Source organism: Salmo salar, chromosome ssa07 (genome assembly GCF_905237065.1).
Source record: "Salmo salar chromosome ssa07, Ssal_v3.1, whole genome shotgun sequence".
NCBI lineage: Eukaryota > Metazoa > Chordata > Actinopteri > Salmoniformes > Salmonidae > Salmo > Salmo salar.
In genome coordinates this window covers 31077175-31149263 of record NC_059448.1, presented here as the reverse complement: position 1 = coordinate 31149263, position 72089 = coordinate 31077175, and the positions used below count along the sequence as shown (strand labels likewise).

The window sequence follows — 72089 nt, the reverse complement described above, 5'->3', positions numbered from 1 at the left end:
GCTGCAGAATGCTGTGGTAGACATGCAGTTTAAGTGTGCCTTGAATTCTAAATAAATCACTGACAGTGTCACTTGCAAAGCACCATCACACCACCTCCTCCATGCTTCATGATGGGAACCACAAATAGCAGATCATCCATTCACCTACTCTGCGTCTCACAAAGACACGGCAGTTGGAACCAAAATCTCAAATTTGGACTCATCAGACCAAAGGACAGATTTCCACTGGTCTAATATCCATTGCTCGTGTTTCTTGGGCCAAGCCTCATCTTTTTATTGGTGTCCTTTTAGTTGTGGTTTCTTTGCAGTAATTCGACCATGAAGGCCTGATTCACACTGTCTCCTCTGAACATCAACTCTGAAGCATTTATTTGGGCTGCAATCTGAGATGTAGTTAACTCTGGGTCTTCTTTTCCTATGGCAGTCCTCATGAGAGCTAATTTCATCATAGCGCTTGATTTTTGCTGCTGCACTTGAAGAAACTTTCAAAGTTCTTCAAATGTTCCGTATTGACTGACCTTCATGCCTTAAAGTAATGATGGACGTTAATTTCTCTTAGATTTTTTTTAGCTGTTCTTGCCATAATATGGACTTGGTTTTTAACTAAATAGGGCTCTCTTCAGTATACCACCCCTACCTTGTCACAACATAACTGATTGTCTCAAACACATTAAGAAGGAAAGAAATTCCACAAATTAACAAGGCACACATGTTAATTGAAATGCATTCCAGGTGAGTACCTCATGAATGAGTAGGTGTGTCCAAACCTTTGACTCGTACTGTACATACATGCGTACAGAGACAAACACACACTGGAACATTATACGTACACACAGGATTCCCATTAGCTTTTGCACATGCCGCCGCTACTCTTCCTGGGGTCCACATAAAACTGGAACACTATACACATACATAAATGACAGTGGGGCTCAGGGATAAATCCTCAGTTGAGAGTGAGAGAGACACACGCTTCTGATGGCAGCATATCTCATAGCTATCATCCGACAAAATGACACACTGCTCAACTCTGCCATAGTAGACCGATTTAGCATCCAGTTACAACTTACAGGTGGACAACAATATATGGACACATTTCATCTGAATAATTCGCAAAAAACTCCATGGCCTTTCACAAAGGATTTACAATTTTTCCAATGATAATGGCTATTCCATGCCACTAGTATGAAGTGAAGTAGCTGGCTAGCTAATCAAATGTGTGACTTTCATATCACAGACATCAGAAAAATAACATAACATCAAGGATACACTTAGGAGTCTAAGCCTGAGGCTTACTGCTATTAGCGCATAGAAACACATTGAATAACAGATTCATACATGTAAAAAAAATAAATCAGAAGGAAGATTGTTTTAAATAGTCTGTCCTCTATCTGAGAGATATAAGATCAGGAAAATTATAAATTTTATGGCTCCAAAATACTTCCATAATTTTTTTAAACTAGTTCCGGGCTACCTTCAGATGAGTCTTGTGAGACTTGTGTTCGTGAGAGTCTCACCTTTCCATAGAGGGGACAACGTTGTTGTGAAGGCCAAACTGTTCGGACGGTACAGATGGAAGTTGACAGTGGTACGGACTTTAGAAGAGTCCCGTGACACAGAAACAATACTGCCTGGGAAAAGAATCTAAGGGAGTGCCAGATAAAAGGGAGGTCCTGTGTGGCTCAGTTTGTAGAGCATGGTGTTTGCAACGCCAGGGTTGTGGGTTCGATTCCCACGGGGGACCAGTATGGGAAAAAATGTATGAAATGTATACATTCACTACTGTAAGTCGCTCTGGATAAGAGCATCTGCTAAATGACTAAAATGTTAAATGTAATGAGTGAGGTAACGGAGTCCAGGTGTGCCTCATGATGAAGCGCAGGTGCGTGTAATGATTGATGCCTGGTGTATGTAATGATGGTTACCAGGACCGGTGGTTAGTAAACCGGTGACGTCGGAGGGGAGGAGCAGGAGTAGACATGATAGAAGCTCCCCAAATTCAGGTGTGCCAAGCTTGTACCATCATACCCAAGAAGACTCGACTCTGTAATCCCTGCCAAAGGTGCTTCAACAAAGTACTGAGTAAAGGGTCTGAATACTTAAGTAAATGTGATATTTCAGTTTATTTTATTTTATACATTTGACAAAACATATTAATCCATTTTAGAATTAGGCCGTAACGTAACAAAATGTGGAAAAAGACAAGGGGTCTGAATACTTTCCGAATGCACTGTATATCTAGCAATATATATTAGCTACAGTACAGGATGTATTACCTTTTCAACAGGTCGGTTTGAATCCCTTAGCTAGCAAGCTAGCTCTCTCCACTTTGTGAACGCAAGTATGAGGTTCACACTCCACACTTGACAGAACAAGCCATTCCCATTTCTTACGTCCACAAAGCAAAAATGAAATGTCCAAGATGTGTAAAAGTCTGGGTAAAAAGTATTTATCGGTAATGACATTTAGTGGTGTAAAGTAGTTAAGTAAAAATACTTTCAAGTACTACTTTAGTAGTTTGTTGGGGTATCTGTAATTTACTATTTATATTTTTGACAACTGTTACTATTACTTCAAGACAATAATGTACTTTTAACTCCATACATTTTCCCTAATACCCACAAGTATGGTGAAGCGGGCACGACAAAGCCTATTCCCCCTCAGGAGACTGAAAAGATTTGTCATAGGTCCTCAAAAGGCTCTACAGCTGCACCATCGAGAGAATCCTGACTGGTTGCATCACTGCCTGGTACGGCAACTGGTCAGCCAATGACCTCAAATCAAATTGTATTGGTCACATACACATGGTTATCAGATGTTAATGCGAGTGTAGCGAAATGCTTGTGCTTCTAAACTCAGCAAAAAAAGAAACATCCTCTCACTGTCAACTGCGTTTATTTTCAGCAAACTTAACATGTAAATATTTGTATGAACATAACAAGACTCAACAACTGAGACATAAACTGAACAAGTTCCACAAACATTTGACTAACAGAAATGGAATAATGTGTCCCTGAACAAAGGGGGGTCAAAAGTAACAGTCATTATCTGGTGTGGCCACCAGCTGCATTAACCTGTTAGGGCTAGGGGGCAGTATTTGCACGGCTGGATAAAAAAAATTTACCCAATTTAATCTGGTTACTAATCCTACCCAGTAACTAGAATATGCATATACTTATTATATATGGATAGAAAACACTCTAAAGTTTCTAAAACTGTTTGAATGGTGTCTGTGAGTATAACAGAACTCATTTGGCAGGCAAAACCCTGAGACATTTTCTGACAGGAAGTGGATACCTGATGTGTTGTATTACCTTTAAACCTATGCCATTGGAAAAACACAGGGGCTGAGGAATATTCTGGCACTTCCTATTGCTTCCACTAGATGTCACCAGCCTTTACAAAGTGTTTTGAGTCTTCTGGAGGGAGATCTGACCGAACAAGAGCCATGGAACGATGATGGCCCATTAGACACCTGGCGCGCGAGTTCATGTTGGGTACCCTCGTTCCAATACGTTATAAAAGAGTATGCATTCGTCCACCTTGAATATTATTCATGTTCTGGTTAAAAAGGCCCTAATGATTTATGCTATACAACGTTTGACATGTTTGAACGAACGTAAATATATTTTTTCCCTCGTTCATGAAGTGAAGTCCGGCGGGCTTAGATCATGTGCTAACAAGACGGAGATTTTTGGACATAAATGATGAGCTTTTTTGAACAAAACTACATTCGTTATGGACCTGTGATACCTGGAAGTGACATCTGATGAAGAGAATCAAAGGTAATGGATTATTTACATAGTATTTTCGATTTTAGATCTCCCCAACATGACGACTAGTCTGTATCGCAACGCGTATTTTTCTGGGCGCAGTGCTCAGATTATTGCAAAGTGTGATTTCCCAGTAAGGTTATTTTTAAATCTGGCAAGTTGATTGCGTTCAAGAGATGTAAATCTATAATTCTTTAAATGACAATATAATATTTTACCAATGTTTTCTAATTTTAATTATTTAATTTTTGGTGCTGACTTGACTGCCGGTTATTGGAGGGAAACGATTTCCTCAACATCAATGCCATAGTAAAACGCTGTTTTTGGATATAAATATGAACTTGATAGAACTAAAAATGCATGCATTGTCTAACATAATGTCCTAGGAGTGTCATCTGATGGAGATTGTAAAAGGTTAGTGCATCATTTTAGCTGGTTTTATGGTTTTGGTGACCCTGTCTTTGAATTGACAAAACATTACACACAACTCTTGTAAATGTACTGTCCTAACATACTCTAAATTTATGCTTTCGCCGTAAAACCTTTTTGAAATCGTAAAACGTGGTTAGATTAAGGAGACGTTTATCTTTCAAAGGGTGTAAAATAGTTGTATGTTTGAAAAATTTGAATTTTGACATTTATTTGGATTCAAATTTGTCGCTCTTGAAATGCACCTGCTGTTGATGGAGTGCACCACGGGGGGGATGCCTGCGTCCCACCTAGCCCATAGAGGTTAAAACAAGTCAAAATTAGGTTCAGTAGTGTGTGTGGCCTCCACGTGCCTGTATGACCTCCCTACAACGCCTGGGCATGCTCCTGATGAGGTGGCGGATGGTCTCCTGAGGGATCTCCTCCCAGACCTGGAATACGGCATACGCCAACTCCTGGACAGTCTGTGGTGCAACGTGGCGTTGGTGGATGGAGTGAGACATGATGTCCCAGATGTGCTCAATTGGATTCAGGTCTGGGGAACGGGCGGGCCAGTCCATAGCATCAATGCCTTCCTCTTGCAGGAACTGCTGACACACTCTAGCCACATGAGGTCTAGCATTGTCTTGCATTAGGAGGAACCCAGGGCCAACCGCACCAGCATATGGTTTCACAAGGGGTCTGAGGATCTCATCTCGGTACCTAATGGCAGTCAGGCTACCTCTGGCGAGCACATGGAGGGCTGTGCGGTCCCCCAAAGAAATGCCACCCCACACCATGACTGACCCACCGACAAACCGGTCATGCTGGAGGATGTTGCAGGCAGCAGAACGTTCTCCATGGCGTCTCCAGATTCTGTCACGTCTGTCACATGTGCTCAGTGTAAACCTGCTTTCATCTGTGAAGAGCACAGGGCGCCAGTAGCGAATTTGCTAATCTTGGTGTTCTCTGGCAAATGCCAAACGTCCTGCACGGTGTTGGGCTGTAAGCACAACCCCCACCTGTGGACGTCGGGCCCTCATACCACCCTCATGGAGTCTGTTTCTTACCGTTTGAGCAGACACATGCACATTTGTGGCCTGCTGGAGGTCATTTTGCAGGGCTCTGGCAGTGCTGCTCTTCCTTGCACAAAGGCGGAGGTAGCAGTCCTGCTGCTGGGTTGTTGCTCTCCTACGGCCTCCTCCACATCTCCTGATGTACTGGCCTGTCTCCTGGTAGCGCCTCCATGCTCTGGACACTACGCTGACAGAAACAGCAAACCTTCTTGCCACAGCTCGCATTGATGTGCCATCCTGGATGAGCTGCACTACCTGAGCCACTTGTGTGGGTTGTAGACTTCGTCTCATGCTACCACTAGAGTGAAAGCACCGCCAGCATTCAAAAGTGACCAAAACATCAGCCAGGAAGCATAGGAACTGAGAAGTGGTCTGTGGTCCCGACCTGCAGAACCACGCCTTTATTGGGCGTGTCTTGCTAATTGCCTATAATTTCCACCTGTTGTCTATTCCATTTGCACAACAGCATGTGAAATTTATTGTCAATCAGTGTTGCTTCCTAAGTGGACAGTTTGATTTCACAGAAGTGTGATTGACTTGGAGTTACATTGTGTTGTTTAAGTGTTCCCTTTATTTTTTTGAGCAGTGTATTATAGCCTCAAGTGTGAGACTTACATCTAATGGTTGTATAAAATTTATGAAAAAGGATAAAGCTATTTGGAATATGTTGGGATGCTTGTAAGATGTTAATGTGAGAGAATTTTATTTTCTGTTTAAAGTTTTACCAAGTCATCGGCACGCCCCCAGGTACACAGACAGGACCTGGCGTCATGAGACAGCCTTTTTCTGTATTCCGAATAGAAACCCCACCCAGGGTTTCTGTCACGAGACCAGCTTACCTCGAGAAGAGAGGGCCAAGGTTTGACCATGCATTCCTCGTTCTGAACTTTAACCTGTTAGGGCTAGGGGGCAGCATTGACACGGCTGGATAAAAAACATACCCGATTTAATCTGGTTACCACTCCTACTCAGTAACTAGAATATGCATATACTTATTACATATGGATAGAAAACACCCTAAATCTTCTAAAACTGTTTGAATGGTGTCTGTGAGTATAACAGAACTCAAATGGCAGGTCAAAACCTGAGAGATTCCTTTACAGGAAGTGGCCTGTCTGACCATTTGTTGAACTTCTTTTCCATCTCTATCATTTACTAAGGATCTCTCCTCTAACGTGACACTTCCCACGTCGTCCATAGGCGCTCAGAGCCCGGGAAAAAACAGAATGTCGTCATTCCAGCCCCAGGCTGAAACACATTATCGCCTTTCTCAAGTGGCCGATCAAGAGACACTAGCTTATGCGCGTGACCCCGACCGCCCTCGCCTTTGGGATTTTTTCCTCTGTTTGCCGAAAAGGAGATTCCCTGTCGGAATATTATCGCTTTTCTACGAGAAAAATGTCGTAAAAATTGATTTTAAACAGCGGTTGACATGCTTCGAAGTACGGTAATGGAATACTTAGAATTTTATTGTCACGAATTGCGCCAAGCGCGTGACACTTCTTTACTATTTCGGATAGTGTCTGGAACGCACGAACAAAACGCCGCTATTCGGATATAACGATGGATTATTTTGGACCAAACCAACATTTGTTATTGAAGTAGCTGTCCTGGGTGTGTATTCTGACGAAGACAACAAAAGGTAATGAAATTTTTATAATAGTAAATATGATTATGGTGAGTGCTAAACTTGCCGGGTGTCTAAATAGCGAGCCCGTGATGCCTGGGCTATGTACTTAGAATATTGCAAAATGTGCTTTCACCAAAAAGCTATTTTAAAATCGGACATATCGAGTGCATAGAGGAGGTCTGTATCTATAATTCTTAAAATAATTGTTATGCTTTTTGTGAACGTTTATCGTGAGTAATTTAGTAAAATGTTAGCGAATTCCCCGGAAGTTAGTTAGTCATATGTTTGAGAAATTGAAGTAATAGGATTTTTAAGGTTTTGAAAATCGCGCCACAGGCTGCAAGTGGCTGTTACGTAGGTGGGACGCAAGCGTCCCACCTAGCCCATAGAGGTTAAACTCTTAGACTATCGAAACCGACAGAATAATAACAAGTCTTTGATATTAATTACTAGTCTGCAGCTAGGAATTCGGTATCATTGAACGTGAAGACCGACGAAGCATCCTTCCTATAACGACATTAATGAATGTCACTTTGAAATATCCATTCTAACCGAGAGAGAGAGAACGCGAGGACAAAACTCTCCAACAGAACAGAACTTTTCAACAAGGATCCCGACGACACACTGAGCGTAAATATATATATTGATTGCAATTGTTCCCGAATGAGTGAGCGTTCATGTGCAAAGGAAGAGCATTTCAGTTGTTCATATTTATCAACTCTGTAGTGCCTTCTCAGCTGACTCACACTCCCTTTCTTTGTGTAACAAGCTGCCATGCTGGTTTAGCCCACTAGGGCACATTCTCCTATCATTTCCTTGTAACCATATCTGTTTGTTATGCATTTCTGTTGAATTATTTAGTTTAGTAAATACATGATTTTAAGACAATTGATGTATGGATGACTCATAGTGAAGGCTGGGTTCGTGCAGATAACCAACAATTTACGACGTTTGGAATGAGATTGACGTGAGGTAAACTAACACATCATTAAAGGAGGCTAATCGATCAGATATTATAATATCTGAAAGTTATATTAGGAAAATTATAACTTTGTAATCTGAATATTTTCCTTGGTGCCCCGACCTTCTAGTTAATTACAGTTACATGATTAATCAGTTTAATCGCGTAATAATAATTACAGAGAGTTATTTCATAAACATGTCTTCCGTTTTAATGATGCCAAAGACACGACACAGTGCATATACTCCTCACGGAATTGCCAGTTCTTGCTGTGAGATGTTACCCCACTCTTCCACCAAGACGCATGTAAGTTCCCAGACATTTCTGGGGGGAATGGCCCTAGCCCTCACCCTCCGATCCAACAGGTCCCAGACGTGCTCAATGGGATTGAGATCCGGGCTTTTCGCTGGACATGGCAGAACACTGACATTCCCGTCTTGCTGGAAATCATGCACAGAACAAGCAGTATGGCTGGAGGGTCATGTCAGGATGAGCCTGCAGGAAGAGTACCACATGAGGGAGGAGGATGTCTTCCCTGTAACGCATAGTGTTGAGATTGCCTGCAATGACATCAAGCTCAGTCTGATGATGCTGTGACACACCGCCCCAGACCTTGACGGACCCTCCACCTCCAAATCGATCCCGCTCCAGAGTACAGGCCTCGGTGTAACGCTCATTCCTTCGACGATAAATGCAAATCCAACCATCACCCCTGGTGAGACAATACCACAACTCGTCAGTGAAGAGCACTTTTTGCCAGTCCTGTCTGGTCCAACGACGGTGGGTTTGTGCCCATAGGCAACGTTGTTGCCGGTGATTACTGGTGAGGACCTGCCTTACAACAGGCCTTTCAGTCCAGCCTCTCAGCCTATTGCGGACAGTCTGAGCACTGATGGAGAGATTGTGCATTCCTTGTGTAACTCAGGCAGTTGTTGCCATCCTGTACCTGTCCCGCAGGTGTGATGTTCAGATGTACCGATCCTGTGCAGGTGTTGTTACACGTGGTCTGCCACTGCGAGGATGATCAGTTGTCTGTCCTTTCTCCCTGTAGCACTGTCTTAGGAGTCTCCCAGTACAGACATTGCAATTTATTGCCCTGGCCACATCTGCATTCCTCATGCCTCTTTGCAGCATGCCTAAGGCACGTTCACACAGATGAGAAGGGACCCTGGGCAGCTTTCTTTTGGTGTTTTTCAGAGTCAGTAGAAAGGCCTCTTTAGTGTCCTAAGTTGTCATAACTGTGACCTTAATTGTCTGTAAGCTGTTACTGTCTTAACGACCATTCCACAGGTGCATGTATATTAATTGTTTATGTTTCATTGAACAAGCATGGGAAACAGTGTTTAAACCCTTTACAATGAAGATCTGTGAAGTTATTTAGCTTTTTACAAATTATCTTTGAAAGACAGGGTCCTGAAAAATGTACGTTTCTTTTTTTGCTGAGTTTAGTTCCGACAGTGCAGTGATATCTAACAAGTAATCTAACAATTCCACAACTACCTAATACACACAAATCTAAAAGGTTTGAATAAGAATATATACATATGTACATATATGTACATATATGGATGAGTGAAGGCCGAGCAGCATAGGCAAGTTGCAATAAATGGTATAATATACAGTATATACATATGAGATGAGTAATGTAAGCTATGTTAACATTATTAAAGTGGCATTATTTAACCTCTATGGGCTAGGTGGGACGCTTGCGTCCCACCTACGTAACAGCCACTTGCAGCCTGTGGCGCGATTTTCAAAACCTTAAAAATCCTATTACTTCAATTTCTCAAACATATGACTATTTTACAGCTATTTAAAGACAAGACTCTCGTTAATCTAACCACACTGTCCGATTTCAAAAAGGCTTTACAACGAAAGCAAAACATTAGATTATGTCAGCAGAGTACCAAGCCAGAAATAATCAGACACCCATTTTTCAAGCCAGCATATAATGTCACCAAAACCCAGAAGACAGCTAAATGCAGCACTCACCTTTGATGATCTTCATCAGATGACAACCCTAGGACATTATGTTATACAATACATGCATGTTTTGTTCAATCAAGTTCATATTTATATCCGGCAAAGGTGTTTAGTTTCTCTGGAAGCAAGACGCCGGTGTCCGTGACGTGGATGGTTTTCTTTTTGTAGTAATGTGACGTGGCTGTGGCTGGTTTTCTTTTTGTAATTGCCTGTAGACCCTGCCATACATGTCTTTCGTCTGAGCCGTTGAATTGTGACTCCACTTTGTCCCTATACCGACATTTCTCTTGTTTGATTACCTTGCAGAGGGAAAAACTACACTGTTCATATTCAGCCATATTCCCAGTCATCTTTCCATGGTTAACCTGTTGGGTCTAGGGGGCAGCATTTGCACGTCTGGATAAAAAAAAATGTACCCGATTTAATCTGGTTACTAATCCTACCCAGTAACTAGAATATGCATATACTTATTATATATGGATAGAAAACACTCTAAAGTTTCCAAAACTGTTTGAATGGTGTCTGTGAGTATAACAGAACTCATTTGGCAGGCAAAACCCTGAGACATTTTCTGACAGGAAGTGGATACCTGATGTGTTGTATTGACTTTAAACCTATCCCATTGAAAAACACAGGGGTTTAGGAATATTTTGGCACTTCCTATTGCTTCCACTAGATGTCACCAGCCTTTACAAAGTGTTTTGAGTCTTCTGGAGGGAGATCTGACCGAACAAGAGCCATGGAACGTTGATGTCCCATTAGACACCTGGCGCGCTAGTTCATGTTGGGTACCCTCGTTCCAATACGTTATAAAAGAGTATGCATTCGTCCACCTTGAATATTATTCATGTTCTGGTTAAAAAAGGCCCTAATGATTTATGCTATACAACGTTTGACATGTTTGAACGAACGGAAATATATTTTTTCCCCTCGTTCATGACGAGAAGTCCGGCTGGCTTACATCATGTGCTAACGAGACGGAGATTTTTGGACATAAATGATGAGCTTTTTTGAACAAAACTACATTCGTTATGGACCTGTGATACCTGGAAGTGACATCTGATGAAGAGAATCAAAGGTAATGGATTATTTACATAGTATTTTCGATTTTAGATCTCTCCAACATGACGTCTAGTCTGTATCGCAACGCGTATTTTTCTGGGCGCAGTGCTCAGATTATTGCAAAGTGTGATTTCCCAGTAAGGTTATTTTTAAATCTGGCAAGTTGATTGCGTTCAAGAGATGTAAATCTATAATTCTTTAAATGACAATATAATATTTTACCAATGTTTTCTAATTTTAATTATTTAATTTGTGACGCTGACTTGACTGCCGGTTATTGGAGGGAAACGATTTCCTCAACATCAATGCCATAGTAAAACGCTGTTTTTGGATATAAATATGAACTTGATAGAACTAAAAATGCATGCATTGTCTAACATAATGTCCTAGGAGTGTCATCTGATGGAGATTGTAAAAGGTTAGTGCATCATTTTAGCTGGTTTTATGGTTTTGGTGACCCTGTCTTTGACTTGACAAAACATTACACACAACTCTTGTAAATGTACTGTCCTAACATACTCTAAATTTATGCTTTCGCCGTAAAACCTTTTTGAAATCGTAAAACGTGGTTAGATTAAGGAGATGTTTATCTTTCAAATGGTGTAAAATAGTTGTATTTTTGAAAAATTTGAATTTTGACATTTATTTGGATTCAAATTTGCCGCTCTTGAAATGCACCTGCTGTTGATGGAGTGCACCACGGGTGGCACGCTAGCGTCCCACCTAGCCCCAAGAGGTTAAATGCAGTGGTTATCGCTTTCAGTTTTGCACGAATGCCACCATCTATCCACGGTATTTGGTTAGGGTAGGCTTTAATAGTCACTGGGTACAACATCTCAAATGCACTTCCTTATAAACTCATTCACAGAGTCAGCGTATAAACTGATGTTATTCTCTTAGCCTGTCCAGAACATTTCTCAGTCCGTGTGATCGTCCACCAGAGACTGGATATTGGTGAGTAATACACTTGGAAGTGGTGGGTGGTGTGCATGCCTTCGAAGTCTGACCAGGAGGTCGCTCCATCTACCTCTTCTGTGGCGACGTTGTTTTGGGTAGGCCTCTGGGATTAGATCCAATACCCTGGGTGGTGTTCCGAACAAAGGATCCGCTTTGGGAAAGTCCTGGTCATAATGCTGGTAAGTGGACGTCGCTCTTATATCCAATAGTTCTTCCCGGCTGTATGTAATAACACTTAAGATTTTCTGGGGTAACAATGTGAGAAATAATACATAAGAAAAAAAAATGCATAGTTTGCTTAGGATTCGAAGTGAGGCGACCATCTGTCGGCGCCATCTTGTTTCTGTACGCACTACAGAGAGTAGTGTGTACGACCCAGTACATCACTGGGGCCAAGCTTCCCACTATCCAGGACCTCTGTGCCAGGCGGTGTCAGAGGAAGGCCCTAATAATTGTCAAAGATCCCAGCGACCCTAGTCATGGACTGTTCTCTCTGCTACCGCACGGCAAGCGGCCGTTGGAGCGCCAAGTCTAGGTCCAAAAGGCTTCTTTACAGCTTCTACCCACAAGCCATAAGACTCCTGAACAGCTAATCAAAGGGCTATCCAGATGTCTCTGTTACGCTGCTGCCACTCTCTGTTTATTATCTACAGTATGCATGATCATTTAACCTCTCTCGGGTATGTGGGACAAAATCGTCCCAGCTAGTCAACAGCCAGTGGAATTGAGTGGCACGAAATTCAAAAACCTTAAAAATGCTATAACTTCAATTTCTCAAACATATGACTATTTTACACCATTTTATAGACAAGACTCTCGTTAATCTAACCACATTCTCCGATTTCAAAAAGGCTTTACAACGAAAGCAAAACATTAGATTATGTCAGGAGAGTACCCAGCCAGAAATAATCACACACCCATTTTTCAAGCTAGCATATAATGTCACAAAAACCAAAACTACAGCTAAATGCAGCACTAACCTTTGATGATCTTCATCAGATGACACTCCTAGGACATTATGTTATACAATACATGCATGTTTTGTTCAATCAAGTTCATATTTATATCAAAAACCAGCTTTTTACATTTAGCATGTGACGTTCAGAACTAGTAAACATACCGAAAACTTCAGGTGAATTTACTAAATTACTCACGATAAACGTTCACAAAAAACACAACAATCATTTTAAGAATTATAGATACAGAACTCCTTTATGCAATCGCGGTGTCAGATTTTAAAATAGCTTTTCGGCAAAAACACATTTTGCAATATTCTGAGTAGATAGCTCGCCATCACGGGCTAGCTAATTTGACACCCACCAAGTTTGGCGTTCACTAAACTCAGAATTACTATAAGAAAAATTGGATTACCTTTGCTGTTCTTCGTCAGAATGCACTCCCAGGACTTCTACTTCAACCACAAATGTTGTTTTGGTTCAAAATAATCCATAGTTATGTTCAAATATCCTCTGTTTTGTCCGTGCGTTCAGGTCCCTTTCCAAACGGTGACGCGCGGACGCATGTCGTGACAAAAAAATTCTAAATATTCCATTACCGTACTTCGAAGCATGTCAAACGCTGTTTAAAATCATTTTTTATGCGATTTTTCTCATGAAATAGCGATAATATTCCGACCGGGAGACGTTGTTTTCGTTCAAAGACTGAAAGAAGAAAATGGTGTCTTCACGTGCACGCGCACACCCGTGTCATTGTTCTCAGATCGACCACTATCCAATACCCCTACTGTTTTTCAGCCAGGGACTGCAGTCATCATTCCCTGTTCTGGCGCCTTCTGAGAGCCTATGGGAGCCTTAGAAAATGTCACGTTACAGCAGAGATCCTGTGTTTTCGATAAAGAGGCTATAGAAGGCCAAGAAATGGTCAGAGAGGGCACTTCCTGTATAGAATCTTCTCAGGTTTTGGCCTGCCATTTGAGTTCTGTTATACTCACAGACACCATTCAAACAGTTTTAGAAACTTTAGGGTGTTTTCTATCCAAATCAAATAATTATATGCATATACTAGTTTCTGGACAGGAGTAATAACCAGATTAAATCGGGTACGTTTTTTTTATCCGGACGTGAAAATACAACCCCCTACCCAAGAGAGGTTAAACTCTACCTATATGTACATATTACCTCAATTACCTTGACTAACCGGTGCCCCCGCACATTGACTCTGTACTGGTACCCCCTGTATATAGCCTCTGTGTTGTTATTTTACTGCTGCTGTTTTATTATTTGTTACTTTTATTTTAAATGTTTTACTTATCTATTTTTAACTTAACAAGCTTTTTTCCTTAACTTCTAAAAGCATTGTTGATTAAGGGCTTGTAAGTAAGCATTTCACTATAAGGTCTACACATGTTGTATTCGGTGCATGTGACAAATAACATTTTCTTTGATTTGATTTTATACAGAAGCCAACTTTCTGGGACATACACATGTCTTATATGGGCAGAAAGCATATATTCTTGTTAATCTAACTGCAGTGTCCAATTAACAGTAGCTATTACAGTGAAAAATACCATGCTATTGTTTGAGGAGAGTGCACAACAACAAAATACGTTTATCACGGCAACTGGTTTGACACATTTCCCTCTGAAGGTAAATAATGTACTTACATTCAGTAATCTTGCTCTGATTTTTCATCCTAAAGGTCCCAGAGATAGTTTTGTTTGATAAAATCAATTCGTATGTTCAAATGTAGGAACTGGGGTCTACAGTTTGACTCCACTGTTGTCTCTGGCTCCACACCCACCCCACCCGACCATCTAGATGTGTGAAATGTAGTGTTTTAAGCTAATGATCCGTCATGTATGACATTCCTGGGAATGTGTAAACATTTTTTTTATTACCATAGCATTTTTGTATGTTCTCTATGGTCATGTACTTGAAAATGTATCAATTGACCAATTCTGCACATTTGGGCAAACTCCTGGAAGACTTGATACAAAATATTGTGCAGTAATGTAATTCATCACTGGATCAGTCTGAAATGTTGTACACGCGCTGCTGTCATCTGTTGGCCAAAATTTAAATTAGAGATAGACTCCTATCTGAAAGTATGGCCTTTCTCTTGCATTTCAAAATGCTGGGAAAAAAACGACAAAAAACATGTTTTTTGTTTGTATTATCTTTTACAAGATCTAACGTGTTATATTCTCCTACATTCATTTCACTTTCCTCAAACGTTAAAGCATTTCCTTTCAAATGGTATTTATTTACATTTTCGCCTAAAATGACATACCCAAATCTAACTGCCTGTAGCTCAGGACCTTATTTACTTAATGTAACTCGGAATTGAGTTCAGGTGCATCCTGTTTCCATTGATCATCCTTGAGATGTTTCCACAAGTTGGAGTCCACCTGTAGTAAAATCAATTGATCGGGCACACAACTGTGTATATAAGGTCCCACAGTTGACAGTGCATGTCAGAGCAAAAACCAAGCCATGAGGTCGAAGGAATTGTTCATAGAGCTCAGAGACAGGATTGTGTCGAAGCACAGTAATAGGGAAGGATACCAAACAATTTCTACAGCATTGAAGGTCCCCAAGAACACAGTGGCCTCCGTCATTCATAAATGGAAGAAGTTTGGAACCACCAAGACTCTTCCTAGAGCTGGCCGCCTGGCCAAACTGAGCAATCATGGGAGAAGGGCCTTGGTGACCAAGAGCCCGATGGTCACTCTGACAGAGCTCTAGAGTTCCTCTGGAGATGGGAGAACCTTCCAGAAGGACAACCATCTCTGCAGCACTCCACCAATTAGGCCTTTATGCTAGAGTGGCCAGACGGAAGCCACTCCTCAGTAAAAGGCACATGACAGCCCAGTTGGAGTTTGTCAAAAGGCACCTAAAGACTCTCAGACCATGAGAAACAAGATTCTCTGGTCTGATGAAACCAAGATTGAATTCTTTGGCCTGAATGCCAAGCGTCACGTCTGGAGGAAACAGCATTATGCTGTGGGAATGTTTTTCAATAGCAGGGACTGGGAGACTAGTCAGGATTTAGGCAAACATGAACAGAGCGCAGAGAGTACAGAGAGATCCTTGATGAAAACCTGCTCCAGAGCGCTCAGTACCTCAAACTGGGGTGAAGGTTCACCTTCCAAAAGGACAACGACCCTAAGCATAAAGCCAAGACAATGCAGGAGTGGCTTCGGGACAAGTCTCTGAATGTCCTTGAGTGGCCCAGCCAGAGCCCAGACTTGAACCCGATCGAACATCTCTGAAGAGACCTGAAAATAGCTGTGCTGCAAAGCTCCCCATCCAATCTGACAAAGCTACAGAAGAAGATCTGCAGAGAAGAACGGGAGAAACACCCCAAATACCTGTGTGCCAAACTTATTGCGTCATTCCCAAGAAGACTTGATGCTGTAATCACTGCCAAAGGTGCTTTAATAAAGTACTAAGTAAAAGGTCTGAATACTTATGTAAATGTGATATTTCAGTTTTTTATTTTTAATACATTTGCAAAAATGTTTAAACACCTGCTTTTACTTTGTCATTATGAGGTATTGTGTGTACATTGAGGGCAAAAAAACAATTTAATACATTTTAGTATAAGGCTGTAACGTAACAAAATGTTGAACAAGTTAAAAGGTCTGAATACATTCCGAAGGTACTGTATATGGTTGAATCATTAGCATACATGGACACACAGGCTTTGTTTAATGCCAGTGGCAGGTCATTTGTAAAAATAGAAAATAGGGCCTAGAGAGCTGCCCCACTGTACACCAAACACTAGATTTTTAACATTAGGGAAGCTTCAATAAAAGAGGATGTTTGTCATTATTAAAATAAATATACTGAAACCCCTATTGAACGAAAACTCCACAAGAAAATATGTTGACCAGCAAGTGGGAGGGTTTTCAGTGGTTGAAATAAATATGTTCATAGCGCAAGCTAGAGCTTCTTCAGGATCGGTGTCCCTTCCATGGGACGGTTGAGCTAACGTAGGCTAATGCGATTAGCATGAGGTTGTAAGTAACAAGAACATTTCCCAAGACAGACATATCTGATATTGGCAGAAAGCTTAAATTCTTGTTAATCTACATGCACTGTCAAGTTTACAGTAGCTATTACAGTGAAATAATACCATGTTATTGTTTGAGAGTGCACAATTTTTAACATGAAAAGTTATTAATTAAATTAGGCATATTTGGTCAGTGTTGATAGAACATTTTTGAACAGAAATGCAATGGTTCATTGGATCAGTCTAAAACTTTTCACATACACTGTTGCCATCTAGTAGCCAAATCTAAAATTGCACCTGGTCTGGAATAATACATTATGGCCTTTCTCTTGCATTTCAAAGATGATGGTACGAAAACTATTCAAAAGAACGGTTGTTTTTTTCTTTGTATTATCTTCTACCAGATCTACCGTGTTATATTCTCCTACATTCCTTTCACATTTCCACAAACTTCAAAGTGTTTCCTTTCAAATGGTACCAAGAATAAACATATCCTTGCTTCAGGGCCTGAGCTACAGGGAGTTAGATTTGGGTATGTCATTTTAGGCCAAATTGAAAAAATTGAAAAAAAGGGGCGGGTCCTTAAGAGTCTAGCCTCACCTGCAGAGCACATTACGTGACTGAATAAGGTATGTTTGAATACCAAATACTGAGAAGTATTTTATTTGTAATGATCTTGCAAAAATTTCTAAACAGCTATGCTAATTTTCAGAATGAATCCAACCATTGTTTTATTTCTTTCATACGTAAAGGCTCTCAAATTTTTTTGGTGATTCATAAATACTTTCCAAAACCTACATAATCTACCAATTGGTGCTGAAACAGAGACGAATATGCATATATGAAGATGTCTTTCTTTCATTGATCCCTAATATTATGAATCTGTTCTCTCAATATATTCTTGTGAGTCTGTTGACAAACAAATTCGAATTAAAAGGTACACCGTATTTCAAGAGATGGCTTAAGATAAATGTACTGAAACCACTATTGAATGAAAATGCCACGAAAAAAAATATGTTGACCAGCAAGGTCTTCAGTGGTTGAATGAAATATTTTCGTTTTAGGCCAAAATTGAAAAAAAGGGGTGGGTCCTTAAGAGTCTTGCCTCACCAACAGAGCGCATTTACGTGATTGAATAAGGTAAGTCTGAATACCAAATTCTGAGAAGTGCCTAGAAAAAGTGTGCATAGGAAAGGCATACGTCTGAATAGGCCCATTAGTGAATAAGATAAAGAGCTCTCTAGACAGCTAAGCGGAGAAGTGTTTGTGAGCTTGAGAATGTGAACAAAAAAGTATGACTGTGTCTATCACTCGGGCTCCCGAGTGGCGCTGCGGTCTAAGACTGCTTCTCAGTGCAAGAGGCGTCACTACAGTCAATGGTTTGAACCCAGGCTGTATTACATCCGGCTGTGATTGGGAGTCCCATAGGGCGGCGCACAATTGGCCCGGGTAGGCCGTCACAGTAAATAAGAATTTGTTCTTAACTGACTTGCCAAGTTAAATAAAGGTTAAAATAAAAAACAATAATGTATAATCTGTATATTATATATTTTTATCTGTATCGGGACGTCAGGTAAATCAAATCAAAGTTAATTGGTTGCATACACAGCTCCTAACAATGCAGTGAAATGTCAAACAAGCACACAAATAATAAATAATAAAATAATCAAGAAATGTCGGGAAACTAATCTAATGTTGAATTTACACAAGAAACAGTGCGTTCAGAAATGTTGTTACTACCTGAATTCAAAATGAATAATAAAAAAATTCACCCATCTACACACAATACCTCATAATGACAGAGTGAAAGCTATGTTTATTTTATTTTTGGCAAATTTATTACAAATTAAATACAGAAATCTAATTTACATAAGGATTGACACGCCTCAGTCAAAACATGTTAGAATCACCTTTGGCAGCGATTACAGAGTCTTTCTGAATTAGTCTCTAATAGCTTGGACCTGGATTGTAAAATATTTGCTTGTAATTCAATGGTGTCTTGGTAAGCAACTCCAGTGTACATTTGGCCTTGTGTTTTAGGTTAATGTCCTGCTGAAAGTGAATTTGTCTCCCAGTGTCTATTGGAAAGCAGGTTATTGTGTGTAGGCCAGTGACACAATCTCAATTTAATCCATTTTAAATTCAGGCTGTAACGCAACAAAATGTGGAAAAAGTAAATCGGTGGGAATTCTTTCTGAAGGCGCTGTATACTAAGAACGGTATGTACAGCAGTACAGTATATACTTTTTTTCATGTAGTGTATGTGGACACCTGCTCGTCGAACATCTCATTCCAAAATCATGGGCATTAAATTAGGGATAGCGGAACACCTGGCCAACAGCCAGTGAAATTGCAGAGCGCCAAATTCAAACAACAGAAATCTCACAATAAAAATTCAGAAAACATACAAGTGTTATACATCGGCAAGTGTTATACATACTTCTTGTTAATCCAACCACAGTGTCAGGTTTCAAAAAGACTTGACGGCAAAAGCATACCATGCGATTATCTGAGGACAGCGCCCAGCAGACAAATCATTACAAACAGTAACTAGCCAAGTAGAGGAGTAACAAAAGTAAAAAATAGCGATAAAATGTATCACTTACCTTTGATGATCTTCATATGGTTGCACTCACAAGACTCCATGTTACACAATAAATGTTTGTTTTGTTCAATAAAGTCCCTCTTTATGTCCAAAAACCTCCGTTTTGTTGGTGCGTTTTGTTCAGTAGCGGTCACAGCAGGCAGACTAAAAATCCCAAAAGTACCATAAAAGTTCGTAGAAACATGTCAAACGATGTTTATAATCAACCCTCAAGTTGTTTTGTCATGAATAATCGATCATATTTCAACTGGACAATATCTCCATCAATAGAAAAGGAAAAACGAGAAAGGCGCGCTCCCGGTCATGCGCAAGTAACATCTCTGGAAATTTCCACTGTCCTCTCATTGAAAGTGGTGTTTCTCCCTCATTTTTCATAGTAAAAGCCTGAAATAATGCCTAAAGACTGGCCACATGTAGTGGAAGCCATAGGGATCGTGAACTGGGTCATTTGTATGGTGGATAGGCTTTCAATGGAAAAACAGCCATTTCAAAATAATAGCATTTCCTGGATGGATTTCACCATATCAATTCTGTTATACTCACAGACATTATTTTAGCAGTTTTGGAAACGTTAGTGTTTTCTATCCAATACTACCATGCATATGCATATCCTAGCATCTGGGCCTGAGTAACAGGCAGTTTACATAGGGCACCTTATTCATCCAAACTACTCAATACTGCCCCCGGGCCGAGAAATGTTAATATGGAGTTGGTCCCCCCTTTGCTGCTATAACAGTTTCCACTCTTCTGGCAATGCTTTCCACTAGCTGTTGAAACATTGCTGTGGGGACTTGCTTCCATTCAGCCTCGAGCATTAGTGAGGTCGGGCACTGATGTTGGGTGGTTAGGGCTGGCTCGCAGTCGGTGTTCCAATTCATTGATGGGGTTAAAATCAGGGCTCTGTGCAGGCCAGTCAAGTTCTTCCACACCGATCTCGACAAACCATGTCTGTATGGATCTTGCTTTGTGCATGGGGGCATTGTCATGCTGAAACAGGGAACTGCCTTCCCCAAACTGTTGCCACAAAGTTGGAAGCACAGAATTGTCTAGAATGTCATTGTATGCTGTAGTGTTGACTTCCCTTCACTGGAACTAAGGGGACCAGCCCAAACCATGAAAAACAGCCCTAGATCATTATTCCTCCTCCACCACACTTTACAGTTGGCACTATGCATTCAGGCAGGTAGTGTTCTCCAAGCAACCGACAAACCCAGATTCAACCGTCAGACTGCCAGATGAGGAAACGTGATTCATCACTCCAGAAAACGTGTTTCCACTTAGTCCAATGGAGGTGAGCTTTACAACACTCCTGCTGACGCTTGGCATGGTGATCTTAGGTTTCTGTGCGGCTGCTCGGCCATGGAAACCCATTTCATGAAGCTCCCAAGGAACAGTTATTGTGCGAGGTTGCTTCCAGAGGCCATTTAGAACTCTGTAGTGAGTTCTGCAACCGAGGACAGTTGATTTTTGAGCTCTGTTCTGTGAGCTTGTGTAGCCTACCACTTCGTGGCTGAGCCGTTGTTGCTCCTAAGCATTTCCACTTCACAATAACAGCACATACAGTTGACCGGGGCAGCTCTAGCAGTGCAGAAATTTGACAAACTACCTTGTTGGAAAGGTGCCATCCTATGATGGTGCCACGTTGAAAGTCACTGAGCTCTTCAGTAAAGCCATTCTACTGCCAATGTTTGTCTATGGGGATTGCATGGCTGTGTGCTTGATTTTGTTCACCTGTAAGCAACAGGTGTGGCTGAAATAGCCAAATCCACTAATTTGAAGGGGTGTCCACATACTTTTGTATATAAAGTGTATTAGAGTGAGCTATGTCAAGAATCCAGTATTTAAATAAACATGCATTGTGTATAAACAGTGTAACTAAAATGCAATGTACAGTAATAGAAGTATTAGATATGGTATAGTCTTGACGCTAATTGGAGAGCGAGGGAGAAAAAGAGAGAGAGAGGAGAGTGGAGAGAGATTGCTATCCATCCTTACTCTCCTTATCTCAAAGAGTCAAACAGAGACAGAGCATGAGAGAGAGAGCGCGAGAGGGAGGAAGGGAACAAGTGTGGGCGCTGTGCCAACTGTACCTCATCGTGCAGCACATAGCTGACATTACATTCTACAGTGCCATGATATCATCTGAGAGTATCTATCTTCTCACTGATTACATCATCCTCTCAGGGAGGGAGGGAGTGATGTCATCTTCAAGGTTTTCTAACGACAGGCCAGTGGAATTGAAGGGAATATATTGACTAGATTCTATAGAACGTTCATTAAATTCAAGAACGTTCATTAGATTCTGAAACTTTATAATTTTCTGCACAGGCAAACTGGGAATTGGAGTTCAGGGTGCATGGTTTGTATACAGGATGTTAAACTTATGTGTATTTTAAGGATGTTTTTGTGAAGCATCGAAATAAAACACAACCGATTGAGGTGCTTTTCTCAGAACTTGCCATGTTTTATAGTAAGGTACATGTACATTTCAGGCTGTCTTTGTGCTCACAGTAAAGACAGAATACATACGGCCTCTCATCCCTTCTGACCTAAATAAACATGCACAATGTTCTTTATGCAATCCAAGCTTTGTTCCTGTCACCATTTAGGCTTGTCTCGCCCCTCTGGGATGCAATGATATGAAATACCACTTTTACTTACAAAACATACTCAGGAACTCAACCAGAAGAGTACAAAAACAAATAAATAAATATAACATTTGATAAATAAAAGATAGCATCTTTATAAAATAAAGTTTTGATAATCCACATCTTTATACATCAGTAGTAATATTAAAATGTTTTTTTTTTGTCGAACAACGGAGTAATGTTTATAGTAATAATAGTAGAAGTTAGCGACAGTTACTAGGACATTCTGCACTGCACAAGGTTGCCGTGACGATCAGATGATGTTGCCATGGAGATAGAGAGCTGCATTGCCGGGGGTCGTTGTGGTGACAGTCTATGGGATCATAGACGGATGATTGTGTTTCTCGGTCACCATAACCAAACATTTCAACGATTGATAAATTGATTGAATAACTGATTGATTGATTAATTACATCAATTAGAATTAACTCCACCCCCCTCCCCCCTTTCACTTATCAATAGTTCCTTGGGTGTTGAACACGTTAAAATCTACCTGTTGTTAGGCAATGCCCGGCGCTGTCGACACACACCCCCCCCTCCTAAATAACCGTAGCTCAGCTGTAACCTTGACGGCGAAGCCTCAACAAAAACCCTAGTCTTCGGACAGGATGTGCCACTTGGCAATCTGCCGGCGCGGGTGGTCGCAGATCTCCCTCCAGTGCTCCCCAGGAGTACCGGCAGCAGCCGTACCCAGGATCAGGCGCCCCAAGATGGGATTGGGGGAGCGGGAGGAGTCCCCCCGCCTGGTTGGTGGAGACTCAGAGTCCATGAGCAGGAGCTCTACGCTGGTCTCCTTCAGCCCCTCCTGGGAGGCCATGTCGAACACAAACAGCTCGTTGAACACAGGGTTGGGGGAACACTTTTTCACATGGGTCTTCTTTTTACTGATACGCTTCTTCCCTTTGAAGAGGTTGACTTTCACATATGGGTCTGGAGGGAAGGAGAGTGGGAAGGAAGGAAGGAGGGAGGTAGGAAGGGATGAGAGGAAGGAGAGAGAGAGGCAGAGTGAATAGAATTCATAGCACAGCTCTGAAAATGGCACAATGGATCAATACAGTGGTATAAGTGTACATGCGTGTGTGTGTACATGCCTGTGTGTGGTATTGACTGGCTCAGTTTGTTGGTAGTATGAGCATCTGTAGAGCATCTACAGATGGACTATCCGGACTATCCAAAGAAAGTGTGACCAAACACTGTGATATGGCTAAGACTCTGTTTTATCTAGAGAAGTTTTATTACAAGATTACATTACCTCAGTCTCTGTCATTACAACCTGTATAAGAGTATTGGGGCTTTGTCCCTAATGACAACCTACTTCCTATATAGCGCACTACTTTTGACGAGGGCCCATTGGCTCTGGTCAAAAGTAGTGCACTATGTAGGGAATAGGGTGCCATTTTGTAACTCCGCCCATAAGTACTCCTGAAGGGCCCGAGTGTCTCATTACTGAGAGAATAATTTTGTTCCTACTATCATTTACATTACATTTACATTTAAGTCATTTAGCAGACGCTCTAATCCAGAGCGACTTACAAATTGGTGCATTCACCTTATGATATCCAGTGGAACAACCACTTTACAATAGTGCATCTAAATCTTTTAAGGGGGGGGGTTAGAAGGATTACTTTATCCTATCCTAGGTATTCCTTAAAGAGGTGGGGTTTCAGGTGTCTCCGGAAGGTGGTGATTGACTCCGCTGTCCTGGCGTCGTGAGGGAGCTTGTTCCACCATTGGGGTGCCAGAGCAGCGAACAGTTTTGACTGGGCTGAGCGGGAACTGTGCTTCCTCAGAGGTAGGGGGGCCAGCAGGCCAGAGGTGGATGAACGCAGTGCCCTTGTTTGGGTGTAGGGCCTGATCAGAGCCTGAAGGTATGGAGGTGCCGTTCCCTTCACAGCTCCGTAGGCAATCACCATGGTCTTGTAGCGGATGCGAGCTTCAACTGGAAGCCAGTGGAGAGAGCGGAGGAGCGGGGTGACGTGAGAGAACTTGGGAAGGTTGAACACCAGACGGGCTGCGGCGTTCTGGATGAGTTGTAGGGGTTTAATGGCACAGGCAGGGAGCCCAGCCAACAGCGAGTTGCCGTAATCCAGACGGGAGATGACAAGTGCCTGGATTAGGACCTGCGCCGCTTCCTGTGTATCCTGTCTATGTGTGCATGTCTCTGTGTGTGCGTGCGTATCTGTGTGTGCACATTCTTGTGTGTATGAGTACGTTCTTACGTGTGTGCATACTTATATTTTTGCGTGTCTGTGTATGTGTGTGTCAGGGGAGAATGACTGCGCCCTCTCATTGAAGCCACAGAGTTCAAGACTGACTGCAGTACTACAAGCATTGTTTGCAGAAAACAGGATTCACCATTCACTATAATGGCAGTCTTCGTGGTCAGTTTCCGTGTAAAAATGAATAATTAGAACCTATTATCGCACACAGAAGAAGTTATAAGGACAATTTAGTTGCCAATGGCAGCCTGTAGTACCCTGGTCGGGCTTCAACTTGAGCTACTCAATGAGAAGGGTCAGCACTGAGCTAGCCTACAACGTCAATTCCTGGAGTGGCTCATACTGCACATTTTATGTCTACCAGAGGGGGCTGGTGGGATGAGCTATTGGAGGAAGGGCTCATTGTAATGGCTGGAATGGAATAAATGGAATGGAGTCAAACATGTGGTTTATATATGTTTGTGTTTGATACCGTTCCATTTATTCTATTCCAGCCATTACAACGAGTCTGTCCTCCTATAGCTCCTCCCACCAGCTTCCTCTGATGCCTACATACATCTCCCCAATGAGATGACATTTTAGAATGCTAAAACCGACTTCCTTGGCTTCAAATGCGCTAATGAGTCTACACATAGGAATGAATGGTGTCACGTGATCAATGGCTTTGTCCATCATATATAGTAATTGTGTGTCAATTTATATATACGCTAGATGACTGATAGGGGGCGTTGTGTTGTAGAGTCCATGCCTCCATCTTGGCACATGTATTCTATTACAGACACCTTAATGCATACTTTATAATTATATTATGTGAGATAAACATAAAAATAAAATAAAACATATATTTTTTGATAAATAATGTTACTGTCCCCACTTTACTATTTTCTACATTGTAGAATAATAGTGAAGACATCAAAACTAGGAAATAACACATATGAAATCATGTAGTAACCAAAAAGTGTTAAACAAATCAAAATATATTTCAGATTCTTCAAAGTAGCCACCTTTTGCCTTGATGACAGCTTATCTCTTAAATAATTATGAATAGAGCCACCATTGAGCACAAAAACAACACTTGTTACAGAATATTTTACATAGAAATAAATACATAGGCTAACCGGCATTCTCTCAACCAGCTTCATGAGGTATTCACCTGAAATGCTTTTCAATTACCAGGTGTGCATTGTTAAAAGTTCATTTGTGGAATTTCTTGCCGTCTTAATGTGTTTGAGAAAATATGTTGTGTTGTGACAAGGTAGGGGTGGTATACAGAAGATAGCTCTATTTGATAAAAGACCAAGTCCATATTATGGCAAGAACAGCTCAAATAAGCAAAGAGAAATGAAGGCCTGTCAATCTGGAAAATTTCAAGAACTTTTCAAGTTTCTTCAAGTGCAGTCGCAAAAACCATGGCTCTCATGAGGACCGCCACAGGAAAGGAAGATCCAGAGTTATCTCTGCTGCAGAGGATAAGTTCATTAGAGTTAACTACACCTCAGATTGCAGCCCAAATAAATGCTTCACAGAGTTCAAGTAGCAGACACATCTCAACATCAACTGTTCAGAGGAGACTGCGTGAATCAGGCCTTCATGTTCGAATTGCTGCAAAGAAACCACTACTAAAGGACACCAATCAGAATAAGAGACTTGCTTGGACTAAGAAACACGAGCAATGGACAATACATTGCTCGTGGAAAATCTGTCCTTTGGTCTGATAAGTCCAAATTTGAGATTTTTGGTTCCAACCGCCGTGTCTTTGTGAGACGCAGAGTAGGTGAATGGATGATCTCTGCATGTGTGGTTACCACCTGTGAGGCTTGGAGGAGAAGGTGTGATGGTGTGGGGGTGCTTTGTTGGTGACACTGTCAGTGATTTATTTAGAATTCAAGGCACACTTAACCAGTATGGCTACCACATCATTCTGCAGCGATACACCATCCCATTTGGTTTGCACTTAGTGGAACTATCATTTGTTTTTCAACAGGACAATGACCCAAAAAATACCTCCAGGCTGTGTGTGGGATATTTGACCAAGGAGAGTGATGAAGTGCTGCATCAGATGACCTGGCCTCCACAATCACCCGACCTCAAACCAATTGAAATGGTTATGGGATGAGTTGGACCGAAGAGTGAAGGAAAAGCAGCCAACAAGTCTTCAGCATATGTGGGAACTCCTTCAAGACTGTTGGAAAATCATTCCTCATGGTACTGGTTGAGAGAATGCCAAGTGTGTGCAAAGCTGTCATCAAGGCAAAATGTGGCTACTTTGAAGAATCTGAAATAGAAAATCTATTTTGATTTGTTTAACACTTTTTTGGCTTACGACATGATTCCATGTATGTTATTTCATAGTTTTGATGTCTTCACAATTATTCTACAATGTAGAAAATAGTAAAAATAAAGAAAAACCCTTGAATGAGTAGGTGTGTCCAAACTTTTAACTGGTACTGTATATACTTTAATACATGTATAATTTTGTCCTTGAAACATTTCATTAAAATACTGCAGAATTCCATTCATTCATCTGGAGGACTGCTCCCATTGGGGAGTGCCAATATGGCTAACCGGTGACTTCAAAGCCTCTCAATGGCCAATACATCAGCAATCCAAGTTTTACAGACGTGCTCAAATTTGTTGGTACCCCTCCACAAAAAAATGAAGAATGCACAATTATCTATAGAATAACTTGAAACTGACAAAAGTAATTGGCATCCACCATTGTTGATTCCATATTTAATAGAAATCAGACTTTGCTTTAGATTTTTTTATTCAAAATAATATTGTAAATAATAAAACAAATGAAAATGGCATGGACAAAAATTATGGGACCCTTAACCTAATATGTTATTGCACAACCTTTAGAGGCAATCACTGCAATCAAATGTTTTCTGTAGCTCTCAATGAGACTTCTGCACTGCAAGCTTCAGCTCTTTCCATAGATATTCGATAGGATTCAGATCAGGACTCATAGAAGGCCACTTCAGAATAGTCCTATGTTTTGTTGTTATCCATTCTTGGGTGCTTTTAGCTGTGTGTTTTGGGTCATTATCCTGTTGGAGGACCCACGACCTGTGACTGAGACCGCGCTTTCTGACACTGGGCAGTACGTTTCGCTCCAGAATGCCGTGATAGTCTTGAGATTTCATTGTGCCCTGCACAGATTCAAGGCACCCTGTGCCAGGCGCAGCAAAATAGCCCCAAAACATAACCGAGCTTCCTCCATGTTTCACTGTAGGTATGGTGTTCTTTTCTTTGAAAGCTTCATTTTTTCATCTGTGAACATAGAGCTGCTGTGACTTGCCAAAAAGCTCCAGTTTTGACTCATCTGTCCAAAGGACATTCTCCCAGAAGGATTGTGGCTTGTCAATATGTATTTTAGCAAATTCCAGTCCAATTCCAGTCCAGTTATGTTTTTCTTTAAAAGTGGAGTCCTCCTGGGTCTTCTTCCACGGAGCCCACTTTCACTCAAAAAGTGACGGATGGTGCGATCAGGAACTGACATACCTTCACCTTGGAGTTCAGTTTGTATCTCTTTGGCAGTTATCCTTGGTTCTTTTTCTACCATTCGCACAATCCTACTGTTCAATCTGGGGTCGATTTTCCTCTTGCGGCCGTGCCAAGGGAGGTTGGCTCCAGTTCCATGGACCTAAACTTCTTAATAATATTTGCAACTGTTGTCACAGGAACATCAAGCTGCTTGGATATGGTCTTGTAGCCTTTACCTTTACCATGCTTGTCTATTATTTTCTTTCTGATCTTCTCAGACAAATCTGTCCTTTGCTTTCTCTGGTCCATGTTCAGTGTGGCGCACACAATGATACCAAACAGCACAACGACTACTTTTCTCAATTTAAATAGGCTGAATGACTGATTACAAGATTAGAGACGTGTGATACTGATTAAAGAAACAAATTAGTTTGAAATATCACTATATAATTATCTTTTCTAAGGGGTACCAACAACTGTGTCGCACCATTTTAGAATATCTTTGTAGAATAAGCAATAATTCATCTCTTTTCACAGCTTCTTTGTTTTATTCTATGACATACCAAAGGCATACAAGTATACATGATAAAATAGCTTTTCATTTGATCACTTTTCAGGAGGAATGAACCATTTTTTCAATGAGGACGTATGTATACATGATTAGTGTGTGTGTGTGTGTGTGTGTGTGTGTGCGTGTGCATACATGCGTACATACTTACATTTGCATGTGTGTGTGTGTGTGTGTGTGTGGGGGGGGGTCTTTATGTACCTGAGGGCCTGTGGTTGTCGGTCTTCAGCAGGTGGCGAGCCTTCAGCACCACGACTGTTAGAGTACTGGTGGTAGACTGGTAACAGAGAGACAACAGCAGCTCCCCTCGACCTGCACTCCTCTATAAACAGAGATGGAGACAGGGAGAGGGGGGAGGGGGATAGAGAGAGAGGGAGAGAGGTGGAAGGAGGAGAGAGAAATTCCCCACCAGAATATCAAACCTTTGAGACCCGAGCAAGGGACTGACTAGTGAGGAGGAAGATTGGGTTTACACTGACATTATGATGATGAACTGTGATATTTACACCAGGTTATAAAGTAGAGATATATACAGTCAGTTCCAAAATGACTGGCACCCTTGATAAAGATGAGTAAAAAAAATACAATTACTGAGCTATATTGTATGGCAAGAAAAGGGTAAATTATATTATTTTATACTAATACAATTTCTCAGAGAAAAAGTAACAAGTAATACCTTTTTCTAAAAAAGACAAGGGGTCAAAATTATTGGCACCCCTGTTTTCAGTATGTTACCTTGTGAGGATAATGGCACTGAGCCTTGTTCTAAAATGTTTTATGAGAAGACCATTCCTCTTTAGCAAATCTTTCCAGATCATTGATATCCTTTATCTGTGCTTATGGACTGTCCTCTTCAATTCAAACCGGTTCAAGTCCGGAGACTGAGATGGCCATTGCAAAATGTTGATTCCTTTTAAAATATTTTTTTCAAAAGATACGTTGAACAAAATAGTCAAAACATAATGTAAACGCAGGTGAGGTGGTACAACACTTTTTGGCCATTTTCTGATGTTTTGTTGTGAAAAACGTTTTATTTATTTTATTTTAACTTTTTAACCAAGTAGGCCAGATGAGAACAAGTTCTCATTTACAACTGCGACCTGGCCAAGATAAAGCAAAGCAGTGCTACAAAAACAACAACACAGAGTTACACATAAACAAACATACAGTCAATAACACAATAGAAAAATCTATGTACAGTGTGTGCAAATGTAGAAGATTAGGGAGGTAAGAAAATAAATAGACCATAGAGGCGAAAAAATTACAAATTAGCATTAACACTGGAGTGATAGACGTGCAGATGATGATGTGCAAGTAGAGATACCGGGGTGCAAAAGAGAAAGAAGATAAATAACAATATGGGGATGAGGTAGTTGGGTGTGCTATTAACAGATTGGCTGTGTACAGGTACAGCTGCTCTAAGCTGCTCTGACAGCTGATGCTTAAAGTTAGAGAGGGAGATAATAGTCTCCAGCTTCAGTGATTTTTGCAATTCGTTCCAGTCGTTCGCAGCAGAGACCTGGAAGGAAACACGGCCACGGGAAGTGTTGGCTTTGGGGGTGACCAGTGAATATACCTGCTGGAGCGGGTGCTATGGGTGTTGTTGCTATGGTGACCAGTGAGCTGAGATAAGGCGGGGCTTTACCTAGCAAAGACTTATAGATGACTTGGAGCCAGTGGGTTTGGCGACGAATATGTAGCAAGGGCCAGCCAACGAGAGGATACAGGTTGCAGTGGTGGGTAGTATATGGGGCTTTGGTGACAAAACAGATGGCACTGTGATAGACTACATCCAGTTTGCTGAGTAGGGTGTTGGAGGCTATTTTGTAAATGACATCGCCTAAGTCAAGGATCGATAGGATAGTCAGTTTTACGAGGGTATGTTTGGCAGCATGAGTGAAGGAGGCTTTGTTGCAAAATAGGAAGCTGATTCTAGATTTAATTTTGGATTGGAGATGCTTAATGTGAGTCTGGAAGGAGAGTTTACAGTCTAACCAGACACCTAGGTATTTGTAGTTGTCCACATATTCTAAGTCAGAACCGTCCAGAGTAGTGATGCTAGTCGGGCGGGCGGGTGTGGGCAGCAATCGGTTGAAGAGCATGCATTTAATTTTATTAGCATGGCATTGAAGCTGGTTTGGAGGTTTGTTAACACAGTGTCCAAAGAAGGGCCAGATGTATACAGAATGGTGTCATCTGCGTAGAGGTGGATCAGAGCAGCAAGAGCGACATCATTGATATATACAGAGAAAAGAGTCGGCCTGAGAATTGAACCCTGTGGCACCCCCATAGAGACTGCCAGAGGTCCGGACAACAGGCCCTCCGATTTGACACCCTGAACTCTATCTGAGAAGTAATTGGTGAACAAGGCGAGGCAGTCATTTGAGAAACTTGAACCCTTTTAAAAATCTGTGGCTTGAATTGAAGAGGGCAGTCCATAAGCGCAGATGAAGGATATCAATAATACGTCAACCCTATTACCCATATATAGACAGGCTAGACATTTTAGAAACATTTACATTTTTTGGTGAAGCTTGCATTCAATTGACCTTCCCTGTTGAACACAAGCTTACATTCCCCCTTTCACAAAGGGATTCATGGCTGATTTAGATTAAGTCGTTAACCTGTTAGGGCTAGGGGGCAGCATTTGCACGTCTGGATAAAAAAAAATGTACCCGATTTAATCTGGTTACTAATCCTACCCAGTAACTAGAATATGCATATACTTATTATATATGGATAGAAAACACTCTAAAGTTTCTAAAACTGTTTGAATGGTGTCTGTGAGTATAACAGAACTCATTTGGCAGGCAAAACCCTGAGACATTTTCTGACAGGAAGTGGATACCTGATGTGTTGTATTACCTTTAAACCTATCCCATTGAAAAGCACAGGGGCTGAGGAATATTTTGGCACTTCCTATTGCTTCCACTAGATGTCACCAGCCTTTACAAAGTGTTTTGAGTCTTCTGGAGGGAGATCTGACCGAACAAGAGCCATGGAACGATGATGTCCCATTAGACACCTGGCGCGCGAGTTCATGTTGGGTACCCTCGTTCCAATACGTTATAAAAGAGTATGCATTCGTCCACCTTGAATATTATTCATGTTCTGGTTAAAAAGGCCCTAATGATTTATGCTATACAACGTTTGACATGTTTGAACGAACGTAAATATATTTTTTCCCCTCGTTCATGACGAGAAGTCCGGCTGGCTTAGATCATGTGCTAACAAGACGGAGATTTTTGGACATAAATGATGAGCTTTTTTGAACAAAACTACATTCGTTATGGACCTGTGATACCTGGAAGTGACATCTGATGAAGAGAATCAAAGGTAATGGATTATTTACATAGTATTTTCGATTTTAGATCTCCCCAACATGACGTCTAGTCTGTATCGCAACGTGTATTTTTCTGGGCGCAGTGCTCAGATTATTGCAAAGTGTGATTTCCCAGTAAGGTTATTTTTAAATCTGGCAAGTTGATTGCGTTCAATATTTTACAAATGTTTTCTAATTTCAATTATTTAATTTGTGACGATGACTTGACTGCCGGTTATTGGAGGGAAACGATTTCCTCAACATCAATGCCATAGTAAAACGCTGTTTTTGGATATAAATATGAACTTGATAGAACTAAAAATGCATGCATTGTCTAACATAATGTCCTAGGAGTGTCATCTGATGGAGATTGTAAAAGGTTAGTGCATCATTTTAGCTGGTTTTATGGTTTTGGTGACCCTGTCTTTGAATCGACAAAACATTACACACAACTCTTATAAATGTACTGTCCTAACATACTCTAAATTTATGCTTTCGCCGTAAAACCTTTTTGAAATCGTAAAACGTGGTTAGATTAAGGAGATGTTTATCTTTCAAAGGGTGTAAAATAGTGTATGTTTGAAAAATTTGAATTTTGACATTTATTTGGATTCAAATTTGCCGCTCTTGAAATGCACCTGCTGTTGATGGAGTGCACCACGGGTGGCACGCTAGCGTCCCACCTAGCCCATAGAGGTTAACCCTGTTACTGTCAACTCTGTTACTTTAGTCAGCACTTAACCTGTTGGGTCTAGGGGGCAGCATTTGCACGTCTGGATAAAAAAAATGTACCCGATTTAATCTGGTTACTAATCCTACCCAGTAACTAGAATATGCATATACTTATTATATATGGATAGAAAACACTCTAAAGTTTCCAAAACTGTTTGAATGGTGTCTGTGAGTATAACAGAACTCATTTGGCAGGCAAAACCCTGAGACATTTTCTGACAGGAAGTGGATACCTGATGTGTTGTATTGACTTTAAACCTCTCCCATTGAAAAACACAGGGGTTTAGGAATATTTTGGCACTTCCTATTGCTTCCACTAGATGTCACCAGCCTTTACAAAGTGTTTTGAGTCTTCTGGAGGGAGATCTGACCGAACAAGAGCCATGGAACGGTGATGTCCCATTAGACACCTGGCGCGCTACTTCATGTTGGGTACCCTCGTTCCAATACGTTATAAAAGGCTATGCATTCGTCCACCTTGAATATTATTCATGTTCTGGTTAAAAAAGGCCCTAATGATTTATGCTATACAACGTTTGACATGTTTGAACGAACGGAAATATATTTTTTCCCCTCGTTCATGACGAGAAGTCCGGCTGGCTTACATCATGTGCTAACGAGACGGAGATTTTTGGACATAAATGATGAGCTTTTTTGAACAAAACTACATTCGTTATGGACCTGTGATACCTGGAAGTGACATCTGATGAAGAGAATCAAAGGTAATGGATTATTTACATAGTATTTTCGATTTTAGATCTCCCCAACATGACGTCTAGTCTGTATCGCAACGCGTATTTTTCTGGGCACAGTGCTCAGATTATTGCAAAGTGTGATTTCCCAGTAAGGTTATTTTTAAATCTGGCAAGTTGATTGCGTTCAAAAGATGTAAATCTATAATTCTTTAAATGACAATATAATATTTTACCAATGTTTTCTAATTTTAATTATTTAATTTGTGACGCTGACTTGACTGCCGGTTATTGGAGGGAAACGATTTCCTCAACATCAATGCCATAGTAAAACGCTGTTTTTGTATATAAATATGAACTTGATAGAACTAAAAATGCATGCATTGTCTAACATAATGTCCTAGGAGTGTCATCTGATGGAGATTGTAAAAGGTTAGTGTATCATTTTAGCTGGTTTTATGGTTTTGGTGACCCTGTCTTTGACTTGACAAAACATTACACACAACTCTTGTAAATGTACTGTCCTAACATACTCTAAATTTATGCTTTCGCCGTAAAACCTTTTTGAAATCGTAAAACGTGGTTAGATTAAGGAGATGTTTATCTTTCAAATGGTGTAACATAGTTGTATTTTTGAAAAATTTGAATTTTGACATTTATTTGGATTCAAATTTGCCGCTCTTGAAATGCACCTGCTGTTGATGGAGTGCACCACAGGTGGCACGCTAGCGTCCCACCTAGCCCCAAGAGGTTAAGCACCGTGTAAATCCCCCTCCCCCCAACCTCGACGGCCCTGAAAGAACTTCATTGGACTCTATGTAAACTGGAAACCACATATCCTGAGGCTGAATTTATTGCAGCTGGGGATTTTAACAAGGCTAATCTGAAAACAAGGCTCCTAAATTTTATCAGCATATCGAATGCGCGACCTGTGCTGGCAAAATTCTGGATCATCGCTACTCTAACTGCCGCGACACCCTCTTTTCGGCAAATCTAAACACGACTCCATTTTGTTGCTCCCAGCCTATAGACAGAAACTTAAACAGGAAAGCCCGTGCTCAGGTCTGTTCAATGCTGGTTCGACCAATCTGATTCCACGCTTCAAGATTGCTTCAATCACGCGGACTGGGATATGTTCCGGATAGCATCGGACAACAACATTGATGTATTCACTGATTCGGTGAGTGAGTTTATTAGCAAGTGCATCGGTGATGTTGTACCCACGGTGACTATTAAAACCTTCCACAACCAGAAACCGTGGATTGATGGCAGCATTCGCGCAAAACTGAAAGCGCGAACCACTGCTTTTAATCAAGGCAAGGCGACCGCAAACATGACCGAATACAAACAGTGTAGCTATTCCCTCCGCAAGGCAATCAAACAAGCTAAGCATCAGTAGAGACAAAGTAGAGTCGCAATTCAACAGCTAAGACACGAGATGTACGTGGCAGGGTCTACAGTCAATCACGGATTACAAAAGTAAACCAGTCTCATCGCGGACACCGATGTCTTGCTCCCAGACAAACTAAACAGCTTCTTTGCTCACTTTGAGGACAATACAGTGTCACTGACATGGCCCGCTACCAAAACCTGCAGGCTCTCCTTCACCGCAACCAACGTGAGTAAAACATTTCAACCTTTTAACCCTCGCAAGGCTGCCGGCCCAGACGACATCCCTAGCTGCGTCCTCAGAGCACACGCAGACCAGCTGGCTGGTGTGTTTACGGACATATTCCTTCAATCCCTATCCCAGTCTGCTGTTCCTGTTCCCAAGAAAGCTAAGGTAACTGAGCTAAACGACTATCGCCCCGTAGCACTCACTTCATCATCATGAAGTGCTTTGAGAGACTAGTCAAGGATCATATCCGACCCATGTGCAACTGGGTCCTTGACCTCCTGATGGGCCGCCCCCAGGTGGTGAGTGTAGAAAACAACATCTACACTCCGCTGATCCTCAACACCTGGGCCCCACAAGGGTGTGTTCTCAGCCCTCTCCTGTACTCCCCGTTCACCCATGACTGCGTGGCCATGCACGCCTCCAACTCAATCATCAAGTTTGCAGACGACACTACAGTGGTAGGCTTGATTACCAACAACGACGAGACGGCCTACAGGGAGGTGGTGAGGGCCCTCGGAGTGTGGTGTCAGGGAAATAACCTCACACTCAACGTCAACAAAACAAAGGAGATGATCGTGGACTTCAGGAAACAGCAGAGGGAGCACCCCCCATCCACATCGATGGGACAGTAATGGAGAAGGTTGAAAGTTTTAAGTTCCTCGACGTACACATCACGGACAAACTGAAATGGTCCACCCACACAGACAGCATGGTGAAGAATCCGCAACAGCACCTCTTCAACCTCAGGAGGCTGAAGAAATTTGGCTTGTCACCAAAAACACTCATAAACTTTTACAGATGCACAATTGAGAGCATCCTGTTGGGCTGTAATCACTGCCTGGTACGGCAACTGCTCCGCCCACAACCGTAAGGCTCTCCAGAGGGTAGTGAGGTCTGCACAACGCATCACCGGGGGCAAACTACCTGCCCTCCAGGACACCTACACCACCCAATGTCAGAGGAAGGCCAAAAAGATCATCAAGGACAACAACCACCCAAGCCACTGCCTGTTCACCCCGCTATCATCCAGAAGGCGAGGTCAGTACAAGTGTATCAAAGCTGGGACCGAGAAACTGAAACTGACTCAAATCTCTAGCCACTTTAATAATAAAAATGTGGATGTAATACATGTATCACTAGTCACTTTAAACAATGCGACTTTATATAATGTTTACATACCCTACATTACTCATATCATATGTATACACTGTACTCTATACCATCTACTGCATCTTGCCTATGTAGTTCTGCCATCGCTCATCCATATATTTATATGTACATATTCTTATTCATTCCTTTACACTTGAGTGTTTAAAAATAAGGTAGTTGTTGTGAAATTGTTAGATTACTTGTTAGATGTTACTGCACGGTCGGAACTAGAAGCACAAGCATTTCGCTACACTCACATTTACATCTGCTAACCATGTGTATGTGACCAATAACATTTTATTTCATTTGAATAGGCACTTACTATAGTCATTTTTGTAGTGAGATAGCAATAGTTTTTTATTAAGTTGAACATGTGCTCTTTATGACAGAACGTTAAAATTAGGTGAAATTAAATGTCTTTTCCCCACCAAGTTACACTACTCAAAAGGCACCTAATTCGTCAAACCTTTCGATAGATGAGAACCTGTAGTAGCGCAGGGCCGTAATTACATAGCAGACCAAAGTCCGGACCTATAAATAACAACAATATATATTTTGTCGACAATAAAGAAAATCAATTTCGGGTCAAAATGTTAATATTTCTCATAGCGTTGATCAAAGCACAGAACGCTTATATTCTTGATCTGACTGAGTTCTAATTGCGCCTGCCTCTTTGCGAACGAGTGGAATCATGAACAGTGGTTTGTTCGTTTGCGTCCTCTGGATATGAATCCCGCACGTTCACCACTATCAAACGGCTATCTCAGCCCTCTCGAAGCACAGGCCGAGGTCCTGAGATGTGAAATTAACTACTCATGCTCAGATTCAGCTCAAGTAGGTGACTTGAAACACTGCTGACAGTGTGTTTGCTGGATACTTTGCCAAGGTAATCCATCCACCTGACAGGTGTGGCATATCAAGAAGCTGATTTACAGCATAATCATTACAAAGATGCACCTTGTGCTGGGGACAATAAATGACCATGTGCAACCACACCAGCCCAGGACTGTCACGCTTGTCGTCGGTTAAAGAGGACCAAAACGCAGCAGGTATGTGTATACTCATCTTCTTTATTTAACGGAAAAGAAGGAAAAACCAAACAAACACGTATACAAAAAATAAACAAAACGATGAACGACAAAATGACAGCCTTGAAGGCAACACAGCAATCCAAAGACAATCTCCCACAATTAGACAAACAAACACACCCAACTAATATAGGACTTCCAATCAAAGGCAACACCACACAGCTGCCTTCAATTGGAAGTCCACCCCAATTAACCAAACATAGACATACAACTAACTAGATAACACATAGAAATACATTAGCACAGACCATAAACCAAAAACCCGGAAATACTAAATCAAACACCCTATTTTCCAAAACACCACCCGAACCACATAAAACAAATACCCTCTGCCACGTCCTGACTAAACTACAATACCAATTAACCTTATACTGGCCAGGACGTGACAAGGACCTCCATATCCGGCTTCTTCACCTGCGGGATCGTCTGAGACTAGCTACACGGACAGATGATGAAACTGTGGGTTTGCACAACCGAATAATTTCTGAACAAACTGTCAGAAACCGTCTCAGGGAAGCTTATCTACATACTCGTCATCCTCACCAGGGTCTTGACCTGACTGCAGTTAGGTGTCGCAACCGACTTCAGTGGGCAAATGCTGACCTGCGATTGCCACTGGCACACTGGAGAAGTGTGCTCCTCACGGATGAATCACAGTTTCAACTGTACCAGGCAGGTGGCAGACAGATTGTATGGCATTGTGTGGGCGAGCAGTTTGCTGATGTCAATGTCATGAACAGAGTGCCCCATGGTGGCGGTGGTGTTATGGTATGGGCATGCAGGAGCTAAGGACAACGAACACAATTACATTTTATCGATGGCAATTTGAATGCACAAATATACCGTGACGAGACCCTGAGCCCCATTGTCGTGCCATTCATTCGCCACCCTCACGTCATGTTTCAGTATGACAATCCGCGGCCCCATGTCACAAGGATCTGTACAGAATTCCTGGAAGCTGAAAATGTCCCAGTTCTTCCATGGCCTGCATACTCACCAGACGCACTGAGTATGTTTGGGATGCTTTGGATTGACGTGTATGACGGCGTGTTCCAGTTACCGCCAATATCCAGCAACTTCGCATAGCCATTGAAGAGGAGCGGGACAACATTCCACAGGCCACAATAAACAGCCTGGTCAACTCTATGCTCTAAGTAAATGTGTCGCACTGCACGAGGCATACGTATCTGTTTTCAACAGATGCATATCTGTATTCCCACTCATGTGAAATCCATAGATTAGGGCTTTATAAATTCGTTTCAATTCATTTTCAACCCTTATATGAACTGTAACTCAGTAAAATCTGTGAAATTGCTGCATGTTGCATTCATATTTTTGTCTAACTATCTATCTATCTATGTTTTATTGTTTAAAGAAGTTATGAATGAGATTGGTGGGTTTTTGCAGTATCTAGTAATGGCATGGGGTTGTCCAATGACAGACATATATTTGTTAAAAATCTATCACTTTATAGTTACATTTCAGAGAGACAAATATGTATTTATTTTTACTAAATGCTATACAGTGACTTCGGAAAGTATTCAGACCATTTGAGTTTTTCCACATTTTGTTACGTTACAGCCTTATTCAAAAATGGATTCAATTGTTTTTTACCCTCATCAATCTAGATACAATCCCCTATATAATGACAAAGCAAAAACAGTTTTGAAAGTTTTGCTAATATATATATATATATATATATATATATATATATATATATATATATATAAAACAGAAATCACATTGACATGAGTATTCAGACCGTTTACTCAGCACTTTGTTGATGCACCTTTTGCAGCGACTAAAGCATTGTGGCTTTTGGGGTAATAAGCTTCAAGCTTGGCACACCTGTATTTGGGGAGTTTATCCCATTCTTCCCTGCAGATCCTCTCACAATTTGTCAGGTTGGATTGGGAGCGTTGCTGCACAGCTATTTTCAGGTTTCTCCAGAGATGTTCGATTGGGTTCAAGTACGGGCTCTGGCTGGGCTACTCAAAGACATTTACAGACTTGTCCCGAAGCCACTCCTGCGTTGTCTTGGCTGTGTGCTTAGGGTCATTGTCCTGTTGGAAGGTGAACCTTCGCCCCATTCTGAGGTCCTGAGATCTCTGGAGCAGGTTGTCATCAAGGATCTCTCTGTACTTTGCCCTGTTCATCTTTCCCTCGATCCTGACTAGTCTCCCAGTCCCTGCCGCTGAAAAACATCCCCACAGCATGATGCTGCCACCACCATGCTTTACCGTAGGGATGACGCCAGGTTTTCTCCAGACGTGACGCATGGCATTCAGGCCAAAAGAGTTCCATCTTGGTTTCATCAGACCAGAGAATCTTGTTTCTCATGGTCTGAGAGTCTTTAGGTGCCTTTTGGCAAACTCCAAGCAGGCTGTCATGTGCCTTTTACTGAAGAGTGGCATCCCTCTACCATAAAGGTTTGATTGGTGGAGTGCTGCAGGGATTGTTGTCCTTCTGGAAGATTCGCCCATCTCCACAGAGAGAGTGTGCAGAGGAACTCTAGAGCTCTGTCAGAGTGACCATTGGGTTCTTGGTCACCTCCCTGATCAAAGCCCTTCTCCACCGATTGCTCAGTTTGGTCGGGCGGCAAGCTCTAGGAAGTCTTGGTGGTTCCAAACTTCTCAATTTAACAATGATGGAGGCCACGGTGTTCTTGGGGACCTTCAATGCAGCAGACATTTGTTGTTAACCTGAGGGACCTTATATAGACAGGTGTGTGCCTTTCCAAATCATGTCCAATCAATTGAATTTACCACAGGTGGACCCTAGTCAAGATGTACTAACATCTCTAAAATGATCAATAGAAACAGGATGCACCTGAATTCAATTTCGAGTCACAAAGCAAAGGGTCTGAATACTTATGTAAATAAGGTATTTCTGTTTTTAATTTTTAATAAATTAGTAAAAATAAATAAAAACCTGTTTCAATTTGTCATTATGGGGCATTGTGTGTAGATTGCTGAGAAAAAAAATGCACAGTACCAATCAAATGTTTGGACACACCTACTCATTCAAGGGTTTTTCTGAATTGTCATTATTTTCTACATCGTAGAATAATAGTGAAGACATCAAAACCATGAAATAACACATATGGAATCATGTAATGAAAAAAGTGTTAAACAAATCAAAATATATTTTAGATTCTTCAAAGTAGCCACCTTTTGCCTTGATGACAGCTTTGCACACTCTTGGCATTCTCTCAACCAGCTTCATGAGGAAGCTTTTCTGTCACAGAAGTTGTCATGGAGAGAAGAGGACCAAGGCGCAGCGGGATTGTGGACACTCATGTTTATTACATAAAACACGTAAAGCATCCACTTGAAAACAACAATAAACAGTACTTACAACAGCAACAGTCTTGCAGGCACATACAATGCAGTGCAAGGACAACCACCCACAACCCCAAAGAAAAACACACACACCAATATAGGACTTCCAATCAAAGGCAACTCAACACACCTGCCTTCAATTGGAAGTCCCAATCACCAACACAACATTTAACAAACACAAACCACCTGCCACATCCTGACCAAGACTAACACAATTACGCCCTCTGCTGGTCAGGACGTGACATTTTCAAACAGTCTTGAAAGAGTTCACACATATGCTGAGCACTTGTTGGCTGCTTTTCTTTCACTCTGCGGTCCAATTCATCCCAAACCATCTCAATTGGGTTGAGGTACTGTAGGGTGATTGTGGCGGCCCGGTCATTTGATGCAGCACTCCATCACTCTCCTTGGTCAACTATCCCGCACATAGCCTGGAGGTGTGTTTTGGGTTATTGTCCTGTTGAAAAACAAATTATAGTCCCATTCAGCACAAACCAGATGGGATGGCGTATCGCTGCAGAATGCTGTGGTAGCAATGCTGATTAAGTGTACCTTGAGTCTAAATAAATCACACAGTGTCACCAGCAAAGCACCGTCACACCATCACACCTCCTCCTCCATGCTTCATGGTGGGAACCACAAATGGCAGATCATCCATTCACCTACTCTGCGTCTCACAAAGACACAACGGTTGAAACCAAAATCTCAAATTTGGACTTATCAGACCAAAGGACAGATTTCCACCAGTCTAATTGCCTTTGCTTGGCCAAAGCAAGTCTCTTCTTATTTTTGTTGTCATTTAGTAGTGGTTTCTTTGCAGCAATTTGACCATGAAGGTCTGATTCACGCAGTCTACTCTGAACAGTTGATGTTGAGATGTGTCTGTTACTTGAACTCTGTGAGGTGCAATTTGAGGTGCAGTTAATTGCCAATTTCAGAGGCTGGTAACTCTAATGAACTTATCCTCTGCAGCAGAGGTGACTCTGGGTCTTCCTTTCCTGCGGCGGTCCTCATCAGAGCCAGTTTCATCATAGTGCCTGATGATTTTTTGCGACTGCACTTGAAGAAACTTTCAAAGGTCTTGAAATTTTCCGGATTCACTGACCTTCATGTCGTGAAGTAATGACGGACAGTCATTTCTCTTCTGTTATTTGAGCTGTTCTTGCCATAATATGGACTTGGTCTTTACTAAATAGGGCTATCTTCTGTATACCACCCCTACCATGTCACAACACAACTGATTGGCTAAAAGGCATTAAGAAGGAAAGAAATTCCACTATTTAACTTTTAACAAGGCAAACCTGTTAATTAAAAATGAAATAAAATGTTATTTGTCACATGCACCGAATACAACAGTTTTAGACATTACAGTGAAATGCTTGAGTGTTAAGAAACAAATAGATAAGTAAAAAATTGAAAATAGAAAATAAAAGTAACAAATAATTAAACCGCAGCAGTACATGTAGGTTGAGTTAAAGTGACTATGCATAGATTATAAACAGAGAGTAGCAGCAGCGTAAAAGAGGGGTCTGGGTAGCCCTTTGATTAGCTGTTCAGGAGTCTTATGGCTTGGGGGTAGAAGCTGTTAAGAAGCCGTTTGGACCTCGATTGGTGCTCCGGTACCGCTTGCCGTGCGGTAGCAGAGAGAACAGTCTATGACTCGGGTGGCTGGAGTCTTTGCCAATTTTTTGGGCCTTCTGACACCGTCTGACATAGAGATCCTGGATGGCAGGAAGCTTTGCCCCAGTGATGTACTGGGCCCTACGCATTACCCTCTGTAGTGCCTTGCGGTCGAAGGCCGAGCAATTGCCATACCAGGCAGTGATGCAACCAGTCAGGATGCTCTCGATGGTGCAGCTGTAGAAGCTTTTGAGGTTCTGAGGACCCATGCCAAATATTTTCAGTCTCCTGAGGAGGAATAGGCTTTGTCGTGCCCTCTTCACGACTGTCTTAGTGTGTTTGGACCATGATAGTTTTTTGGTGATATGGACACCAAGGAACTTGAAGCTCTCAACCTGTTCCACTACAGCCCCGTCGATGAGAATGGGGGCGTGCTCGGTCCTCATTTTCCTTTGTCATCTCCTTTGTCTTGATCAAGTTGAGGGAGAGGTTGTTGTCCTTGCACCACACGACCAGGTCTCTGACCTCCTCCCTATAGGCTGTCTCATTGTTGCCGTTGTCGGTAAGACAGCATACCAGGTGACTACCACATGAAGCTGGTTGAGTGAATGCCAAGAGATTGCAAAGCTGTCATCAAGGCAAAGTGTGGTTACTTTGAAGAATCTCAAATATAAAATATGTTTTGATTTGTTTAACCTCTATGGGCTAGGTGGGACGCAAGCGTCCCACCCGTGGTGCACTCCATCAACAGCAGGTGCATTTCAAGAGCGGCAAATTTGAATCCAAATAAATGTCAAAATTCAAATTTTTCAAACATACAACTATTTTACACCCTTTGAAAGATAAACATCTCCTTAATCTAACCACGTTTTACGATTTCAAAAAGGTTTTACGGCGAAAGCATAAATTTAGAGTATGTTAGGACAGTACATTTACAAGAGTTGTGTGTAATGTTTTGTCAATTCAAAGACAGGGTCACCAAAACCATAAAACCAGCTAAAATGATGCACTAACCTTTTACAATCTCCATCAGATGACACTCCTAGGACATTATGTTAGACAATGCATGCATTTTTAGTTCTATCAAGTTCATATTTATATCCAAAAACAGCGTTTTACTATGGCATTGATGTTGAGGAAATCGTTTCCCTCCAATAACCGGCAGTCAAGTCAGCACCACAAATTAAATAATTAAAATTAGAAAACATTGGTAAAATATTATATTGTCATTTAAAGAATTATAGATTTACATCTCTTGAACGCAATCAACTTGCCAGATTTAAAAATAACCTTACTGGGAAATCACACTTTGCAATAATCTGTGCACTGCGCCCAGAAAAATACGCGTTGCGATACAGACTAGGCGTCATGTTGGGGAGATCTAAAATCGAAAATACTATGTAAATAATCCATTACCTTTGATTCTCTTCATCAGATGTCACTTCCAGGTATCACAGGTCCATAACGAATGTAGTTTTGTTCAAAAAAGCTCATCATTTATGTCCAAAAATCTCCGTCTTGTTAGCACATGATCTAAGCCAGCCGGATTTCACTTCATGAACGAGGGGAAAAAATATATTTACGTTCGTTCAAACATGTCAAACGTTGTATAGCATAAATCATTAGGGCCTTTTTTAACCAGAACATGAATAATATTCAAGGTGGACGAATGCATTCTCTTTTATAACGTATTGGAACGAGGGTACCCAACATGAACTCGCGCGCCAGGTGTCTAATGGGCCATCATCGTTCCATGGCTCTTGTTCGGTCAGATCTCCCTCCAGAAGACTCAAAACACTTTGTAAAGGCTGGTGACATCTAGTGGAAGCAATAGGAAGTGCCAAAATATTCCTCAGCCCCTGTGTTTTTCAATGGCATAGGTTTAAAGGTAATACAACACATCAGGTATCCACTTCCTGTCAGAAAATGTCTCAGGGTTTTGCCTGCCAAATGAGTTCTGTTATACTCACAGACACCATTCAAACACTTTTAGAAACTTTAGAGTGTTTTCTATCCATATATAATAAGTATATGCATATTCTAGTTACTGGGTAGGAGTGGTAACCAGATTAAATCGGGTATGTTTTTTATCCAGCCGTGTCAATACTGCCCCCTAGCCCTAACAGGTTAACCTGTTAGGGCTAGGGGGCAGTATTTGCACGGCTGGATAAAAAAATGTACCCGATTTAATCTGCAAGCGTCCCACCTAGCCCATAGAGGTTAACAATTTTTTGGTTACTACATGATTCCATATGTGTTATTTCATAATGTTGATGTCTTCTCTATTACTCCACAATGTGGAAAATATAAAAAATAAAGAAAACCCTGGAATGAGTAGGTGTATCCAAACTTTTGACTGGTACTGTATATTTTAAGCAATTTTAGATTAAGGCTGTAAAGTAACAAAATGTAGAAAAAGTAAAGGGGTCTGAATACTTTCTGAAGTCACTGTATATCCGCCTCACTTTCAGAGAAATTAGTACTACTAGGTTACACACAGTCAAATGTAACAAATAACTAAATTTTAATATCTTTTATTTTTTGCAAATGATACATTTGTGACATCAATATGTTTGCTTTAAATATGTTTTAAATAAATCAATCAATACAGTAACATGAGATTTGAAAGTAAAACGTTTACATTTGGCATTTTAATTATTTAGCAGATGCTCTTATCCAGAGCGGCTTACAGTGAGTGCATTCATCTTTAGATATCTATGTGAGACAATCACATATCACAGTCGGCTATACAGGATACAAACATCCCATTACCGCTGAACAATGTTATATAGCATTTAGCAAAAAAATACATTTTCATACACATCTAATATCTATTATAAAAAAAATCTGAGAACAGTAATATTATACACACACATGAAGGTACCCATAAGCAATCAATTCTGATGAAAAAAAACACAAATGTGAAAAATTGGTGAATATAGCATTTTGGAAATAAACTCTTCATGCATTTGTAAACATTAGAAAAGAGGGAGAACATAAAACCAAGAAACAACAAATCATCAATACAACCAAGCCCTTTTCTCTGTCCCTTTACTAAGCAGCAGAGCAGCAGCAGAGAGAGAAGTCAGGTTTACCAGCAGCATAGAAGAGTCTCGAAGCTTGGCACACAACACTACACAAAGACATACGCCTCACTCTCTCGCTCCCTCACCAATGTACACAGTACACAGTACAATACAATTCAATAGATCCTACAACTCTCTCCCTTCACCGTAGTACTACTCATCACCTATCATATGGAAAAGACAGCAACAGCCCAGCCCAGCGCTACATAGAGGATAGAATATCAGTATCAATTCTAGAATAATCTATTCTAGAATGATCTAGAGATTCTAAAGACACAGTGGCTGGTACAATGATACCTGCAATCATATAACATTCATCAACTGTGGGATGCGTCCAAAATGGCACCCTATTCCCTATATAGTACACTACTTTTGACCAGAGCCATATAGGTCCTCTCAAAAGTAGTACACTATAGGGAATAGGGTGCCATTTGGGACTCTCCCTGTGTTATTCCATTAGTACCCTGTACCATTTAACTACAGGAGGCTGTATTATCATATTACATATTACTGTAGGTATAAACTCTCACTACGAAGAGGATTTAATTCATATTATGCTAAGGGTTATTATGCAAAGCAGAATTTCTATTAGACACTAATAGTGCACCGTCATTGTGATCATGATTCCCTCAGAGCTAGAATGGAGAGCTCTTGTTTTACTGTACTCTATAGTAGTGAAGGTGTAAAAGTTGAGAATGATGAATATGATAATGGAGATGATGATGACTATAATAATGATGATGACTATTATAATAATGATGATGAACCAAGTAACTATCTCTTACCTTGACATTCTTCTTGATGATCTCGCGGCTCATCAGGACACGCCCCTCCATCAGGTCGATCCCGGCCAATGGGATGAGCATCTCGCCGATAACCTCATCACGGGAGAACCTATCGAAGCTGAGCACCATGAAGTGGAGCGACAGCTCCTGCACGCGGACCATTGGGATCCCATAGAAGCTGAAGGTCTCGTCAAACACCGGGTCCAGAGTCTTCCTCAGGACGCGGGTCTTGACCCGGTGCTTCTTCTCAGGCAGCAGGGTCAGCTTGATGTAGGGGTCAGAAGTCAGGGACTGCTCGTCGGTCGGAGTCAGCCCGTGGGCCTCTTTAATGTGAACCACAAAGGCCTTCTTCTCTGAGTTGTACTCCAGGGAGAAGTGGAGGGTCCCAAGGCCGACATCGGGGCCTCCGTCCTGGGGTTTGTCCTGGTCCTCGTCCCCTTGGGTGTGGGTGGTGGCCTGGCTGGAGAGACTGCCGCTGGTGGGGGAGACCAGGGCAAGGTCTCTAACCCCAGGTTGGGTGAACCCTGGGTGGGGCGAGGGAAGATCCAAGTCTGGGGAGCTGCGGACCTTGGTGTGGATCTGGACGTTGGGGTGTGGAGGTTTGGTGGTGATGGTGAAGTTGTCGTTCAGGTCTTGTTTTTCCAGGTCGAGGTGGAGGGCTGTTCTGCCCCCTGCTGGGCTGGAGGCCACTTGTTGTTGTTGTTGTTGTTGTTGTTTACCATTGTTGCTGTTGACATTACAGTTTCCATTCACGTCGGTCTTGCTGTCTAACTTCTTGTCGCTGAGGCTCTCTGGGTAGATGTCACTGCCTTTGAGCATGTGCATGAACTTGTAGGGTGTTGTCTCCTGGGACTTGGTGTTCTTACGTTGGCAGCAGATCCAGGCGAAGATGGAGACGCAGGACACTAGGCCAAACACACTCACCACGGCAACACTCACCGGCACCTCTGCTATGGAGAAGGGGGGGCAGAGAGAGTCTTGATTTTGTAACTGTCCCTCCCTCCTGTTGATCTATTGTCTGTCTGTTGAGTGTGTGTCTCTGTGTGTGTGTGTGTGAATGTGCAGAAGCTTCCTTTGTCTTACTAGGTCTGTAGATGAATGTAATGACAAGCTGCGTCAGAAACCCACTGCTTAATACTAATTACTAATAGACTGAATGACTGACTGGCTGACTGACTGACTGATGCACTGTCTGAGTCAGAGACAGCATAACAACTGCACAATCTCGGATCGTGTCACAAATGGCACGTTATTCCATATGGACACTGGTCAAAACTATTGCACTATATAGGGAATAGAGTGCCAGAGACATCACCCGTGTCATATGACAACAGCACAATCTGTGACTCCTACATTACATGACTGACTAATCAAGGCCCATATAGAGTCATGAGATGTACTGAATATGAATAGAGAAAATGCGTTTTTGACGTAAACATTTACATTTGGCGATTTGAAGACAGTGATTCACTTGCTTATTGATTTATCTAACTGATTACTGATTAATTAACTAACACTCATCTCAAATCGTAATCTAATCAGATGATTGATTTGGGTGCTTGGTTAGTTAGCAACACAAATAGATATTCTTAGCTTAGTGTCAGAGCACAAACTGGGTAGGCAACCCCAGTGCATTAGGACATGACAGGATATTTTCAATATGATCTCCTAAATAAATAAAGGATAAATACATTTAATAAATTGTGAATAGGGTACCATTTGTGACGCAACTGAATATTACCAACCAAAATAACAGAGACAGAGGCTTTCCCGAGTTCTCCCACCAACTATTGGCTGCTCCCACTCAAATAAGACAGTTTTCCCATCCCAGCTACTTACCGAACTGCATTTCTTTCGTCACCATTGGAGCCATGGTCCCGCTCGCTCGTGTGCTCTATCCAAGGTGCTGAAAACGCTCCCTCTTCGCCTTATTTCAACGCTCGTGCTCTATAAACCTACCCTCAACCAACGACCCTGCGCACCAATAGCCAACCTCTCTCGGTAGCTTATAGTTAGGTGTATCTCCTTGACTGCGAATAGCGATTGTTTTTTATGATGTGACTCCTTTAATCATTTAATCTGTTTGTTTCCGTTTAATAAATCAAACCCAGCTGTTCCTTTCAGAGAGGTGAAGGTTGGTATTCTCCGTTCTCTTCCAAGTGCGAGTCTCACCCTGCTCGTGTTGTTACTCTCTGCACTATGATCTTCTCTGAGGAGGCACCACCCATCTCTCTCTCTCTCTCTCTCTCTCTCTCTCTCTCTCTCTCTCTCTATATCTATATCTCTCTCTCTCTCTATATCTATATCTCTCTCTCTCTATATCTATATCTCTCTCTCTCTATATCTATATCTCTCTCTCTCTATATCTATATCGCCTCTCTCTCTATATCGATATCTCTCTCTCTATATATATATATCTCTCTCTCTCTCTATCTCTATATCTCTCTCTCTCTCTCTCTCTCTATCTATCTATCTATCTATCTATCTATCTATCTATCTATCTATCTATCTATCTATCTATCTATCTATCTATCTATCTATCTATCTATCTATCTATCTATCTATCTATCTATCTATCTATCTATCTATCTATCTATCTATCTATCTATCTATCTACCATGCTGAGTCCACTGCCAGAATTGTGATGGCTTCAGAAATCACTGACTCAGTGAAAGCACAACAAGCTCATCAATTTCCCTGACTGGTTGGCTGTCTGAATGGTTGACTGAATGCCTAGCCATAAAAGGAGTACCCAGACCCCAGAGGTGTGTGTGGTGTGTGCACGGCGTTATGGGCGGGTCTTATGGGGCCTGGCCTGCCCTACCTTACCTCTTTGCCTGTCCAAAGGAAATATTGATCATTTATTTGACCAAGACCGCCCCTCTGTCTCAGTATGTGTAGACCATGTATCTGATGCTGTATGGACCAAATGATTATGGCTTGTCATACTATGTCTGTCCAGACAGCATCAGATGCATGGGCTACATATAGTTGTCAGTAAATTGATTCGCCAGAAATTATATAATTACTCCTGTCTAAATCAAATCATTCAAAATACTTCACCCGGTAGCATGACATAGCCACAGAGGATCATTAGCTTACTTAAAAAATATCTGTGGATTGGATCAAATCACAAGTATGTTTGGAAAGCTTGCAATTTGGGAAGTGTGCATGGCAATAGTTCTAGCTGATTGAGTTGTGGCTGTCAGTGAAAAGCGTCCCACCTAGCCCATAGAGGTTATCCACCAGATTTGAAGACTAAAGCATGCCCAAGGATATCATTGAATTAACCTCTATGGGCTAGGTGGGACACTTGCTTACTCAACAGCCAGTGTGGCGCGATATTCAAATACCTCAAAAATGCAAAAACTTCAATTTTTCAAACATATGACTATTTTACACCATTTTAAAGACAAGACTTTTAACGCTTTTTCCCGGGCTCTGAGAGCCTATGGGAGCCGTAGGAAGTGTCACGTTACAGCAAAGATCCTCAGTCTTCAATAAAAAGAGCCAAGATGAACAACAACTTGTCAGACAGGACACTTCCTGTTCAGAATCTTCTCAGGTTTTTGCCTGCCATATGAGTTCTGTTATACTCACAGACACCATTCAAACAGTTTTAGAAACTTTAGGGTGTTTTCTATCCAAAGCCAATTATTATATGCATATTCTAGTTACTGGGCAGGAGTAGTAACCAGATTAAATTGGGTACGTTTTTTATCCGGCCATGTCAATACTGCCCCCTAGCCCTAACAGGTTAATACGTGATCCTCTCACAGTCCGCTAAGAAAATGATACCATCAGGAATGCTGAGTCCCTGGGTGCGTTGTGGGTGGCCTGCTCAGAGCAATACAGCACAATAAAGAGACTTGCATTGTATGTGCTGACAATGTTTGGATCGACTTACACCTGCGAGTCCTCATTTTCATCTATGAACGCAATATAGACCCACGACAGGAACTGGCTTTCACATAAATCAATCGAGGACTACCTGCACATCAAAATCACATCCATCCATCAAACCCGACATCCACAAGATTGTGTCTGAGGGGAAATGCACTTTTAAAGCATAAAGATGTTGATGAAGAACTGTTCATGCCTACAACAGTCGGGCTATGAAGAGTTGTGTATCAATTAATAAACCATGTGCCATGGAATCTCTTCCCAACTATTTTGCAATCTATATAGCTGTCCGACATTTTGCGGTTGCATGAGGTCTTGAGTTAGAAATGTAACACTTTAGAGTACTTAAGCGTTGAATACACTGCAAATTGGGGAATTTTCACAACTACAGTAGCTGGGCTATGACGAGTCTATTGTCCTGCTAATAGGAAACAGTGTTTGCATGACTGGCTACACCTGCTACACTACTACAGTACACTTGTGAAAACCTGTTTTCAAAATGCCTCCAGCTGTCCATCACTACTGTAAATAAAAACACAGCATCTTGTTTACATTCTTTATTGTAACCACAATGTGACAAATAATTTGTATCTACCTTTCCAATTACTTTTAGAGTTTGGGATTTACAAATGTGCGCTTTTCATGTTATTTTTTGTTACATCCAGTTTGGATTTAAGTATAACTTTTGTATGACTGTGTAACGCCCTGGCCATAGAGAGGGGTTTTTGTTCTTTATTTTGGTTAGGCCAGGGTGTTACATTGGGTGGGCATTCTATGTTCCTTTTTCTATGTTTTTGTATTTCTTTGTTTTGGGCCGTGTGTGGCTCCCAATCAGGCACAGCTGAAGGTCGTTATTGCTGATTGGGAGTCACACATAAGGAGCATGTTTTTCCTTTGGGTTTTGTGGGTAATTGTTTCTGTTAGTGTTTGCACCTGACAGGACTGTTTGGCTGTCAGTTTTCTTGTTTTGTTTGTATAGTGTTCTTTCTTTATTAAATATTCAATGATGAACACTAACTCCACTGCACCTTGGTCTACTCTCTCTCCCGACAGCCCTTACAGACTGATGCCTTTCGTGAGAGGTCTAATGCTTTAATATTTAATAATTTCTTCCCTCCAAATTCATACAGGATCTAAGGGGCATTTTTCGTTAAGGCAAATCTGCTCTGAGAGAATATCTAATGATAATAATAATAATCGCTTTGTATAAGGATGGAAGGAAAATAAAAGGAAAATTCTGAAAGGAAAATGACATGCGCAAGAGACAGTGTTAATATATATCCTTTTAGAGACTATAATAATGCACCCAGGTCATTTTCGTTTCTCTCAGAATAAGAGAAAACAAAAGTTTTCGTAAGTAATATGCTACAGTCCAGTTACAGCTTGTTCTGATCAAGTAGAAACAAATAAATAAGTGTAATTTTTTGGGGTGTTTGTGCAGGACAGAGGAATGACAATTCTTACACTACTGTTCAGGAGGAATGTAATCCTTCTAACCCCCCCCCCCCCAAAAAAAAAAATATGATATAGATGTACTATTGTAAAGTGGTTGTTCCACTGGATATCATAAGGGGAATGCACCAATTTGTAAGTCTGCTAAATGACGTAAATGTAATGTAAAATTGTGTTTCAATTCATAAACCATGTGCCATTGAAAATCTCTTCCCAACTATGGCTCTCTGCCAATAATTACATTTAGAGGATTGGAGGATTCTAAATTAATATCTAATGGGCATTTTTTGTTAGGGAAAATCTGGAAAATGACATGCGCAAGAGTCGGTAGTAATATTTTTCATTTTAGAGACTATAATACACCTTTTCCAGGTGTGCATCCAGGACAGAGGAATAGCAATTCTTACAGTATTGTTCTAAATTCAATCACCTTCTTCATCATTCAGTTCACAATTACCAGTTTCAATTAGGTTTATCAATGACCATTGTCAGTTAGAGACACATTAGCGCCTTGGAACCAAAAAGCATAACCAGTGCTCTAACTCCCCCTTGTGGTGATCTGGAGCAATGAAGCAGTGATGCAAGGTACCGTTCTAAACCACAAATTTCCTCTAAGTCCCGCAGCATAATCTCAAAACTTTTAGTTGAGCAACCATTGTACCACGAAACCACGATACCAATACCAACGATACCAACGATAGATTTAAAGTTTGTCGTTAGCTAAACGACTACTGCTACAATCAACCTGATCACAATGTTCCTGCACCCAAGGCACAAGGGTACAAGGGTAATAAGGGTTGTCTATGCTTGACGACCCAAGCATAGACCAATACTCTCTAGAAGCTCTGCTAAGAGAAGTACAAAACCGCCAATGTTTTTACATAATGGAAAAAGATAAGTCACCATTACTAAGCGTGGATTTGCCGGACAACAGGTACGGCAAAATTAACACCATTTGCGAGGACGTAAACATCCAAATTACTCCCGCTCTCACTCGAGACCCTATCTAGGGCCCGCTCGATCAAGAAACAAGCCCACAGGCTTTGACTATAGACTCAGATTCAAATGTTGCGATGCAGAAAGTAAACATCGCAATAGCCAATTCCACTCAAGCTCCAAAGAGTCAATCTGTTTTAACCATGAACACAAATGACACATCACATCGTTGCAAACATTCACTTCACTTTGTGGGGAGTTTGACCACAAAATGCAACTCAAAGAGGCCATACCTGAAAACAGTCATGGAGGACTGCTTAACCTGTGATGCGCTAATTGATTCGGGCTCCACAATATCGCTCATCTCTCAAACGTTGTTCAATGATCTCAAAAGGGCTTTGAACCCAGCTAAATGTTGGTTAAAAACGGAACGACGCAACACTAAACTTCGAGGTTTCACTCAGACTACCTCGCCTCTCACAATGCGACTAATACTGAAACTACACTTCCAGGACGTATCGCTTGTTCACCCTGTGTATGTTACCAGCCTTGAAACTGAACACTTGCTACTCGGAGCAGACTTGATGGATCGTTATTTTAGCAGTTGATGTTATTCTTCAATAGCACAGAACCCAAAACAAATCAGGGGGAGAAAAAAATTGGTTTATTCAAAGATAACAAATCATAGTTGTTATACTGGGAAGTAGATGAAGCAACAGGATGTAATTTATAACCCAACCCTAGCCTGTGGTTGACCAATTAGTATCCTGTTTCAGGCTCAGTGTATAGACAATTTGAAACAATGATAACTTGTCACATGTAGCTATAAGTCCAGGACTGAAACCCCTACATAGATTCTAAACAGATGTTGAACTAAAAAACAACTATTTCCATTGATCGTTTCTCTGTATACATCAATGATGTCGCTCTTGCTGCTGGTGATTCTCTGATCCACCTCTAGGCAGAGGACACCATTCTGTACACTTCTGTCCCTTCTTTGGACACTGTGTTAACAAACCTCCAGACGAGCTTCAATGCCATACAACACTCTTTCGGTGGCCTCCAACTGCTCTTAAATGCAAGTATAAATAAATGCATGCTCTTCAACCGATTGCTGCCTAGGTGTATGGTTAGGCTGTAAACTCTCCTTCAAGACTCACATCAAGCATCTCCAATCAAAAATTCAATCTAGAATCGGCTTCCTTTTTCTCAACAAAGCATCCTTCACTCATGCTGCCAAACATACCCTCGTAAAACTGACTATCCTACCGATTCTTGACTTTGGCGATGTCATTTACAAAATAGCCTCCAAAACTCTGCTCAGCAAATTGGCTGCAGTCTATCACAAGTGCCATCCGTTTTGTCACCAAAGCCCCATATACTACCCACCACTGTGACCTGTATGCTCTCGTTGGCTGGCCCTCGCTTCATATTCATCGCCAAACCCACTGGCTCCTGGTCATCGATAAGTCTTTGCTAGGTAAAGCCCCGCCTTATCTTAGCTCACTGGTCACCATAGCAGCACCCACCTGTAGCACGCGCTCCAGCAGGTATATTTCACTGGTCACCCCCAAAGCCAACTCCCCTTTGGCCGCCTTTCCTTACGGTTCTTTGCTGCCTATGACTGGAAGGAATTGCTAAAATCACTGAAGCTTTAGACTCATATCTCCCTCACTAACTTTAAGCATCAGCTGTCAGAGCAGCTTACAGATCATTTCACCTGTACATAGCCCATCTGTAAATAGCCCACTCAACTACCTAATCCCCCTATTGTTATTCATTTTTTTGCTCCTTTGCACCCCAGTATCTCTACTTGCAGATACATCTTCTGCTCGTCTGTCACTCCAATGTTTAATTGCTAAATTGTAATTATTTTGCCACTATGACCTATTTATTGCCTTACCTCCCTAATCTTACTTAATTTGCACACACTGTATATAGACTTTTCTATGTGTTATTGACTGTACGTTTGTTTATTCCATGTCTAACTCTGTGTTGTTTGTGTCGCACTGCTTTGCTTTATCTTGGCCAGGTCGCAGATGTAAATGAGAACTTGTTCTCATCTGGCCTACCTGATTAAATAAAGGTGAAATTAAAATAAATAAAATCATTAATTCCCTATTGACCTCTAGTCCTCTGCGTTGTGTATTATCTTAAAATATTCTTACAGTTTGGTCCCACTGATGGATTGGAAGCGCAACCAATTGTGGTCACAGGTAACCATGACGTCTCCACTGACCACACTGTCTTCTCCTAACGCTGACTGCGACACAGTCATCCACAAGGAGCATCTGTCAGGAGGGGTAAGTCATTTACAAGAGGCCTGTCCGTTCTTTCAACTCTAGCAAAAAAGTGGTTAAGTTCATTGGCTAGATTGTTGTCAGTAAACGGCCCTGCTGCCAAGGTTTTCTTCTCTATATACCCATCATTTGTTTAATACATTTGCATGCCTTGCTTGGATTGTTATTTTCAAGCATGTTTTCAATTTTAAATGTGTAATCCATGTGGCGGATGAATCAGAATGTATCCCTTTGGACTCTGGTGTTGGAAGCCTGACTTCTTCCCTCAGCTGGGGCTCAGTCACTTAGGGCCCAGAGAGGGGAGAGGTCAGGCTTGTCTTTCACATATCCCTGGTGCTATGCAGAATATCAGAAAGGGAAGAGGACAGGATGGAACATTGTCTTCATATGTGAATGTATCTGTTAAACCATGTGAAGGGATGGCGTGTTTAATGGGGAACCAATTACTTGTCTCCACAATGTCTGTGTGCAAGTCACTCCCTCCTTTGGCATTGGGGGAAGGTGTATGGCAGTGTCTGGAACCATTGTATGTACCCTCTGATGTTGCACTTATCTTGGGATAGTGTATGACCTAGAGGCTCACTCCCCTCAGTGAGCTTGTCCAGGAGTGGAGTCAAGAGGGGGTTTACTTGAGATGGGTGTATCTAGAGTTGTCAATTGATTTATGCCATTGGACGAGATGGTGTTTTTGTGCTATGAAGTACCAGGAACGGGATTAGAACCTCGTCCTAGGGACCAAACTGAACGATAATTTATAGCGAATGCTGTCTGTCTATGGGATACTCCTCTCTCAAGTAAAAGTATTTATTTGTGAACTGTTCCTAAGATCTGTGGTTCGTCATGTACGTTGAAAGGGGTGTATCTTGGCTATAAAAGATCTTTGTACTTTTGTGTTGTCACTTTCAATGATTCATTAGAGATGGCGCATCATTGAAAGTCAAGTGCTTTTGCAAAGCTCTTATTATTAAAGATGTAGTTTAAGTATAACTCTGACTGGTGTGTGAAGTCTGTAACTCTCCTCATTTGGTAATGCAGAAATTAGCCACCACATCCAACTTGTTCTTTTTGATCTGTTGTTTAATGCCACTCTGTATGGATTTCATCAGAGTTGTGTCCTTCGCACGCATTGCTTTTCGCTTTTGTTCAAGTAACAGTTTTAGTTCCTTAGTTATCCAGGGTTTGGCATTCTGAAAACGTTTAGTGATCTTTACTGGAATTACAGAGTCAATGCAAAAATGTATCTAGTTAGTAAAAGCCCCCTTCAGTTCCTTAATGTTTTTGTTTGTGTCACAGAATTCCTCCCAAATTGTACAGTCAAAGTAACCTTTTAACATGTCCATATTTCTGGGGGACCAATCGTTCACATACCTTATACAAGGTTTCTCAGATGTATTTTTCTGTTTGTAGCTAGGTTAGAGCAAAGTGGAATTATGATACGAGTCCCCAAGTGATGCCTTTGCATTTGCTTTATAACCATTCTTTATACTTCCATAACAGAGATCTAGTGTTTTTTTTTTATTGTGAGTGTGGCAGGTTACATATGTTTCATCATTTGGGAGGGCTTTCTAAAAGGAGCATCCATTAAAATCACAGAGAATGAGTTTTGGTGCCTCGTTGTAGTTGGCTTTGGGGTGCATATACACCAGAGTCACAAATATTAGTCCAAACTCCCTTGGAAAGTAGAAAGGACAAAGAGATAAAGACTTCCTACAAAGCATTACATGGACTTGATCCATAGTGTATGGGGGGGGGTGCTTTGCCGTAGTGGGTGGGGTTATATCCTGTCTGGTTGTCCCTGTCCAGGGGTAACTTTAGACGGGGCCACAATGTCCCCCGACCCCCTTTTCTCAGTCTCCTGTATCTATGCTGCAATAGTCTATGTGCTGGGGGAAAGGGTCAGTCTGTTATATCTGATGTTATTCTCCTGTCTTATCCGGTGCCCTGTGTGATTTTAGATATGCTCCCTCTAATCCTCCCATCTGTCTCTCTCTCCCTTCCCAGAGAGGATTATTATTTGACCCTGCTGGTCTTCTATGAACGTTTGAACATCTTGAAGAACTATCTGCCCTTAATGGCCATGTACTCTTATAATCTCCATCCGGCACAGTCAGAATAGGACTGGCCACCCCTCAGAGCCTGGTTCCTCTCTATGTTTCTTCCTAGGTTCTTGCCTTTCTAGGGAGTTTTTCCTAGCCACCATGCCTCTACATTTGCATTGCTTTCTCTCTGGGGTTTTAGGCTCGGTTTCTGTATTAGCACTTTGTGACAACTGTTGTTGTAAAAAGAGCTCTTTAAATAAATTTGATTGCATCCCCACTGCAAAATTATTCCTTTACAGTAAAATCCTTACACCATTTGTCATTAATATATATGCAAATGCTTCCACCTAGTGACTTTTTGGTGATTGTGGGATCTCTGTCTCTTCTAATTGGGGTTCCAAAGCCTTCTGTTTTAAGTTCTTTGCTATCATGAATGTCTTTTAGCCAGGTTTTGATGACACATAGTAGACAGCTCTCTCTGTATTCATTGAGGTATTTGACACTGGCAGTGAGGTCATCATGATGCTTTGACATGGAGGGTATGTTAATTATGAGGATAGTTGGAAAGGTGTGTGGCTGTTCCTGGCTCTGACGTGCTGCCTTACCCCATTTCCCCTTTTCACCTCATTTGCATTTCAGTTTCTCAGTCCTTTTAATATAATCCAGTATGTCTGGAAAACACTCACTCTTGCCATTCGCAGTACGCCTTAGCAGGAGTAGCACGTCCCTGTTGTAGAGGTAGACCTCCAGGTGAGCCAGACACTGTGTGTTTGATAAGGAATAAGCATGTTGTGATTGCCAGAAGGTTGAGTCCGATGTTTCTGAATAATGCTGGTGATCATGTCCGTACAATTTATAATGCACAAAGGGGTAGTGGAATAATCCACATTAAAGTATCACGTAAAACAAGGATAAATGCAGGGAACCCACCTAGAGCTGGCCGCCCGGCCAAACTGAGCAATCGGGGGAGAAGAGCCTTGGTCAGGGAGGTGACCAAGAAGCCGATGGTCACTCTGACAGAGCTCCAGAGTACCTCTGTGGAGATGGGAGAACCTTCCAGAAGGATAACCTTCTCTCCAATCAGGCCTTTATGGTAGTGGCCAGACGGAAGCCACTCCTCAGTAAAAGGCACATGACAGCCCACTTGGAGTTTGCCAAAAGTCACCTAAAGACTCTCAGACCATGAGAAACAAGATTCTCTGGTTTTATGAAACCATGATTGAACTCTTTGGCCTGAATGACAATCGTCACATATGGGGGAAAAATACCTGGTGGCAGCATCATGCTGTGGGGATTTTTTTCAGTGGCAGAGAATGGTAGACAAGTCAGGATCGAAGGAAAGATGAACGGAGCAAAGTACAGAGAGATCCTTCATGAAAACCTGCTCCAGCGGGTTCACCTTACGTCAGGACAACAACCCTAAGCACATAGCCAAGACAATGCAGGAGTGGCTTTGTGACAAGTCTCAATGTCTTTGAGTGGTGCAGCCAGAGCCCAGACTTGATTGAACATCTCTGGAGAGACCTGAAAATAGCTGTGCAGCGACACTCCCCATCCAACCTGACAGAGCTTGAGAGAATCTGCAGAGAAGAATGGGAGAAACTACCCTAATACAGGTGTTCCAAGCTTGTAGTGTCATACCCAATAAAAATCGAGGCTGTAATCACTGTTTTCTTTTTTAGTGCTTTTGCAAACATTTCTAAAAAGCTGTTTTCCCTTCGTCATTATGGGGTATTGTGTGTAGATTGATTAGGAAAACATTTTATTTAATACATTTTAAAATCGGGCCGTAACGTAACAAAATGTGGGAAAAGTTAATGAAGTCATCTCGGTTCTCATTTGAAGCATCCTTTTATCCTTTACTTGTTTGTAACAATTACAAAGACATTGCCGACTTTGTAGCCTAATTGTAGTCAACTTCGTTCTGAAGTTATCGCTGGTCACAGAAAAATAGATCCTGTTTCTATGTTAAGCGGAGATCTTTTTGTATAAAGTGACGCTGAAAGGCAAAAAAGCATCTCATTATGCTGTTCTACGAGGCATTATACGTGCCTTTTCCTCAATTGTAATATGTAATACTCAACTAACAACTGATAAGGCAATGGGGTGATTACTGTATTATTAGACTCAAACTTCTCATGCAACGAGAAACTGAAACTCCAACTGACAGGGGGGAGTGGACGATTCTAAGTGGAAACTTCAGTGGAATCTTTAGTGCAGGGATGGGCAACTGGCTGCGGCTCCCCTTTTGTAGGCCCACGGATCAATAAAAAAAAACGGGGCCCTATTTTCCATTGGGGTCTCAACATACTGTTGAGCGTTGTAATAGTAGAATATACACAGGTGCAATTTTGAAATTTGGTTGTGCCTCAGCAGTTTTTCTCTTGTTATGTCTGTCGCTGACAGTCACTTAATTGGCCATGTCAGCGAACAATTGTTAGGACTGATGACTTGGCAAGTGGCAGCGTGGTAGAAACAGCTTGTCCCATGAATGAATCATAAAATTGAGGATTAGCTGATATCTGCGAAACAAACATTCTGGAAAATATAGAGAACCTTGAACTATTTATTGATCAGCATTTTGATATGCTCGAAAAAGAATCAGATACATTGAAGCGAACAAGAGAAGACCTCTGCGAGTGAAACTGAATGGAAGCCGCCATCTAATATTTTAATTAAAATTAGAAAATGTAACGTGTCTTCAGAAGATAGAGCATTTCTTACAAGCATGAGCGAGCAGTTAAAAAAAGTTGGATCGATTGCCTGGGCTACTGGGGGAGGTTGAGGCCTTAAAAACAGGAATGGATTACAGTAATAAAATGATGAAAGAAATACGAGCGGAAAATAAGATATTGAAAACTAACGTGGACTCCCTAAAAGACACTACGGAGAGGCTACTGTATGATAATAAAACACTATGTCACGTCCTGACCAGTAAAGGGGTTATTTGTTATTGTAGTTTGGTCAGGATGTGGCAGGGGGTGTTTGTTTTATGTGGTTCGGGGTTTGTTGGGCTATGTTCTATGTTTGTATATTTCTATGTTTATCTAGTATGTCTAGTTCTATGTTTAGTTAATGGGGTTGACCTTCAATTGGAAGCAGTTGCTCCTAGTTGCTTCTAATTGAAGGTCTTATTTTAGAGGGGTGTTTTTTCTATGGGATTTGTGGGTAGTTGTCTCCTGTTTAGTGTCTGAGCACCTGATAGGACTGTTAGTGTCGTTCGTTCGTTTTGTATACGTGATTTGTTTGTTTTTTCCTTCTTCACATTAAAAAGAAGATGAGTATACACGTTCCCGCTGCGTTTTGGTCTGATCATTACGACACCTGTTACACACTAATAGCAGAATTGCTTGATCTAAAGTGCAGAAGTATGAGGAATGATATTGCCATAATGGGAATAAAGGATGATGAAAATGAAAACTATCTGCCAACGGAGGAAAAAGTCAAGGTTTTCATAAAACGTAATCTCAAGATGACGGACAAACAGGTGGATACAATAGATTTTCAAGGGCTCATCGTTTTGGTGGCAGAGGGGAGGGAAGGCCCTGTCTGATAGTAGCTAGGCTAACTGACTACAAAATTAAGATTGCCTTGTTACAAGAGGGTAGAGGGCTGAAGAACAGAACCAACAGTGTCCTGGAGGGCGGATAGTTTGCCTCCGGTAATGCGTTGGGCAGACCGCACCACCCTCTGGAGAGCCTTGCAGTTGCGGGCGGAGCAGCTGCCGTACCAGGTGGTGATACAGCCCGACAGGATGCTCTCGATTGTGCATATGTAAAAGTTTGTTAGTGTTTTTGATGACAAACCAAATTTTTTCAGCCTCCTGAGGTTGAAGAGGTTCTGTTGCGCCTACTTCACCACGCTGTCTGTGTCGGTAGACCATTTCAGTTTGTCCGTAATGTGTACGCCAAGGAACTTAAAACTTTCCACCTTTCCACTACTGTCCCGTCGATGTGGATAGGGGTTGCTCCCTCTGCTGTTTCCTGAAGTCCACGATCATCTCCTTTGTTTTGTTGATGTTGAGTGTGAGGTTATTTTCCTGACACCACACTCCGAGGGCCCTTACCTCCTCCCTGTAGGCCATCTCGTCGTTGTTGGTAATCAAGCCTACCACTCTAGTGTCATCTGCAAACTTGATGATTGAGTTGGAGGTGTGCATGGCCACGCAGTCATGGGTGAACAGGGAGTACAGGAGAGGGCTGAGAACACACCCTTGTGGGGCCCCAGTGTTGAGGATCAGCGGGGTGGAGATGTTGTTTATAACCCTCACCACCTGGGGGCGGCCCGTCATGAAGTCCAGGACCCAGTTGCACAGGGTGGGGTCAAGACCCAGGGTCTCGATCTTAGTGACGAGTTTGGAGGGTACTATGGTGTTAAATGCTGAGCTGTAGTCGATGAACAGCATTCTTACATAGGTATTCCTCTTGTCCAGATGGGTTAGGGCAGTGGGCAGTGCGATTGCGTCGTCTGTGGACCTATTGGGGCGGTAAGCAAATTGGAGTGGGTCTAGGGTGTCTGGTAGGTTGGAGGTGATATGATCCTTGACTAGTCTCTCAAAGCACTTCATGATGACGGAGGTGAGTGCTACGGGGCGATAGTCATTTAGCTCAGTTACCTTTGCTTTCTTGGGAACAGGAACAATGGTGGCCCTCTTGAAGCATGTGGGAACAGCAGACTGGGATAAGGATTGATTGAATATGTCCGTAAACACACCAGCCAGCTGGTTTGCACATGCTCTGAGGATTCAGCTAGGGATGTCGTCTGGGCCGGCAGCCTTGCGAGGGTTAACACGTGAGTAAAGCATTAAAACATGGGCTGTGGTGAAGGAGAGCCCGCAGGTTTTGGTAGCGTGCCATGTTGTTGGCACTGTATTGTCCTCAAAGCGAGCAAAGAAGTTGTTTGGTTTGTCTGGGAGCAGGACATCGTGGTCCTCGATGGGGCTGGTTTTCTTTTTGTAGTCTGTGATTGACTGTAGATCCTGCCACATACCTCACGTGTCTGAGCCGTTGAACTGCGACTCTACTTTGTCTCAATACTGACGCTTAGCTTGTTTGATTGCCTTGTGGAGGGAATAGCTACACTGTTTGTATTCGGTCATGTTTCCGGTCGCCTTGCCTTGATTAAAAGCAGTGGTTCGCGCTTTCAGTTTTGCACGAATGCTGCCATCAACCCCGTACTGAGTAGGTGTGTCCAAACTTTTTACTGGTACTGTATGTACATTAATCTCTGGAATGCATTTTAAGCCATTACATGCATTTTAGCAAAGATGCACATGTATTTGAAATACATTCTATGTGACTTAAATCTATTGAACTGTATTTTTTTCTCATCTGGGTTTTGAATAAAACAGTACTTTTTTAGTCACGTGTCAAATCTTTGTTTTTCTCTCGTCTCTTACGTGCCCTCATACTCTTCATTATCTCTGCTCTTCATTCTTACACATTTGCTCTCCTTTCACTCTCTCTTTCTCCATCCCCATTCCTCCCATTCTCTCAAACAGAGATGTGTTGAAACTACCCCAGCTGAAGAATCTGAACTCCTTAGATTTATCCCTCCTAAGAGCATAACAAGACATCTTTCTCCATAAACCATTTCACAATAATCAGGCCCACATTTCAGTGGCAACGAATTCGTCACTTCTTTACTGAGTGCGTTTTTGCGAATCAAGCACTTTCAGTTGGGAAATTCACTTGATTCAAGGCCTAAACTGTGCACATAGAACATTCTGGGTATTTTGGTTCTGTGAAGGTCTATGTGCACAGTCCAATTTGCACTGCTCATATTTGTTGTTGTTGTAATGACTGATTAATAAAATAATCTTGTCTCTGGTCAAATTTTATAGTTTGTGTTACTCACTGCCAATCAAAGTTCATGATACATGCATGATACACCACTGTGAGGTCAGAGACTGTGTACTGTCTTAGCTGAGTCGCTACAGATCTTGGTTTGATCCCAGACTGTGTCGTAGCCAGCCATGACCGGGAGACCCATGAGGCAGCGCACAATTGGCCCAGTGTGGTTTGGATTAGGGGAGGGTTTGGCTGGCTTGATTGTCCTTGTCCCATCGTGCTCTAGCGGCTCTTGTGGCAGGCCAGTGCGCAATGCACGCTGACATGGTCGCCAGTTGTACACTGTTTCCTCTGACACATTGGTGCTTCTGGTTTAAGTGAGCATTGTGCCAAGAAGCAGTACGGCTTGGCGGGGTTGCATTTCGGAGGATGCACGGCTCTTAGTCTTTGCCTCTCCCGAGTCTGTATGGGAGTTGCAGCGATGGGACAAGTCTGTAACTACCAATTGGGGAGAAAAAGGGGTAAAAACAAATATAATAAAACACTTATCCAAGATGGAGTAGCAGTTCAGACGTCCTTTGTTCTCCTCTTGTCGTGTCCTGTGTATATATATATATTTACATTTTTCTTCGCATATCTTTTTACATATTTTTTTCTAAAAACTCAACCTCAAAACACTCTCCTGCAACCCGCCTCACCAATTAAAAAAAAAGTATTATTTACCTCAAATCTGAAATCCACAACAGAAGCTAGCCATTTCACTGGCTAACGTTGGAGTTCAGCTAGCCACGGTTAGCGGTCCTCAGCTATTCATTAGCTCAAAAAGCTATCGGCAGTTTTTGTACAGCGCAACTCAGACCAGAGCATACCGGACCTATTCTCTCTCCATATCCCCGGATTTCTACCGCAGGCTCTGGACTTTTACACCTGGATCTTGCAGCGAGCTAGCTGCTACCTGAGTGATTATTGGCGAACGTCGGTCCTGGAGCTAACATAAATTATTCCGGAGCTAGCCAGCTGAAGCATTCCATCGGCCACTCCTGGGCTATTCCGGAGCTAGCCAGCTGAAGAGTTCCTTCAGCCACTCCTGGGCTACAATCACCTATCCGGATCTGTTTTTTTTTTTACTGCCGATGCGAAGCCCCATCGGGCCTTCACGACTGGACCACCGACGTTATCTGCCTGAGGGAGTTATCCAACTGGCCCCTCCGTTGCGACATGACCTGAACGCCCATCTGCAGCCCTATAATCGTTAGTTATCTTTATCGGCTGCTATCTGAATAGGTCTATCGGACAACTTTTTTGGGGCCACGATAACTATAACTATTTTGCCAATTGGACTGGTCCCCCCTACCACACGGAACCACACTAATCTACAGACGGAAACGCACGAGGTGGCTAAAAACAGACTTCCCTCCATCTTCTACCAGCTTGCTACCTATGGCTCGGTTAGCTATCTAATTCTCACTGGACCCTTTGATCACTCGGCTATGCATGCCTCTCCTTAATGTCAATATGCCTTGTCCATTGCTGTTCTGGTTAGTGTTTATTGGCTTATTTCACTGTAGAGCCTCTAGCCCTCCTCATTATACCTTATCCAACCTCTCAGTTCCTCCACCCACACATGCTATGACATCTTCTAGTTTCAATGATGTTTCTAGAGACAATATCTCTCTCATCATCACTAAATGCCTAGGTTTACCTCCACTGTACTCACATCCTTCCATACCTTTGTCTGTACATTATACCTTGAAGCTATTTTATCGCCCCCAGAAACCTGCTCCTTTTTCTCTCTATTCCGGACGTCATAGACAACCAATTCTTATAGCTTTTAGCAGAACCCTTATCCTCATCCTTCTCTTATCCTCTGGTGATGTTGAGGTGAATCCAGGCCTTGCAGTGCCTAGCTCCACTCCTACTCCCCAGGTGCTCTCTTTTGATGACTTCTGTAACCGTAATAGCCTTGGTTACATGCATGTTAACATTAGAAGCCTCCTCCCTAAGTTTGTTTTATTCACTGCTTTAGCACACTCTGCCAACCCGGATATCCTAGCCGTGTCTGAATCCTGGCTTAGGAAGTCCACCAAAAACTCTGAAATCTTCATCCCTAACTACAACGTTTTCAGACAAGAGAACGGCCAAAGGGGGCGGTGTTGCAATCTACTGCAGAGATAGCCTGCAGAGTTCTGTGCTACTATCCAGGTCTGTACCCAAACAATTTGAACTTCTACTTTTAAAGATCCATCTCTCTAAAAACATGTCTCTTACCGTTGCCGCCTGCTATAGACCACCCTCGGCCCCCAGCTGTGCTCTGGACACCATATGTGAACTGATTGCCCCCAATCTATCTTTAGAGCTCGTACTACTAGGTGACCTAACCTGGGACATGCTTAACACCCCAGCCATCCTACAATCCAAGCTTGATGCCCTCAATCTCACACAAATTATTAATGAACCCACCAGGTACCACCCCAAAGCCTTAAACACTGGCACCCTCATAGATATCATCCTAACGAACTTGCCCTCTAAATACACCTCTGCTGTTTTCAACCAAGATCTCAGCGATCACTGCCTCATTGCCTGCATCCGTAATGGGTCAGCGGTCAAACGACCTCCACTCATCACTGTTAAACGCTCCCTGAAACATTTCAGCAAGCAAGCCTTTCTAATCGACCTGGCCCTGGTATCCTGGAAGGATATTGACCTCATCCCATCAGTAGAGGATGCCTGTTTTTTTTTTTAAATGCCTTCCTCACCATCTTAACCTCTATGGGCTAGGTGGGACGCTACCGTGCCACCCGTGGTGCACTCCATCAACAGCAGGTGCATTTCAAGAGCGGCAAATTTGAATCCAAATAAATGTCAAAATTCAAATTTTGTTTTTAGTTTTGTTCAAAAAAGCTCATCATTTATGTCCAAAAATCTCCGTCTTGTTAGCACATGATCTAAGCCAGCCGGACTTCTCGTCATGAACGAGGGGAAAAAATATATTTCCGTTCGTTCAAACATGTCAAACGTTGTATAGCATAAATCATTAGGGCCTTTTTTAACCAGAACATGAATAATATTCAAGGTGGACGAATGCATACTCTTTTATAACGTATTGGAACGAGGGTACCCAACATGAACTCGCGCGCCAGGTGTCTAATGGGACATCATCGTTCCATGGCTCTTGTTCGGTCAGATCTCCCTCCAGAAGACTCAAAACACTTTGTAAAGGCTGGTGACATCTAGTGGAAGCAATAGGAAGTGCCAAAATATTCCTCAGCCCCTGTGTTTTTCAATGGGATAGGTTTAAAGTCAATACAACACATCAGGTATCCACTTCCTGTCAGAAAATGTCTCAGGGTTTTGCCTGCCAAATGAGTTCTGTTATACTCACAGACACCATTCAAACAGTTTTAGAAACTTTAGAGTGTTTTCTATCCATATATAATAAGTATATGCATATTCTAGTTACTGGGTAGGATTAGTAACCAGATTAAATCGGGTACATTTTTTTTATCCAGACGTGCAAATGCTGCCCCCTAGCCCTAACAGGTTAAATAAGCATGCTCCATTCAAGAAATGTAGAACCAGGAACAGATATAGCCCTTGGTTCTCCCCAGACCTGACTACCCTTAACCAACACCAAAACATCCTGTGGCATTCTGCATTAGCATCGAACTGCCCCCATGATATGCAACTTTTCAGGGAAGTTAGAAACCAATATATACAGGCAGTTAGAAAAGCCAAGGCTAGCTTTTTCAAGCAGAAATGTGCTTCCTGCAACACAAATTCAAAAAAAGATCTGGGACATTGTAAAGTCCATGGAGAATAAGAACACCTGCTCCCAACCTCCCACTGCACTGAGGATAGGAAACTCTGTCACCACCGATAAACCCACTATAATTGAGAATTTCAATAAGCATTTTTCTACGGCTGGCCATGCTTTCCACCTGGCTACCCCTACTGCAGTCAACAGCACTGCACCCCCCAAGCTACTCGCCTTCTCTTCACTGTGTTTGAACTTAAAATAACCATCTTTTTTCCCTAGCCTGTTCAACCTCTCTTTCGTGTCGTCTGAGATTCCCATAGATTGGAAAGCAGCTGCTGTCATCCCCCTCTTCAAAGGAGGGGACACTCTTGACCCAAATTGCTACAGACCTATATCCATCCTACCCAGCCTTTCTAAGGTCTTCGAAAGCCAAGTCAACAAACAGATTACTGACCATTTCGAATCCCACCGCACCTTCTCCGCTATGCAATCTGGTTTCAGATCTGGTCATGGGTGCACCTCAACCACACTCAAGGTCCTAAACGATATCGTAACCGCAATCGATAAGAAACAATACTGTGCTGCCGTATCCATTGACCTGGCCAAGGCTTTCGACTCTGTCAATCACCACATCCTCATCAGCAGACTCAATAGCCTTGGTTTCTCAAATGATTGCATCGCCTGGTTCACCAACTACTTCTCTGATAGAGTTCAGTGTCTCAAATCGGAGGGCCTGTTGTCCGGACCTCTGGCAGTCTCTATGGGGGTGCCACAGGGTTCAATTCTTGGGCCAACTCTTTTCTCTGCATACATCAATGATGTCGCTCTTGCTGCTGGTGAGTTTCTGATCCACCTCTACGCAGACGACACCATTCTGTATACTTCTGGCCCTTCTTTGGACACTGTGTTAACCTCTTACATCTAGACGTTCCGCTAGCGGAACACCTGCTCCAATATCCAATGATAGGCGTGGCGCGAATTACAAATTCCTCAAAAATACAAAAACTTCAATTTTTCAAACATATGACTATTTCACAGCATTTTAAAGACAAGACTCTCCTTTATCTAACCACACTGTCCGATTTCAAAAAGGCTTTACAGCGAAAGCAAAACATTAGATTATGTCAGCAGAGTACCAAGCCAGAAATAATCAGACACCCATATTTCAAGCTAGCATATAATGTCACAAAAACCCAGAAGACAGCTAAATGCAGCATTAACCTTTGATGATCTTCATCAGATGACACACCTAGGACATTATGTTATACAATACATGCATGTTTTGTTCAATCAAGTTCATATTTATATCAAAAAACAGCTTTTTACATTAGCATGTGACGTTCAGAACTAACTTCTGGGGAATTTGCTAACAATTTACTAAATTACTCACGATAAACGTTCACAAAAAGCATAACAATTAATTTAAGAATTATAGATACAGAACTCCTCTATGCACTCGATATGTCCGATTTTAAAATAGCTTTTTGGTGAAAGCACATTTTGCAATATTCTAAGTACATAGCCCAGCCATCACGGGCTAGCTATTTAGACACCCGGCAAGTTTAGCCTTCACCAAAATCAGATTTACTATTATAAAAGTTTGATTACCTTTTGTTGTCTTCGTCAGAATGCACTCCCAGGACTGCTACTTCAATAACAAATGTTGGTTTGGTCCAAAATAATCCATCGTTATATCCGAATAGCGGCGTTTTGTTCGTGCGTCCCAGACACTATCCGAAATGGTAAATCAGGGTCGCGCACATGGCGCAATTCGTGACAAAAAAATTCTAAATATTCCATTACCGTACTTCGAAGCATGTCAACCGCTGTTTAACCTGTTAGGGCTAGGGGGCAGCATTGACACGGCTGGATAAAAAACATACCCGATTTAATCTGGTTACCACTCCTACTCAGTAACTAGAATATGCATATACTTATTACATATGGATAGAAAACACCCTAAATTTTCTAAAACTGTTTGAATGGTGTCTGTGAGTATAACAGAACTCAAATGGCAGGTCAAAACCTGAGAGATTCCTTTACAGGAAGTGGCCTGTCTGACCATTTCTGGAACTTCTTTGCCATCTCTATCATTTACTAAGGATCTCTGCTCTAACGTGACACTTCCCACGTCTTCCATAGGCTCTCATAGCCCGGGAAAAAGAGAATGTCGTCATTCCAGCCCCAGGCTGAAACACATTATCGCCTTTCTCAAGTGGCCCATCAAGAGACACTAGCTTACGCGCGTGACCCCGACCGCCCCCGCCTTTGGGATTTTTTTCCTCTGTTTGCCGAAAAGGAGATTCCCTGTCGGAATTTTATCGCTTTCTCACGAGAAAAATGACGTAAAAATTGATTTTAAACAGCGGTTGACATGCTTCGACGTACGGCAATGGAATACTTTGAATTTTATTGTCAGGAATTGCGCCAAGCGCGCGACACTTCTTTACTATTTCGGATAGTGTCTGGAACGCATACGAACAAAACGCCGCTATTCGGATATAACGATGGATTATTTTGGACCAAACCAACATTTGTTATTGAAGTAGACGTCCTGGGTGTGTATTCTGACGAAGACAACAAAAGGTAATGACATTTTTATAATAGTAAATATGATTATGGTGAGTGCTAAACTTGCCGGGTGTCTAAATAGCGAGCCCGTGATGCCTGGGCTATGTACTTAGAATATTGCAAAATGTGCTTTCACCAAAAGCTATTTTAAAATCGGACATATCGAGTGCATAGAGGAGGTCTGTATCTATAATTCTTAAAATAATTGTTATGCTTTTTGTGAACGTTTATGTGAGTAATTTAGTAAAATGTTAGCGAATTCCCCGTAAGTTTGCGGGGGTATGCTAGTTCTGAACGTCACATGCTAATGTAAAAGCTGGTTTTTGATATAAATATGAACTTGATTGAACAAAACATGCATGTATTGTATAACATAATGTCCTAGGGTTGTCATCTGATGAAGATCATCAAAGGTGAGTGCTGCATTTAGCTGTCTTCTGGGTTTTGGTGACATTATATGCTGGCTTGAAAAATGGGTGTCTGATTATTTCTGGCTTGGTACTCTGCTGACATAATCTAATGTTTTGCTTTCATTGTAAAGCCTTTTTGAAATCGGACAGTGTGGTTAGATTAACGAGAGTCTTATCTTTAAATGGCTGTAAAATAGTCATATGTTTGAGAAATTGAAGTAATAGGATTTTGAAGATTTTGAAAATCGCGCCACAGGCTGGCAGTGGATGTTACGTAGGTGGGACGAATTCGTCCCGCCGGTCCCATAGAGGTTAAAATCAATTTTTATGCAATTTATCTCATAAAAAAGCGATAATATTCCGACCGGGAATCTCCTTTTCGGCAAACAGAGGAAAAATCACAAAGACGGGGGCGGCCAGGGCACGCGCCTAAGCCCACAGTCCCTTGATCGGCCACTTGAGAAAGGCAATAATGTGTTTCAGCCTGGGGCTGGGATGACGACATTCTGTTTTTTCCCGGGCTCTGAGCGCCCATGGAAGACGTAGGAAGTGTCACGTTAGAGCAGAGATCCTTTGTAAAAGATAGAGATGGCAAAGAAGTTCAAGAAATGGTCAGACAGGCCACTTCCTGTAAAGGAATCTCTCAGGTTTTGACCTGCCATTTGAGTTCTGTTATACTCACAGACACCATTCAAACAGTTTTAGAAACTTTGGAGTGTTTTCTATCCAAAGCCAATAATTATATGCATATTGTAGTTACTGGGCAGGAGTAGTAACCAGATTAAATCGTGTACGTTTTTTATCCAGCCGTGAAAATACTGCCCCCTAGCCATAACAGGTTAACAACCCTCCAGACGAGCTTCAATGCCATACAACTCTCCTTCCGTGGCCTCCAACTGCTCCTAAATACAAGTAAAACTAAATGCATGCTCTTCAACCGATCGCTGCCTGCACCTGCCTGCCTGTCCAGCATCACTACTCTGGACGGTTCTGACTTAGAATATGTGCACAACTACAAATGCCTAGGTGTCTGGTTAGACTGTAAACTCTCCTTCCAGACTCGCATCAAACATCTCCAATCAAAAGTTAATCTAGAATTGGCTTCCTATTTCGCAACAAAGCATCCTTCACTCATGCTGACCATCCTACTGATCCTCGACTTCGGCGATGTCATTTACAAAATAGCCTCCAATACCCTACTCAACAAACTGGATGCAGTCTATCACAGTGCCATCCGTTTTGTCACCAAAGCCCCATATACAACCCACCACTGCGACCTGTACGCTCTCGTTGGCTGGCCTTCGCTTCATAATTGTCGCCAAACCCACTGGCTCCAGGTCATCTACAAGACCCTGCTAGGTAAAGTCCCCCCTTATCTCCGCTCACTGGTCACCATAGCAGCACCCACCTGTAGCATGCGCTCCAGCAGGTATATCTCTCTTGTCACCCCCAAAGCCAATTCCTCCTTTGGCCGTCTCTCCTTCCAGTTCTCTGCTGCCAATGACTGGAACGAACTACAAAAATCTCTGAAACTGGAAACACTTATCTCACTCACTAGCTTTAAGCACCAGCTGTCAGAGCAGCTCACATATCACTGCACCTGTACATAGCCCATCTATAATTTAACCCAAACAACTACCTCTTCCCCTACTGTATTTATTTTATTTATTTTGCTCTTTTGCACCCCATTATTTATTTCTACTTTGCACTTTCTTCTACTACAAATCTACCATTCCAGTGTTTTACTTGCTATATTGTATTTACTTTGCCACCATGGCCTTTTTTGCCTTTACCTCCCTTATCTCACCTCATTTGCTCACATTGTATATAGACTTATTTTTCTACTGTATTATTGACTGTATGTTTGTTTTACTCCATGTGTAACTCTGTGTTGTTGTATGTTGTCGAACTGCTTTGCTTTATCTTGGCCAGGTCGCAATTGTAAATGAGAACTTGTTCTCAACTTGCCTACCTGGTTAAATAAAGGTGAAATAAAATAAAATAAAAATAAATAAAATGTATAAAAACTAACTTAGAACTCAGAAGTTAGAAATTAGTACTCACAACATATAACTCAGAACTATGGACTATCATTATAGTGAATACTTTGAAGCCTCCTTAAATTAAATATGCGGTTGTCCTTGCAAGAGATTCAGAATGTCAAAATCAATGTGATTGCGTGTTTTTTTGTTTCTGAAACAATAACATGCAAGAGATAAACCTAGCTACACCCAGTTACATAATAGCAGGCCTATATGGGTTGATGTTCTGGAATAATTAATCTGTGTTGTTCCAACATATGTGAAAGGTGAAATAATTTTCCCTTTGACAAACACAAATAATAGCATGTTCCATGTTCGATCACGAACATGTTCCATAGCATGTTCCATGTTCGAGTTAGTAAGACAGAAAGTCAGGACCTTTGTTTGGTTTGGAATCGGACCCGGTTCTAATAAAGAGTTCTGATTTCTTCATGACTTGTGTGCAGATGTGGTGACTCACATGGATTCTCACTCATGCTTTTATGATGCACACATTCCAGGAATCTATACCATATGTGCTCATAAAATATCCTGTAATTTCGCTTAACTGCATCAGCTTGCTTGGAAACCGTTACTGTTGAGGATATTTAAGATGAATAAAGTTCATATTCAGTTAAGAGTAATTAACACAATGCCTATTTACATGTTGTCCCTTTCTGTAATACACATTATTTCCTGTGTTCTATTTGTGACACATTTGTGTACGGTTTGAAGGTCACTAGACTTGATACTGAATGTTATGGATTGTTCTCATATCTGTTGATAATGATTCATGCCAGACTGTAGGTAAAAGGACCGAGGACACTGATTGTGAATGGCGGGTGTTTACAGAACTTTGGTGCTGTGAGATAAAGAATATAAGGGCTTGCTAAGAGAAAGTGAGTTAGACATTTTCTATGCTTCTATCCTGGAGGTTGCCTCCCTGTTGTAACTTGTATTAAACATTTTAAAGTGCTATAAGACAACCAAGCTAAACACTGATTTACAGTCATTTTCACATGCCCTCCCTTAAGGGCCTTATCTTTTATGACAAGGAAGGACTCAAACTCTCTTCTGCCTCAACACTCCCCCTTCAACCTCCACCTTCCCCTCCCCCTTCCCCTATCTCAA

General features: G+C 41.8%; 1 protein-coding gene across 2 annotated transcripts; it reads right to left on the bottom strand.

Moving 5' to 3' along the window:
* Window positions 1-22623: 22623 nt before the first annotated feature.
* Window positions 22624-47970, bottom strand: LOC106609065 (synaptotagmin-4). 2 transcript variants are annotated; one of them, XM_014207443.2, is made up of 4 exons: window positions 47620-47970; window positions 45781-46730; window positions 28549-28669; window positions 22624-23004 (listed from the first exon to the last, which is right to left on the bottom strand). In XM_014207443.2, exons 1-4 carry the CDS (start codon window positions 47651-47653, stop codon window positions 22667-22669), a joined length of 1443 nt encoding a protein of 480 aa, XP_014062918.1. In that variant the 5' UTR covers window positions 47654-47970; the 3' UTR covers window positions 22624-22666. The 2 variants fall into 2 exon arrangements, with proteins under 2 accessions (XP_014062918.1, XP_014062920.1); XM_014207445.2 differs by having other exon boundaries at window positions 45781-46727.
* Between the last annotated feature and the right edge of the window lie 24119 nt (window positions 47971-72089).

Coding starts and splice junctions, on each gene's coding strand:
- LOC106609065 (XM_014207443.2), bottom strand. CDS start 47,653: ATGGCTCCAATGGTGACGAAAGAAATGCAGTTCG. Junction 46,731..47,619: donor GACGAAAGAAATGCAGTTCG/GTAAGTAGCTGG, acceptor CCTTCTCCATAG/CAGAGGTGCCGGTGAGTGTT. Junction 28,670..45,780: donor TCATCAAGAAGAATGTCAAG/GTAAGAGATAGT, acceptor CTCTGTTTATAG/AGGAGTGCAGGTCGAGGGGA.